Raw genomic sequence first — 72,089 nt, 5'->3', positions numbered from 1 at the left:
GAGAAACAATGTTTTTCCTCTCTGAAGAGCTATGACTATGGCAGGGAATTGGGCAGACTAATTAAAGCCTTACCGGTCTTGTTCTTTACAGCTCAGTCCCAGGGTTGGTCACCATGGAGTGAAGGACAGAGTGCTGGACTTGGAGTCAAAAAGACTTGAATCTGACACTCCGGCTGTGTGGCCATGGGTGAAGCATTTAACATCTCTTGACCTCAGTATACTCATCTGTAAAACGGGAATAATTATACCCATAGTATCTATCTCATGGGATTATTGTGACTTTCAAATTAGATTATGTACGTAAAGTAATCAATCAATTAATAATCATTTATTAAACATCTACTATGCACTGAGCACTTTGCTAAGCACCTGGCAATCCTTCAACTACTATGTGCGTGTTAGTTACTATATTCACCCTTTTACATAAATCTATAAGGATGACTCCCAAATTTCATTCTAGAATCTCTCTTTTGAGCTCCAGATCCATGTTTCCAACTGTCTCCAGGACATCTCTACCTGAATGTCCCACTGCCATCTCAAATGCAACGGATCCCAAACCAAATTTGTCATCTTCTTTTCCAAATCTGCCTCACAGCCTCAACTTCCATATTTATGCTCATGATACTATTATGGTCCCAGGCACCCAGGCTCAAAAGTGGGGGGTCATTTTTCACTTTTCTTGCTCCTTCTCCCCACCACACACCCCCATCCACATAATTGTCAGGTGTTGTTCATTTTACCTCCAGAATAGCTGTTCCTTCTGTACCGTCCTTTGTAATCATATTGCCATCACTGCAGTTGAATTAACTACGAGGTCATTTGGGAGGGAGAAAGCTAGCAGCTGGGGAGATCAAGAAAGGTTTTATAGTGAGTAGAACAATTTTCAAAAGTTAAGGCCCTCTATTAACTTTACATTTTCAATTTTGTAAATTGGCTGTAATATTCTGAATAATCCATACGAATTCTACCTCCAGTGGTACAAATCATAATCCCTCCATGCCTTTTCATCCTGTGAGGTTCTCTTACATGTCCTTCCATAACTCCATCAAAGAATATATGCCCACCATGATGAAAGCTTTACTCTTAACTGTCCTGAGGATATCAGTACAATACTCAGGCTGTCTGTTCACCTTAATTCTCAGCCACATATTTTTTGCTGGACACATGTTATCATGGGTGAGTGATGCCTTTTATGACACTTTTTACATTTAAGTCACCCTTGGTAATATATCACAGCCTACATGAATCTGTCTGCTGACCTTTTGGTTAACTGAAATTTTTTGACTCTTCTGAGACTGTGATGTTTCCCTCTCGCCATCATGCATCAGTGAAAAAAAATCTAAAAGGCAGGCTTTGGCAGGAAGGAAGAGTTTGAGATCACTGATGAAGAAGATTGCAACAAGTACAGACTAGGTGACGTGGCTGAATGGAGATATTACTGAGTTGCTCCATGTTAGCACATGTATCGCAGACAAATTCTACAAGTGGACAGTGAGTTGAGCTCAGAATTTAATGGGAGCAGAATAGAAGACTGAATTATATTAGCAAAATTAATTAGCTTGCTAAGAAAATAAAAACACATCATGTATTTGGAGGAAATTCATATGAAAGAAACCCACATTATCTGGTAGCCTCCTGCTGTTTAGAATAGAGACATATCTAGAAGATTTGGAATCTGAAATTCCAAATTTTCACAGAACTCGATGTGCTTGGCACCAGTTACAAAATTATGAAGTGTTCCTATTCCTGAAATGTTAGATATTTAAATTCTTGTGTTTCCCCAGAGAATTAAAAAGTCAGAAACCTGAGGTAATAACTTTATTGTTTTATCTTCTGATTAATGTGGTTTTAACAGATGCTTTGGTTTTAAATTCTCACAAATTCATATATCCCTAAGCCTCACACATATCAAGAGTTAGGGCAGAGCAAATTTTAAGAAAATAAGCAAACAGGCAGAATTCCAGCCTCCAGTTTTCAACACCTTCCCCCGGAACACTTAGTTTCAGCCTGGCCTGGTCACCAGACCTATTCCTTTATTCTGTCAATAGCCAGAGAGGCAGCATGGATTGGTCGCTAGACTTGGAGTGAGGAAGACCTGGGTTCAAGTCCCTTCCCCAGCGCTTCCTAGTGATGTGATACTGGGTAGGTTATTTAACTGCTCTGTGCTTTGGTTTCATCGTTTGTAAAATGAGGAGATTGGATCAGTTCTAAATCCATGACTCGGAAACAGAAAGGACACATACTTAACTCAAGAAGAAATGTGGTATGAGAGAACGAGTGCTAAATATAGAGACAAGAAACCTGAATCCTAGTCCTAGCCCCACTACAATCCAGTTGTGGACCTTAGGCAAGTCTGCTGTTGTTCATTCATTTCAGTAGAGTGTCATACTCTTTGGGACCCCATTTGGGGTTTTCTCGGCAAAGATACTGGAGTGGTTTGTCATTTCCTTCTCCAGCTCATTTAACAGATAAAGAAACTGAGGCAAACAGGGGTAAGTAACTTGCCCAGGGTCACGTAACTACTAAAGAACCAGCTTTGAACTCATGAAGATGAGTCTTCCTGACTCCAGCCCTGGCACTCCAACCTAGCTGCCGTAGGCAAGTCATGACTGCTCTAGGTATCAGTTAGATCATCGGTGAAATGATACACTTGGGGCTAAGTACAGTTATCCCTTCCACATCACTACTTTCCCCATTGTGGTTTCCATATATCATGGGTTGACATAAGAAATTAGATGGGGGGGGTGGAGCCAAGATGGTGGTGTGAAAACAGGGACTCACTTGAGCTCTCCCTCAAATCCCTCCAAACACCTGTAAAAAAATGACTAAACAAATTCTAGAGCTACAGAAGCCACAACATAACAGAGTGAAACAAATCTCCAGCCCAGGACGGCCTGGATGGTCACTGAGAAGGGTCTATTGCATCATGCTGGGAGCAGAGCACAGCCCAGCAGGGGGGCGTGACAACAGAACAGGCCAGAGTAGACTGGGCAGAGCAGGCCTCAGGGCCTTGAGTCACTGAGCTGTGGCAGTTTCCAGATTTCTCAACCCACAAACGCCAAAGACAACTGAGCAGGTCAGTGGGAAAACTGTTGGACCTGGGTAAGAGAAGTGCATGGCCCGGGTCCAGCCCCGGAGGCAGAGGGGGTGGCTGCAGCAGCAGCAGGATGCTCCAACAGTTGCTTCTGGAGCTCCAGGCCCACAGACAGTGGGAGGAATCAAGCAGCTGATCAGAGCAGGAGTGCAGGGATCTCTTTGCTGGTGCAGAGGTGGTGCCCTGTTTGGATCTGAGTTGCAGTCCTGGTTGGCAGTCCTTGGGGGGAGGGGGAGCACTGGTGTGCCAGAGCTTGTGGTGGTTGTGGAGAGGGAGTCCTCCTGGTAGTTACATGGCAGAAAGGAGTGCTTGAGATCACTCATAGACCAGAGTACAGGCCAGGAGAGGAGTATCATACCACCTCAGAATAAAAGTAGCTCTGAAAACAGCAGCACAAAACCCCTGAAACTTGGGACAAAGCACTCTACACTCTGAAAGCAGTCATACCCTGACAAAGAGCTCAAAAGTCAAGTAATTGGCTGGGAAAATGAGCAGACAGCATAAAAGGACTAAGAATATAGAATCTTACTTTGGTGACAAAGAAGATCAAAACATACAGCCAGAAGAAGTCAACAAATTCAAAGAGCCTACATTAAAAGCCTCCAAGAAAAATATTAATTGGCCTCAGGGCATGGAAAAGCTCAAAAAGGATTTGGAAAAGCAAGTAAGAGAAGTAGAGGAAAAATTGGGAAGAGAAATGAGAGCAATATAAGAAAATCATGAAAAACAAGTCAACAACTTGCTAAAGGAGACCCAAAAAAATACTGAAGAAAATAACACCTTAAAAATAGACTAACCCAAATGTCAAAAGAGTTCCAAAAAGCCAATGAGGAGAAGAATGCCTTAAAAGGCAGAATTAGACAAATGGAAAAGGAGATGCAAAAAACCACTGAAGAAAATATTGCCTTAAAAATTAGAATGGAGCAAGTGGAAGCTAGTGACTTTATGAGAAATCAAGAAATTATAAAACAGAACCAAAAGAATGAAAAAATGGAAGACAATGTGAAATATCTCATTGGATAAACCACTGACCTGAATAATAGATCCAGGAGAGATAATTTAAAATTATTGGACTACCTGAAAGCCATGATCAAAAAAAGAGCATAGACATCATCTTTCAGGAAATTATCAAGGAAAACTGCCTTGATATTCTAGAAGCAGAGGGTAAAATAGAAATTGAAAGAATTCACTGATCACCTCTTGAAAAAGATCCCAAAAAGAAAACTCCTAGGAATATTGTAGCCAAATTCCAGGATTCCCTGGTCAAGAGGAAATATTGTAAGCAGCCAGAAAGAAACAATTTGAATATTGTGGAAAAGGAATCAAGATAACACAAGATCTAGCAGCTTCTAAATGAAGGGATCAAAGGGCTTGGAATATGATATTCCGGAGGTCAAAGGAGCTAGGATTAAAACCAAGAATCACCTACCCAGCAAAACTGAGTATAATACTTCAGGGCAAAATATGGACTTTCCAAAAAATAGAGGACTTTCAAGCTTTCTCAATGAAAAGACCAGAACTAAATAGAAAATTTGACTTTCAAATACAAGAATCAAGAGAAGCATGAAAAGAAAAACAGGAAAGAGAAATCACAGGACACTTACTAAAGTTGAATTGTTTTGTTTACATTCCTACATGGAAAGATGATATTTGTAACTCATGAGGCCTTTCTCAGTATTAAGGTAGTTGAAGGGAATATACATATATATATAGACAGGGCACAAGGTGAGTTGAATAGGAAGGGATGATATCTAAAAAATAAAATTAAGGGATGAGAGAGGAATATATTGAGAGGAGAAAGGGAGAGATAGAATGAGGTAAATTATCTCGCATAAAAGTGCCAAGAAAAAGCAGTTCTGTAGGAAGGGAAGAGGGGGCAGGTGAGGGGGAATGAGTGAATCTTGTTCTCATCGGATTTGACTTAAGGAGAGAATAACATACACACTCAATGGGGTATCTTACGCTACAGGAAAGGGTGGAAGGGGACAAGGGGTGGGGATGATAAAAGGGAGAGCAGATTGGGGGAGGAGGTAGTCAAAAGCAAGCACTTTTGAAAAGGGACAGGGTCAAAGGAGAAAATTTAATAAAGGGGGACAGGATAGGATGGAGAGAAATAGTCTTTCACGACATGACTATTATGGAAGTGTTTTGCATAATGATACATGTATAACCTATATTGAATTGCTTGGCTTCTCAAGGAGGGTGGGTGGGGAGGGAAGAAGGGAGAGAATTTGGAACTCAAAGTTCTAAAAGCAAATGTTAAAAAAAAATTGTTTTTACATGCAACTGGGAGATAAGATATACAGGCAATGGGGTATAGAAATCCATCTTGCCCTATAAGAAAATAAGGGGAAAAGTGGTGGGAGGGGAGTGGTGTGATAGGAAAGAGGGCAGGCTGGGGAAAGGGGCAATCAGAATACATGACATGTTGAAGTGGGGTGGGGGAGGGTAGAGATGGGGAGAAAATTTGTAACTCAAAATCTTGTGGAAATGAATGTTGAAAACTAAAAATAAATTTTTAAAAAAGAAGAAAAAAAAATAAATTAAATGGGAATTTGAGGGAGGAGTTTTGCTGAAGCCACAGATGACATACAAAGGTCAACAGGAAAAACAGAAAAAGTTTAGAAACTCAGAAATGCATAAAAAATATGTATAGTATTATATAATATCATTATAGTTTACCTTTTAATACCATAATGATTCAGACTTCTTCTCGGGTGTGAAGGGAGGGCCAAAAACTCTTATGCAGATTTCCTAGAGTGTGAGGGTGCAGGACCCGTAAAGCCCATGATGTGGGAGGGATAACTATATATGTTTCCCACTAGTTTAGTGAAAAGGGCCAAGAATAAGCCTGTTCATCATCAGTCCTATGGGACCAAGGTTGTCAATAGCTTTTAATCTTAATTCTGATGTCTTCTAATACTCTTTCTCTTTCTATTATAGTAGTCATTATGTCTAGTATTATGTCCTTTTCACTCTGTATCAGTTTATACATCTTTCTGTATTTCTCTGAATTCCTCATGGTAATTATTTCTTGTGGCAAAGTTTATAGGTTTTAAGAAGTCCCAAGAGCCTTCTGTATTCAAAGCTCTGTAGGCTAATAAACGTTTATCGCCCATGGACCAGCACTTGGAAAATGCTAGACTAGAGGATCAATCAACAAATACTTATTTATCACTATAACCCAGGCACTGCTCCAGGTGCTAGGTATAGAAAAACAAAGAATGGAACAATGCTTTCTCTTAAGGAGCTTATCATTAAGGTCCCTTTCAATTCTACCTATCACACTAAATTCATTGACACTATCCTAACCCAAGGTCTATAATTGTAACTTAGCTTCCCAAACCCCTAGAAAAGCAGTCATTAAAGGCCAGAAAAATAAACAATCCGAACTGAGAAGCTAAGCAAAGATCAGAAACTCGAGGAGAACCAACAGCTTTCTCCTAAGCTGTGCTTCGCAAGATGTAGCCAATAGTGCTAAAAATGTACACCCAGTCAGTCTGGGGAGGGTATACTCATTCATTACGTATGTATCTGTTTGCTCTTTCCTAACCAAAGAATGTTCTTAAGAACAGTCCTAGCTTGCAAGTCTTTAGTCCGTCTACCAACCTGCAGAGGTAAGGACTGGACAGTGCATTTGCTGTGATTTCATGGCTCTCTGGAGAACCTGCCAAAGTAAGCATGTTTTGGATAGAAATCTGAAAGTTGGGGGGACCTAGCAAAGTTTGGCATGGGGGTGAAATTTCACATCCAGCTCCTCCCTGGACTCCTATCGTTTAATCACAGTCCAGGGAACAGAGGCTATAATCTTCCACCATTAAAAGTGATTAGAGATCCATTGGCAGTGAAGACCTAAGTTCCTACCCCTTGATAGGATGACAGAAGCTAATGGAATTTGGGTTGTAGTTGAAAGAGAATGGTGGAAAATGTTACAAATGGCCCTCTTCTCCTGACTTTTTTTTAATATTGCTTTGGGGAGAGGAAAAAAACAGATGCTTCTTATTGGAATGCTTTGGTTAATCATAACTCCTACTCTCAAGTCATCTACTGTAGCTTCTTAGCCCCAGCATCTTGAACTGCTTCTCACTTTTCATGCCACAAGATTTCTAAATGTCTTGTAAATGGTGTTGCAATTTTCCATCCCAAGGCATATGAGAAAAGCAGTTGGAGCTTTTAAAAGGTGTTTTGTTGCTGTTGCTGCTGCTGCCCTCCCACCAAAAGTCTTGAAATAGGAAACACAGACAGCTTCAACAATCCATTGAACTCTAACTACAAGACAAAATACGTATTTTAGTCTAGCTCTGTATTTTCATATACACTTAGTCATCCTACATGTGTATTTTCTTCCCTCAAAGCAGCAACATGTGGTACAGTGGAAAAAATTCTGGGTCTAGAGTCAGAACACCTGGGTTCAAATCCCGACTTTGCCTTGCACTGAGCACATCCTTTAATCTCTCTATTCTTGTTTCCAGATCTATAAAATTAAGCAATTGAACTAAATGACCTTATTGAATTGGATTTTTTTTCAATTAACAGGTATTTATTTTCTTTCCTCCCCATCCCATTCTCCCTCCCCATTGCAATAAAAAAACAGCTCACAGAGCATATAAAAGCAAATCCCCACAAGCAAAACAAACTCTCACATTAGTCACATTCAAAAATATGTCTCATTCCGCATCTCGAGTCTATCCCCTCTGTCAGGGAGTAGATAGCATCCTTTATCATTGGCCCCCTGGAACTGTGATTGGTCATTGTAGTGACTGGAATTCTTAAATCTTTCAAAGTTGTTTGTATTTATAATGTGATTGTTACTGTATGAACTATACTCCTGGTTCAGCTTACTTTACTCTGCATCAGTTCATACAAATCTTCCCATGTTTCTGAAACTATTCTTTTCATTATTTCTTATAGCACGATATTATTCCATTACATTTCTATGCCATAATTTTTCCTTTGCTACTTCAAAAAGAGATGGTAGAAATATTTTAGTATACATGGGGCTTTTTCCCTTTTTCTTTCATCTCTTTGGGGTATGGGTTCTGAACTACATAGTCTTTAAGGTAAACATTCCAAGCTCTGTTATGTCCCAAGCAGCACCAATGAATCAGTACATGGCCTTCCACTTCAGATTCAGTGGCCTGCCATGATATCAGGTACAGATACTGAGCTAGTAGGAGATGGACCTTCAGGACAATGGATTAAAACTAAAGTCCTAACCATGAGCTATGCAGTGGCTCTTTTCTCCAAGACCAATGTAACCTTAGTGGAAAAAAAGGAACAGAATAAGGCATTTTTACTACATTAAGAGGTGAAGACTAATTCTACAACTTGATTTTCCTGAGAAAGCCAAATCACAATAGCTAACCAATCCAATGCAAGATGAAGGCAGTTCATCTTCTCTTTTCTTCAAGAGCCTTGCTCCATATCTCCCATGTTTCATGAGAGAAAATAAGTTGTTCTTTTTAAAAATTGTGTCTGGTTGAAATTTATTTCTACTAGGGTATTGAAAATTTTCTTCCTTTTTCCTACTTACAAATTCTTTTTTATTAGTTCTATTGCTTTGTTCTCCTTGGTTAAAATTTGGTCCAAGATAGTGTGACCAATATGATAAGAGAACTTGAAGCCATGCCCTACAAGGACAATTTGAAGGAACAGGAGATGTTTAACCCTAATAAAAAAAAGTTAGGAAATCATGGAAGCTTTCTTCATATATTACAAATATTTTACCATCATGTCAAAGGGGATTAGTCATGGTCTGTTTGACCCTAGAGAGCAGAGCTAGAAGCAATGAGGAGTTGTTGGAAAGCAGATTTTAGTGCAATATAGGAGAAGAAAAATCCCTAAATATAAGTGTTGTCCAAAGGTGAAATTAATTATCTCAGAAGGTGGGGCTCTATAATCAAAGGTCTTGAAGTGGAAACTAAATGATCACTTGGCAGGGATGTTGTAGAGCAGAACTTAAACTTTTTGGTCTCAGGACCCCATTATACTCTTAAACTTGTTGAGGATCCTCCCCCCCTAAAGAACTTTTGTTTGTATGAGTTATGTCTAGGGATATTTACCTTGTTAGACATTAAAATATCTTAGTTTTATTTCAAAAACAATTTTGACCTTGTGGACCCCTTGAAAGAGTCTTGGGGGACTTCCAAGGATCCCCAGACCACATCTTGATAACTAGTATTGTAGAGAGAATTGGGTTTAAGTTGGACCAGATGACCTGTAAGATCCTTTCCAACTCAAAAAATCTATAATTCTATTTCTTATCTATCCTAACTTCCTGACCCTGACACAGTGAAGAAGAGCTTGAAAATGTTCAAGAGGCATTAGTAGATGTGAGGATCTGATTCTGTGTGATTATGGTTTACACAGAACAGAACTTCATTTTCAACTAGGAAGGGAAGGAATGAACTGAAAGGTTCCACTAAATGTCCTTTACTTTCCATTGGTATGCTCACGTATCTTTTGAGGGAAAGGTGAGAAACAATTGGAATGGCTAATAATAAAGTTTTATGTCAATAATAATAACAGCTAGAATTTATATAACCCCTACTAGGTGCTATGCACTTTACAAATACTATCTTATTTGATCCTCACAACAACCCTGAAGGCAAATGCTATCATTATCCCCATTTAATAGTTCAAGAAACTGAGGTAAACAGAGGCTAATTGACTTACTTGCCCAGGGTCACATAGCTAGCAAGTGTCTGAGGCCAGATTTGAATTCAGGTCTTCCTGCCTCTAGGCCCCAATTCTCTATGCCACCTAGTTGCCTGTCAATGTAAATAAATGTTTCTGTTGCACCTCAAATTAACAAGCTCAACATTATCTAATTCAGCCTGAAAACATCCCTTTCCAATGGATAAAAATCAGTGGTTATAGTCCTCATTTTCCAATTGAGAACATAGTGAGGGGAGGCAGGGCAAGGGCAGAGAATGGCATGACTTCATTAACACCATTTAGCAAACCAGAAGGAGAACTAGACCTCATTTAACCACGGATTTATTAAGCATCTACTACATAGCAGACATAGGCAGCTAGGTAGCACAGTTCAAATCCAGCCTCAGACACTCACTATCTGTGTGACCCTGGGCAAATCACTTAACTCTGTTTGCCTCAGTTTCCTCATCTATAAAATGAGCCTGCAAAAGAAATGGCAAACCACTCCAGTATGTTCGCCAAGAAAACCCCAACTGAGATAATGAAGAGCCAGACCTGACTGGAATGACTGAACAACAACAAACATGTGGACACCGTGCTAAACACTGGGGATATAAACAAAAACCCCCCAAAGAGCTCACATCCTACTGGGGAGGAACAGAGATGAGTAAATTAAAAATAAATGCAAAGTAGTTTAGGAAGTGAGGGAAGGTTCTGACAACTGGATTGGGGTGGGAAGAGAGGTAAGGGAAGGGTCAAGAAGAGCCTTGTGTCAAAGGTCAAAAGTGACCCTTGAGCTCAACCTTACCTTGAGAGAAGCCAAGTTCACTAACTCCTTGCTGCCTATCACAATGGATTAGGTTGCATTACCTCTCTAAGCTAAACTGTCTTTGGCACCTGATCAGCTATTTGTAACCAATGTTCTTGGCTTCTTCAGCTTTTTATTGGAATCATGAATAATGAGTGAATCACTCATAACATCTGGATGTTCTGTTCATATAAGTTAATAAATTCATCAGAATTTGCTGGGTCTGCAAAACCACCCTTGCAACATTTCACAGTTTCTTGTCACCTCTCCATCTCTGCCCTCTGTCCCTGAAAGACACCAGGAAATAATGTGTGCAAGACCTGCGTGAGAAAGGAAAGAAAAGGCATATAAATGAAGAGACCTGCTTCATGGGCATCAAGGTGAGGGTTATAGGCAGCCTTAGGCACAGGCAACAGTGATGTTCACTTGGTGCTGAGTCTCTTCGATTATAATTCCTAAACAATGAGAAGGTACTATTAATTTCCATACCTGTATTAATCTATCAGCAAGCCTACTCTACTTACCTTTACCTATGTTGCATGATTCGAGGACCATTAAAAGGCTACTTGACCTAAAATATTTCCAGATGATGCCCACTCCTAACCCTTTGGTTATATGACTGGATACAAAATGTGCTATGAACACATGCTACTTGGGAGGGGGTTTACACATTATCAGATGCAGCATGGTATGATTGAAAGAGCATTGGACATACAGTCAGAAGATCTAAGTTCCAGCCTTGGCTCTGATACTTGACTGTGACCTTGGACAACCCCTCCAAGGCCTCAATTTAAAATATATGTATATACACATATGTGTATGTATATATGTATGTGTGTGTATGTGTATGTATGTGTATGTGTATGTATGTGTATGTATATATATACATATATAAATAAAACAGATATTAACAAGTGTAATATTAATTAAGTTGGGACTTTTTTACTGTTTTAGAATGCGAAATTAATTGTCTTTGATTGAACCTTACTAGGTGCAAAGCCCCAGGCCCAAACCCCTAATTTCTAGGTGCTAAGCCTATGTGGGTGTGAAGCCCCCAGGGCTCTAAGGGGAGTTGCTAACACCAGAGCCAATAGTATGTGCCTAAATTCTGGTAGCTCAGATGATGTTTGATGACCTCCAAAGACTATAAAAAGAGAGAACAGAGCTATTTGCTTGAGGCTCTCACTCCTGGAAGAGTGTTGTCATGGGACTCAGGGCAGCCGCTCTAAGAGCCTCCCGGCTTGTCAGTCCAGATGTTGATGGTTTCTTGGTAACTATGAATTGTGATCTGGTTTGTTTATGTTGTGTATGTTTGTAACTTGTTTGTATTTGCTCTGAAGTTCAGGTTGCTGGCTTTTCCTCCTGAACTAAGTGAGTTCATATGTATATGTTGGATTAAAGTAAGATTGTCAACCTCTTAATGTTACTTTCCTTAGTAAAGCAGATCAAAAGAACCTGTGTTGGCAGCATTCTTGTTGTTGGGCTTGTGTTGGTCTTTCACCCCCACAACAGCTGCTAGCCGAATTGTTGCAACAGCAAGGTTGTAAGGCTCAAATTACATATGTATATGTACATGTAAATAGATATATAAACCTTCATGTTACATGTATATAATGTATATAAACCTTAAGGTATAAGAGTAAACTTGTTAGATATTAGACAGTATGGCACCTTGGAAAGAACAATGAATTTGGGTATAAAGGATTCTGGCTCAAAGCCCGCTTCTGTCCCTTTCTACCTATGTGACTATGGGCAAATCACTTATCCTCTCTGGGATTTGGTTTTCTCCTAGGTAGAAAATGATAGGATTGGACTAGATGGCCTCTAAGTACCTTTCCAATCCTAAGTCTATCATCCTATGGTCCTACTTTTTTCACTGGAACTGCTTTGTCAGATGAGAAGAAAGAGCTCTAAAGGAAGGGGAAAGAGGGTCTGATAAGTAGGATGTAAGTTCTTTGGAGATAGGGACTTTTCTATGGTGGTGTTTTTTTTTCTTTGTTATCTCCTGCCTTAGACTGATGCTTGTTGAATCATTGCATGCTTGTTGAAATATTAAAATGTGTGTGTATTTATATATGTATGCATTTATATATATATATACACATACATATATATATACTATATATATATGTGTATATATATAAAATATTGAATACCATCTGGCCTCAATGAAAGTGCTATCTAATATCTGTCTATATATCTATGCCTTCTTCCTCATGGTGGTGTGGAAAACGCATGGGACTAGGAAAAACATACGAGAACATGAAAATGCATCATATATACACACATTATATACTCTACATTCTCATTGAAGGCAGATACTATTCATGTAAACAATACATATTCTAAATGTATACATATTCTCACAGTCAATGAGAATGCATTGTATATATTACACATAAAATGCATTGTTTATTTACGTATATGATGTAATGTATTCTTATTGAGGAAAGAGGCTATTTCTTTTTTATCTTTGTATTTCCATACCCTAGAAGAATGCCTATACTTAATGATATAAATTCTTGCCGTACATCTTGCTTGTACATCTCACATTTACAATAGAAATTTCTTTTTCAAGATACCCATTATCTTGTGTGAGCCTCTCACAACAACCCTGTAAGGCTGAGAAGGAAGAGCCATTTCTCTCTTTCACAAATAGAGGAGGCCCAAAGAGATTAAGTGATTTGCCCATTATCTCAAATACAGTTAGGTAGAAAGCAAGAATTAATAATAATAATAATAATATTTGTATAGTGCTTTAAGACTTGCAAAACACTTTTCACCTATCTTGTTTGATTCTCACGACCCTATGAGGCAGGTGCTATTACTATTCTCATTTTACAGATGAGGAAACAGCCTGAGAGAGAGTAAGTAACTTGTCCTGGGTCAGTAACCCATCTAATAAGTGTCTGAGGTAGGATTCAAACTCGGGTCTTCTTGATTCCAAGTCCAGGACTCCAGCTGCTACACCACCTAACCTAGTCCCATGTGTTCTCCATACCACCATGAGGAGGAAGGGGTAGGTCTGAGACCATGAGACATTTCCCCAGGGAGGGGGATGGTGATTAAGACAGGCAGAGGCAACATGAGAAGCGTGGAGCACTCCCAGGCTTAAAAACGAAGGAGGATATACTCAGAGGTACAATAAAGAGGATGATAAAGACAAACTCTCTTTATCTCACTATGTGGCCTAGGCCTGGTAAGCCCTATTCATAGGACACCAGGACACCTCCTATACTGGATTGGCTCTCTTAGTGAGAGTGTAGACTTAGCATGCATGATTGATATTATTGGAAGGGACAGTTGGTCATCTACCTGATATCCTTGGAATAGTCTCAGTGTTTATGTGTGGAAAATAAAGGGGTGTTGTGGATAGATTATTGGAGTCAGGAAAGCCCACCCCAGATACTTAAAAGCTGTGTGGCCCTGGGCAGGTCACTTAATTTCTCTGTGCCTCAGTTTCTTCATCTATAAAATGAGAGGCCAGTGATGGACTCTGAGAACCTTCCAGTTTTTAATCCATGATCCTGTGATAAAGAGCTGCCTTCAGTTTCTACCCTGGCAAGCATTAATTTCATTCAAACCCAGAGGCAGCAAAGTTGTAGACTGTGACACTTACAGACCACCTCAGCCACACATCCCTGAAAATGCAAGTGTGATAAGCCACATGTGAACAGAACTAAAACTCTCAAGTCTATGCTAATGTCCAATCTTTTTTAATTGAATTTTATTTTTAATTCACACAGCTCTATTTTATCTCTCACCTATCTCCCACTCTATTGGGAAAATAATAATAATAATAATAGTAAGTAAGACAAATTCACTGCAACAAATGTGCATGGTCAAGCAAAATCAATTCCCTCATTGGCTATGTTCAAAAATGTATCATCCTGAATCCTAAAACCATCACTTCTTTGTCAGGAGGTGAGCAGCATGTCCCATCACTGGTCCTCTGGAATCATGGATGGTCATTGCATTGATCATAGTTCCTCCAGCTTTAAAACGTGCTTATCTTTACAGCATTATTATTGTATAAATTGTTCTCCAGGTTCTGCTCATTTCACTCTTTGTCAGTTTATAAAAGTTCCCAAAATTGTTTTTATCTTAACTGATTTTAGTTTTTTCATGCCTCGTGGAAATCATCTACTTCTACCTACATCTACCTACAACACAGTAGTATTCCATCAGAGTCATATGCAATAATTTGTTCAGCCAGTCCTCAAATGATGGACATTTCTTTAGTTTCTAGCTTTTTTGCCTTCATAAAAAGAGTTTTAAATATTTTTGTTTGATTTTATTTTTTAAACTTATCACAATATAGCAAATATTTATTTTTTATTTATATTTTATTATTATGTAGTATGTTATTATAAATTGATTATTATATAGTAAATATTTATATTTATTATTTGTTTCAGTAGTTTGTTATTGATTAAATATGTATTATAAAATTTACTTTTTTATTTATCATATAACAAATATTTATATTTATTATTTATATTTCATTGATTATATAACATTAGATATTATTATAAATTGACTATTTATTAATATATAGCAAACATTGATACTTGTTATGAATATTTTTGTACCTGTGTAGATTGGCAATGACAGAAGCCAAAAGTAACAAATGTTGGAGGAACTGTGGGAAAACAGGCATGTCAATTCACTGTTGGTAGACTTGCAAATGGGAAAACCATTCTGGAAAGCAAGAAAATTGTATGCAGAAAGTTACTAAATTGTACATGTTCTTTGACCCAGATACACCACGGCTAGGCCTGTATCCAAAAGATTGAAGCCCAGTATTCATGAGCTTATGCTCAGCTTGACTTAAGTAGTGTAGGACTAAAGCTGAATGCACATCCTACAACCGCTGATATTTGCTTTCCATTTGGAGAGGATCTATTTTTGGAAGTACGATGCCAGAGCTGCTAGAGAACAAAACATAACATTTTTCATTTTTTTTTAATGTGAAATGTTTACCTGTTTTATTTTTTCAATCAGAGGCCATGCAATATAGGTCAACTGTCAGATGCATGTTGCTGGCTTCAAATTTACCTTCCTAGAAATGCTCTTTTTCTTTTCCCTAAAAATATAACATTTTTACATCAAGTTTTCTCTGATTCTGCTCTACCTCCCCCCAACTAACATGTTCTCTCTTTCCTTCTCTGAAACCTCAGAACATCAAGCTTGGTGTTTCTTTTATCTTTAATCTCTCCAATGCTCTACCAAGATCTATCTTGTACTACAGTGTCTGTGCACATGGCTTACCTCCCCCTTGCTAGATTGTAAACAATTTAAGGGCAATGAATTTGAATTTTCAAAGGTAGGTATCCTATTTATCTTTTCTAAATCATCTGTGCTTAGTGCAGTGCCTACATAGAAGGTGCCCGGTAAATACTTGTTGAATGGAACATAGAAGAGATAAACTGAAAAGGACCCAATTTATGGCTCCATCATCTATGGCGATAGAGAGGGTTCTGTGGGTACCTGAGGAGATACAGTTAATGGACTGAAAAGAAGCTGCATCATTCTTGTTTCTTTTTTCTTCTCCAGAAGTGACAGTCAAAGTTGCTTTCTTGTTGTTCAGTTGTGTCTGACTCTTCGTGACCTCATTTGGGATTTTCCTGGCAAAGACACTTTGGCTTGCCATTTCCTTCTCCAGCTCATTTTACAGATGAGGAAACAGGCAAACAGGGTTAAGTGACTTGTCCAAGGTCACACAGCTAGTAAGTGTCTGAGGCCAGAGTTGAACTCACAAAGATGAGTCTTCCTGACTTCAGGCCCAGTGCTCTATCCACTGTACCACCTAGTTGCCCCAGTCAGGCCTGTAGGGAAGGCAATAAGGGGTTTTAGGATCAGCAAGGAGGTGCTAAGTGCTAGGAAGCAGTATGGTACATTGCAAAACATTCTGGATTTAGAGTCATAAAGATCTGAGTTCAAATCCTAACACTGCTACTTACTACCCGTGTGACTTTAGCCAAGTTTTATATGATAGGGTTCGACTAGACGGCAGCTAAAGTCCCTGACAGCACTGAAATCTATGATATCTATAATTTCTCCCCCTCCTTTCAAGATGAATTGATCATCATACTGCTCTTAAAAATCAATAACCAAACCTGAAGTTCAGTTCAGTGGCTCCCCCACTTCTTCAACTTATCACCTTCTCAGAGGTTTCTATGATTCCTTCTCCTTTCCTCAAACCCCTCAACAAACTTTCCACCCAAAAAAGCCCCAACCCCAAAGTTCACTTAGTTTACCTTATCACCACCAAGCAGCTTCCTTTCTGTGGCCCCAACTTCCCAGGAGATCTAAAATGAGAAAAGAGAGGGCGTTCAGGGGGAAGGAGTGAGAATGTAGAAAAGACCATTCGTGTAGGATACAAACAGCATACAGATGCCTGGAACTCAGTAACACCCTCATAGCTCCCACAGCATCGAGGGTGACAACCAAGTCTGATCGAAAACACTGGATTACAGCCTTCTACAGATTCTGAGACCTGAGAGCTCATTCTGACCAACTGGGGCATGATCAAATTTCCATGGTTTAGAATACAGGAGAATATACCTTCCTTGAACTAATCATTTTGCAGGAACACTGTAAGAAGAAAAAAAAGAAAAGATTATTCTTAAGATCCAGTCAGAAGGAAAGGCACAAGTCAGTCTTGGAGTAAGAAAAGGGTATTTTCCCCCATTAGAATAATTGTGTCTGTTTCTTTTGTGAATGATCCCCAAAGCTATACAAACAGCCTTGAGTTTTGGGACATACAAGGGAATAGCTTGTAGAAGGCCAAAATAAATGCTGAATTTCTCTTCCCACTTTTTGCCACCCTGCATAATGTAATAGACAGGATTGGGTTGAAGCACCACCTAGTGGCCTTCAATTTTTCTTTCCTTCAAGTCATAATCATTTTCCAAAAAAATGTGGATCCTTAACAACTCTTGACTTTTTTTTTACAAAGAGAAAGAAAATGAACGTTTTCTCACCGCCAAGGGGTAATTTTGGCAACCCTATGCTAACACTTTCAATCTAAACATGTCCCTCAGCCAGAAGGAGGAAGGAGCAGGTGCAAAGGAGAGGAATCACTTCCATGAATATGAACCCATTTTCAGGGAGAGGAAGTAAAGAACAGACTCATATACAAGTTTCAATTCTTCTATTTATCTTCAATGTTCACTTCACCTCCAAATACCAGTAGAAATAGTTTTACCCTTCAATAACTTCGCTAGTGTCAAGATCTCTCCTAGACATTTTCCAAGACTCCCAAGCAATCTCCGCCCCTGAGTCAATATGGGAAATTGAGGTTGAAGGAACTCAATTAATTTACTCAGTTATATAGCTGTGACGTGGTAGACCTAGTTCAAAATTCAAGAGCTCTAGTACGTACTGAAGTGAACTCAGTCTCATCATAAGGTAATGAGTTTTAAAGCTTTTAGACTCTAATTCTCCCATTTCCAAGCAAAGGGATTTGCATGTGGTCACACAGATTTTAAGCAGCAGAATCAAGCCTTGTCCTCTGACACCAAATCCAGTGTTCTGTTCACTGCCTTGCCTTACTGCAACGCAAAGGAAAGTAACAATCCCCAAAGTAATAACTGTATATAACAGACTTTCCCTTTGCGGTGGCATATAGTATCCCTGTGAGATGGATGGAACCTAGTTCCTGGGATCTTTAATGAAGAAAGGATGTTAAGAGGCAGTATGGGATGGTAGAAAGAGCCCTAGGTGTGGAGTCAGGACTGCAGAGTTCTAGACAGTCTCTGATAGTGAAGTGGCTTTAAGCAATCTACTTGTTGAGCCTTCATGTTCTTATACTTAAAAAGAGTTTAATAGTACTACTATCTGGGCTCCCAAGGCTATCATGGGAAAATATGAGAGAGGGAATGAACTTATAATTTCATTGATGTAGGGATCTCTCAGATGAGGAACCTCCCTCACCCAGTGCAGGGAGGCACCTTCTCTGCAACGGATACAGTTGCCTAAAACAGTGGTATCAAATTCAGATAGAAATGCATCCTTGTAGGCAACATATTGAGTTAAAAAAACACAAAATAACATTATTTGTGCTTTATTATGTTTTTATTAAATTTTTTTCCAATTACATTTTAATCTGGTGTGGGTATACTCAGGAGTGTTAAGTGACTTGCCTAAGGTCATACATTTCTTGTGTTTCAGAGACAGGACTTGAACCCAGGTCATCTTGGATTTCAGAGCCTCTATCTACTACACCAGGAAGTCTTTTACAAACCATAAAGCTTCATAAAGAATATTGCTCTTTGTCTTTGTATCCCCAGCTCCCAGCATAGTAACAAAAAGAGAAGGTACTTAATCAAAGGTTGCCCATTGATTGGTAGCTATAAATGTGAGCTAAATAACACGAGGACAGCCATTCCAAAAAGATCGGCAGTATTGGAATTCCTTAGTTTCTTGGGCTTCCCAGTCATGACATAAAACTAGTAACACCTCCCCAGGTGAGCATAAGGAGACAAAGAAGCTACTTTATTTTCTGCATAGCCCTGGAGGTATTCAGACAGTCAATCTACGAGCTTTTATCAAGCATCTACTTTGGATAGAATATTTTAATAATCACAGGTAGCCATGTTTTTGGTGGTGGTAGTGGTAGGTTTAATAGTGGAAAATGGGCACATGATCAAAAACCCATATGTGGGGAGACTCCATGAATATTTTATTGATAGTAATAATAATGAAGTCCCCCATTAGCTATTTAAAATATTGATTTTAAAAACAATATCAAAGCAGTACTTTATTTAATGAACTTTACTCACACATGCACAGTTTTAGGATATGTCCTGAACACTGATCAGTTTCAGTCAAGGGAAGAAGATCTTGCCTTGCCTAGGGTTGGTTAGGCAGTAATAGCAATAGGGTAATAAAAGGACTGGAGTAGGAGTCTGGTGCCTGGAACCCCAGTAGCACCAACCTTGGCTACTCAAAGAACTATTTGCACTGCATCTGGACCAGAGCTAGGACTGATCAGATCAGGATCACAGAGGCTCTGGAGAGCAGGCACCAAGAAGAGCCTGCAGCCAGGGGCAGAGAGGATTATGTAATAAGACAACAATATGGACCTTGCCTTCTTGGGACATCAGTCCCAGGCAACATGGCCACATTTATTCCCTTTCAAAATGAAGTGTTATCAAGAATGTTGTGGGCATCAGTGGTAACAACTTGTTCATTAACCGTCACATTTTGAATACCAATATGTATGCCTACCAATAAATAACCTTCTAAAAGAAAGCCTTTGTGGTTAGTGAGGTAAGCTCTTAAGAAATGCTTGTTGAGTGATGGAAAGAAAAAACAAAGAATTATAAGGTATTATTTAGTTAAGTTTTGTCTCAGTTCTAACTACTTTTTTCCGTAGTTTCAAGAAATGAGATGTACTTTCTGAAAGTCAAGTGGCTTTTTTGAAAATGAGTTTTTATTGATATTCTCTGTTTCTTACATTAACATAGTATCCCATGCACCCCTTCTCTTCCCTCTCCCAGAGAATCATCCTATATAACAATATCGTTTTAGAGAGGGGAGAAAAGTCAGCAAACTGACCTAATACATTGAAAAACTTAGAAAACATGTGCAATGTGTCACCCTTGTGGACCTCCCAACTGCACGAAGAGGTGGGTTGGGGGTGTCTTCTCATATCTTTTCATTCAAGTCCTGTTTGATCTTTATAATTTTGTTACATTTATTTTGATGTTTTGGTGTGTCATTCTTTCAGCTTATACCGTTATAGTCACTGTGTATATTATTTTTTTTGGCTCTGCTCTCTTCAGTTCCAGTTTTCTTTCTAAAAATGTTTCCAACTCTTCTTTATAATTGAACACCCACTTTTTTTCTCTATGGTTAAGCTCAGATTTACAAGATAGGTCACCCTGGGCCGTACCTTGAGTTCCAGTGTTCTTAGGAAAACATTAAACATCCCTCTTCCTTTTTCTAGTGGGAGCTGAATAGTCTTGCATCATTTGAATGTATTTCCTTTGTATTTGAAGGTCTTTCTCCTGATAGCTTGCTGAATTTGTTTCTGAATAGAACTGTTTAATTTAAGGACTATGTGTTTTGGAGTTTACAGCCTTGGTTTTGTTTTTGTTTTCTGGATACAATCTGTGAATTCTTTCAATTGGGATTTCATTTTCTATATTCAGAAGTTCTGGGCAGTTCTGTTCTGTTATTTCCTTCATTATGGTGTTAAGGTTTTTGTTTGTTTGTTTTTATCCTGTCGTGTTCTTCTAGGACACCTAGGATCCTTGGCTTGTGCTTGCACATCCTATCTTCAAGAGCTGTATGTTTTACTTGCATCGTAAGCATATTTTCTTTTAATGCTATTCTTTTTTTTCTTCTAAGTCATCCTTTACTTTTATCTATTTCCCTTCCCAACCTATTGTTCTCTTTTTTCTTCTCTGGTGATGCTTGCTAGTGGAGATTCCAGCTTTTCTTTTCTGCTTATTAATTTTCCTGTGTAGGATATAAATTCTACCCTCATAATTATCATTTCTCTTTTAAACCACTCAGGAAAAGCATTTTGTGGTTCCATGTTCTCCTCAAATTCCACAGGGTCCTCTGTCTCCTCAAGTGTTTTATCACTTTTCCTTTGTTTTATAGTATTTATTCATAGATGCCTGAACTTATTTACTAGATCCGGAGGCCATATTTCCTTCAGTTGTTGCTGTTTCTCTTGTGGGTTTATCTGTTTATGTTCAAAACCTTTGAGTTGTCTTTCTTGAAATCTTTGGTTATTTCAGTCTTTTTTCCCCCACTTTATTTTCCTTATCACTCATTTTCTGACTCCCTCTCCTCTACTTATGGTTTCCTTGTGGGCTGGATCCCAATCTGTCCCAGCCTCCTTGACCACTAGGCAATTCACAGTTGATCAGCCTAGGACCCTGCCCACAACTGACTTCTGGGTGGTCAGAATTGGCCCCAGCTGGATGCTATGTTCTTTTCCTCAGGCTTGGGGGAGTGCTGCACACATACCCCACACTCTCACACACACAGAGTGTTGTCCTGATGACTTATCGACTGTCTCTGCTCCTCAATTCTCTGACCTACCCCCAGCAATTCAGGTTTGTAGTGTGGGCGCTTCCAGACTGCAGCTCCCCAACAAGCTTTTGCTCTTGAAGTTCTATGGCCAAGCTGACTGTCAAGTCCCAAGCAAAAAGCTTGGAGCTGGATCTCCACAGCATTTGAAACTGGGGAGGGTGGTTTGTAATCCTGGTGGGTGTGCTGGTACAGCTTCTCTGCCAATAGTATGGGAGACAAGAAGGCGTGCTAAGTGAGCTCAGAATCAGTAAAGGACAGTTAATTTTTTTAACCTCATTTTGGATTCTAGGTGTCCTAGTCCATGGAGACAGCTAAAGTTGCTTTATCTTTGGCACATAATGTCTGTTTTGGAGAGGTCTGAGAGGCCCTGGCTATCAGAAAAAAAATCTAGTCCTCCATTTTGTGGCTCACATGACCAGTTGAATGATTTTAAACATTGTCTAGTGACCCTGAGAAAGTCATTTTACCTGGCTTGCCTCAATTTTCTCATCTGTAAAATGAGCTAGAGAAGAAAATGGTAAATCACTCCAGTATCTTTGCCAACAAAACCTCAAATGGGGTCATGAAGAGTTAGACACAACTGAAAACAACTGACCAACAAGAAAAAGAATTTGTCCATGTATCCAGAATATCAGAAGGCTAGACCCTACTGGCCCACTAGATATGTTTGCTAGCTAATTAAGCCATGCCTATGAAGAAGTTCAAAGCACTGATGCTTATGTTTGTACTGTATAGTTACAGGTTTTGGACTTGCCCCAGCTGATCTTTGCAAGGAACTACAAAAAGTTTTGGCCCAGGACAGGAATGTAACCTGAGTCTCTAAGCCCATTGGTATGGGACTCTCTCCTCATTGGGTAGAGAGCAATGCCCTGCATCTTTGTGAGGGGCAAGGCGGAGTTGGCTAGTGGAGGAGAAAGGAGCTCCAGGTTCTTCTAGTGTCTTCAGTCTTTTCAAGCCTCTTTAGTCTCTTTCGGCTCTGGAGTCATTTGCAATGCTCCTGGCTTCCAGCCTCTATAAAATGGATGATTCCAAAACCCACTTGAGGCTGCTGAAAGGAAAACCTGGGAAAAGCTGACGTGAGAGGAGCTGGCAATCTCCATCACATCCCTATCCCCAGCTTGCCACCCTAAAGACTCTGGAGAGTTTCCTCTTTGGTGAGATCTGGGACTTTCTCTTGGTTAAGCTGCATTACCTTATTTGCAGTGGGAGAGCTCCTTCCTTCTTTATTGTCTGGCATATATTCTTCTATGTACACTTTCTCTGATTTCTGATTTGCTGTGGACTTAGACAAATGGGTTTCTTTGCTATTTATTCTGTGTATTCATTGGGGAATTACTGTTTCATGGGAAAGGACTCAAGCCTCGGATATAAAGCTTGGGATCCTACTTCCCCCATTAATGAAACACCTATCAGAAGCTTGGCCTGAACCTGAAAATGGCATCCCCTAGACTAATAGTATTTAAGGGAGCTGATCAATATGATACTAGCCTAGTGCCCCATCTCTCTGAGGAGAGCAGAGTAGCCAATAATTTGACCCCAACCTCCTGCTTCCCCTGCTTCCAGGAATTAAAGTGTCCCTTGGAGAAGGGTGAGGAGAAAAGATGCTAGAGATGTCTAGCCTGCCTCCTTTTGAGCCACATGGCACTCTCATGTTATATTTGGGGGGACAAATTTGCTACATGTGGAAAGAGTACTAGACTTGAAGTCAGAGATGCAGGTTCTAAGTTTTCCTGGCTTTCATATTTCTTAGAAGTGACTGAGAGAAGACCCTGACGCTCAGCTTCCTCCATGTTGAAAGGAGGCTAATGATGTCCTTACAATGTAAATTAACAATAATAATTATAATAAAAGGTAACATGTGCATAGTACTTTAATACTTACAAAGTATTTTGCATATTTTAACTCATTTGACCCTCACAACAACCCTATGAGGTAGGTGTTATTATTATCCCCGATGACTTGCCCAGGTTCAAATAGCTAGTACAAGACAGGATTTGAATGCAGGTCTTCTTGACTCCAAGTATAGCACGCTAGTCTCTGTACCACCTACCTTTTTAAAAAATTTTTTAAATTTTCTGTGGGTTATACTCCCGGGTTGGATAAATTACATGATGGCTTCTCAGATACTAGATGCTTTAGGGAATACATCAATAGAGTACACTGACCCTGACCTTGAGAAACTTAGAGTCTAATTGAGATAAGAAAAACCTATACATATAAATATATTTTAGTATAACTACATATTTAATTCTAGAATAACCACACAATAGAAGCAGCTAGGTGACTCAATGTATACAGCACTGGATCTAAAAGACCCAAGTTCAAATCTGGCTTCAGACACTTAGTAATCGTGTGACCCTGAGCAAGTCACTTAACATCTGTTGCCTCAGTTTCCTAAGCTGTAAAATACATCTACCTTATACATTGTTGTGAATCAGATGAGATGCTATTTATAAAAGTGCTGAGCACAGTGCCTGAGACAAAGTAGGTGCTATGTAAATGCTTATTCCTTTCCTCCCTCCGCACATATAATAATCAACTCTGGCCCCAAATAAGAAAGGAGAAAATATGCCCATATGTTTTCTTGGCAGAAGTTAAGATCCTCTCTGTGTGTCTGTGTCTGTGTGTGTGTGTGTCTCTGTCTCTCTCTGTTTCTCTCTCTGTTTCTGTCCCTATCTCTATCTCTGTCTGTCTCTGTCTCTGTCTTTCTGTGTCTGTCTGTCCGTCCATCTCTCTCGCTCTCTCTCTCTCTCTCTCTCTCTCTTTCTCTCTTCCCCGCCCCCTTTTTCTCCTTTCTCTCTTCCTCCCGTTGATACTCTGGTCTCCATACAAAGCAGGAAGGATTTCTTTGAACCTTCTTCTGGAAATGGGACAAAAGGAAGAAGCTGTAGCTAAGGTCATTGATACAACTTCCTCTAAGCCAGGTAAAATCTCCAGCTCCCTTCTTACCAAGCCTCTTTCCTCCAATACCACATTAGCTCACAGTTTGCCCAGGAGAATCCCTAAACAGTTCGGATTCATTTTTAATGTCTACCCTTAGAGAGTTTTATAATGTGCTTTCAATTTAGATCTATTTGATTTGTTCAAGCCCCCAACCAGACATCCTAGCAAACTAGAAAGAGAATTTCTGTGTGTGTGTATGTGTGTCTGTGTGTGTGTCTGTGTCTGTGTGTGTCTGTATGTGTATGTCTCTGTCTCTTTTTTTCTTTATGCATATCTCTCTCTGGCTCTATCTCTCTGTGTGTCTCTGTCTCTCTGTATATGGATCTCACTGTCTTTTTTTCCTCTGTTTCTCTCTCTCCTCCCCCTAGGCAAGTATAAACTTCCCTTTCAGTTGCCTTTGAGCAAATGAAATACATACAAACCAAAATGTTCTTGGGTTAACCACAATTTTATCTTAATACTGACGAGAAAAATAGAAATAAAAATAAGCTTTGGAATGAATTCACACTCTCCCTGAGGGAACAGAGAAGGATGAGTGGGAAGAAAAGGAGTACTACCACCAGGCTTGTGGTCAGCAAACACTGATAGCTGCAGTCTCTGTCTGCCCAGGGTAGCTTCGGAACATTTTAGCTTGCCCCCACAACATGGCTGTGACAATTTTGCCCACAGCAGTGGCAGTAGCTGTAGATGGTCCCCAGGACCTCTGTCCATCATCTTCATCCTGTAGTTGAAGAGGCTGGGCACAGAGTTTGTGACGGAGGCAGCTGTTGCAATACCTGTTGGGCAATAATGGACTTCAGAAGCTCCTTCCTCTTTCCCTCTGTCAATAGGCCCTTCCAGAGATTGAGAATTCTACTCTTCCCCCTTCCCTTAGGAGGCAAAGGGGCTGAGTATCAAGTTTCCATCCTAGGGTTCTCCAAACAGACAAAAAGTGGTGAGCCCCTGGCTGTACAAATAGACTTACAAAGACAAATTCCAGAGTCATGAGCTAAAGATACCATATATGCTAAAGGTCTGTGCCTGTGACTTTGTGATGGAAATTATGTAGGTCAAAATCATGAAACTCTGTTTGGAGGGATGAAAAGGATTTAATCTGCAGCTCCTGCCTTTGAACCATCAACATCTCCACTTCCGTGCTAGAATGTGATTAACAGCAGACCACATGCTGTAGAACACAAGGCTTAGGGCCTGAGTGTGGGTAAATGTCAGTGTGGGACTCAGCCAGGCTCAGACTATTCTGCCTAAAGTCTATTTCCCCCCAAAACCAGATACAAACAGAAAAAGCCATTTCTAGGTCTTTTTGTAAAAGCCACATTTGTCCAAGAGCTACATGCTATAGGACTTTTGCTATCTTGAAACCAACGTCTGAATTTCAACCAATTTCTATCAACACCTCATTTGGCTTCTAGTTTTGTGGTATCACGAAGTCTGTGAAAAAAAAAATGCAAATCAAAAGGAGTGAAAGCATAAACCCTCCTGAAAAGAATAAGAATCCTAATTCCATTTTACTTTCTCTGTGTTTGTAAACCAGCTACTCTAGACATCATCTAGGCTGATATTTCTCAATATGTGCCACAAGGAACTCTGACACACTTTAAATTCTATCTTTTGTTTTTGTTGCCGTTTTTTAGATGAATCTTATGTCATTTGTTAATAGGCATTACAAATAATGATTTTAGAGTATTTTACTACAAGGATTCTGCCAAAGTTTTGTTTAAACTGAAGAGTTCTGTCACTGTTAAAATGTTTAAGAACCACCAATCCAGGCAAAACCGAAGTTATTTGGACTGAGGAGTTCCCATTCCTCAGGAGAAAGTGGAGCCAGAGGGGGAAAAAAAGAAGAGAAAAGAAAGGAAAAGTGCTCCTGGATTCATGACTTTGACTCAGATGTCAGTAGGCTTTGAGCACCTGCAGAGAAAGAAAAACATTCACTCAGGTAAGGTGAGACTAATATTTAGCCCTGATGAAATCAATTCTTCCATACAGATGAAGAGGAGAAATTCAACCTTATCTCTAGAGTAGAGGAATTTTATACTGCCTTGTCCCCTCCTTGCCCCAATTAGGGAGCACATAAAAATTGCTGGCATTTCTGTGGTCCTTTAAGGTTTGCAAAGCACTTTATAATCATTATTTCTTGATGCTCTTAAAAGTAATATGAGGCAAGTACCACAGGTATTATTCTTGACATTTTGCAGATGGGAAAAAGAAGGCTTATGTTAAGGCTTTGCCTCTGGTCTAATACGTGTACAAGACAGGATTGGAATCCTGATTCCAACACACCCTGCTATAGGCTGAAGATGCAGCCTGCTCCTTCTTTCTCTCTTCACCAGTGACCTGAGAAGGCTGAACTATGTTTCAGCATCAAGCCAACTGATGATAACTTAAAATGGTTGTTATACCTCACTGGCTAGGAAGGCTGGAGAACACTAGATGCACTGCTCTTCTTCTGATTTCCCCTGTTCATTTAATACTCAGAGGTATCTTGGGGAAGTCTGAAAGTGGGAAGTATGTGCTGCTATTCCAGAAGGGTTACAGCAATGGTAGATAGTATACAATCTGTAGGATGTAGCTTGGCGTCTTCCTCCCCACTTCATAAGTAATTGAAAGAAGGTTTGGGCCTTGCCATTCTCAAATGGGTCAGCGCCTCCAAATGCGCCACTGTGGTTCTGACTCTGGGTTAAGTTCAGCATATCAAGAGCCTTCTCTTAAGATACACTTGGGTTTGACTGGAATTAGTATATATTCTGATACGATGCTTCTTCAAAAACTTGTATTGAGGTAAGGTAAGTAGGCTTTATGGAATAAAAGAGGAGGGTGTCTACCATAGTTCTCTGTTCTCACTCTGATTTTCTTATCTTTTTTTTGGAGGGAGGAAGGCAGGGCAATTGGGGTTAAGTGGCTTGCCCAAGGTCACATAGCTAGTAAGATGTGTCAAGCATCTGAGACCAAATTTGAACTCAGATCCTCCTGACTCCAGGGCCAGTGCTCTACTCACTGCGCCACCTGGCTGTCCCTGATTTTCTTCTCTTTAACTTCATATAAGAGCACTTCTCAAATCCCTTTATTCTATTTTCTTGGTCCTAATTTTATATTTCATCAGACCATCCCTTGTTCTTTATTATTATATAGGCAATTAGATGGTACAGTGAATAGAGCTCTGGGCCTGGAGTCAGGAAGTCATAGTTTCAGCCATATCTAACTCTTTATGACCCCATTTGGGGTTTTCTTGGGAAAGATGCTAGAATAGTCTGCCATTTCCTTCTCCAGCTCATTTTATAGATGAGAAACTGAGACAGATTTAGGACTTGCCCAAGATAACACAGCTAGGAAGTGTCTGAAGCCAACTTTGAACTCAGGAAGGTGAGTCTTCCTGACTAAAGGCCTGGAACTCTATCCACTGTGCCACTTAGCTTCCCAGAGGTCAGGAAGATCTACATTCAAATACAGCCTCCGACACTTACTAGCTGTGTGACCCTGGGCAAGTCACTTAACCTCTTTTTGCCTCAGTTTCCTCATCTGTAAAATGGAGACAATTATAACACCTACCTCCCAGAGTTGTGAAGATAAAATGTGCTTAGCAAAGTGCCTGGAACAGAGTAAGCACTACATAAATGTTAGTTATTATTATGAATAAATTAATTTATTATTTAATAAATTAATTAGTTATAATTAATTAATAATAATGATGGTGATGATAATATAACTTCATACCTGCTCCTCCACCCCTATTCCTTTATTTGGAGTTCTATTTATAACTCATCTGCTTCAGGAACCAGACTCTGAGTGAAAGATACCACCTTCATTCTGCCCACCTCAGTGTCTCTCCTTTACTTTTCAATAAAGCTTTCAACAGATGAAGAATAATATTTTGACAACCTCTTCTAGTATGTAATAAGCTTAAATACTTTAAAAGGATTTTGTGTGTGTGTTGTAAAAGTGCCTTGAGCATTATGAGCACCCCATAAATTTTAATCAATGAATTGTTACCTGCTGCCATTGATCTTCCTAAAGAGAAGACATTCTCCAAGGCTCAGAATGCCACCCAAAATGGAAAATTCCACAATCCCAAGAATCAATGCAATTCGTGACTCCCCAGCCCCTTTGAACACAGAAAAGGGTATGTTTAAGTGTATCATCACCAAGTTAACAAATTTCAGCCTGTAAATTTTTGATAATTTTCCCCTATCTATAAAAGGGCTGTTAAAATCTAAATGACTTTTCTATCCCTCTAGTGTTGCTACCATTTTCCTGCAATAGAGTTGGGAGGCCTCCAATACCTCCCATTCACATACAGAAAACGTAAACAATGTCATCTATTACTTATCCGGTAGTTGAGAGATATTTATTACCCTTAATAAAAAGAGCACCATCTCCTGACGTTTCCTGAAGAGTAAAGAATTTAGTTCTGTCACTCCCTTGGGCACATTATTTGATTTCTGTATGTCTTGGTTTCTATATTGGTGCAAATGAAGTCATAACCCTTCTCCAATATTGTCAAAAATGTGTTTGTGTGTCCTGGGAGGGGGGGAGGGGTTTGAGAGATTCTTGTGGCATAAAGATAAGCTATTAAGGACTAGAGAAGTAGTGTAGTAGAGTGGATAGTGCAGTAGACTTGGAATCATGAAGGCCCGAGTTCAAATCCTGCCTTAGATTTAATAGTTCTGTGACCCTAGGCTAATCACTTTAACTTTTCTGTGCCTCAGTTTCTTTTCTGTAAAATGGGAGGTTGGACTCATCCGCCTTTAAGGTCTCTTCTAGCTACACATCTATTATCCTTAACTCCATTATCCTGTGACTTTCCTAATTTCAATTTAACAAAATAAACATTTATTAAGCACCTGACAAATGAAATGCATTGAGCAAAAAGGGGAAAACAACAAGTTTCTTGATCTTGAGGAGCTTACAGTCTAATAGGTAAAACTAGATAGTCACAGAAAAAAAAAATTAAGACGCATAACACAAATTAGGATATAATTAAATGCATTTGTTGTTGTTCCATCTTTTGAGTCATGCCCGACTCTTTGTGAGCCCATATGGGGTTTTCTTGGCAAAGATACTAAAGTGCTTTGCCATTTCCTTTTCCAGATGAGGAAACTGAGGCAAACAGGGTTAAGTGACTTGCCCAGGGTCACACAGCTAGTAAGTATCTGAGGCCAGATTTGAACTCAAAGATGAGTCTCCCTGATTCCAAGCCCAGCTCTCTACCCACTGTGCCAACCTACCTGCCCATATTAAATGCATAGGAGAGAACAAATCAAAAAGTATCAGTAAGGAAAGAAGGGATTATTTCTAGTCAGGTGGGATGGGAAGGTTTATGAAAAACCTGGCATCTGAGCTGAGCTTATGCAAAGATAAACCTTTGCATGTATCTTTGCATAAGCTACAGTGCCAAGCGCTGGAGATACAAAAAAAGGTTAAAAGACGGTTCTTGCCCTCAAAGAGCTTATAATCTAATGGGAGAGACAGCATGCAAACAACTACATACAAACAATTCATGGACAGAATAAATTGGAGATATTCCTGGAGGGAAGGCACTAGAATTAAAAGAGATTGGAAAAAGCTCCTTGTGGACGGTGAGGCTATATCCGGAAATTGAAGGAAACCAGGGAAGCCAGAAAGAATAGTTGAGGAGGGAGAGAATTCCAGGCATGGGGACAAAGTAAAAATGCCCAGAGTCCAGAGAGGGAATACCTTGTACAAAGAACAAGGACAGTGGGACCAGATTGCAGAGTACATGATGGGGGAGGGGCGGCAACGTAGGTATAAAGAGACTAAAAAGGTATCGGCAGGGGGAGGTTATGAAGGGATTTGAATTCCAAATGGTTTTATATTTGTTACTACTACTAGAACTATACACCAAAAAGAGCAAAGAAAGAGGAAAAGGACCCATGTTTACAAAAATTTACATTATTTTTGTAGTAGCAAAGAAATGGAAACTAAGGGGCTGCCCACATCTTGGGGAATGGCTGAACAAATTCTTGCATGTTACTATAACGGAATATTATTGCTGCATAAGAAATGAGAAAATGGATTATTTCTGAGAAATCTGGGAAGACCTGTTTGAACTGATACACAGTAATGAATAGAACCAGTAGGATACAATAACAATATTTAAAAAAAAAACATTTCTGAAAGACCTGAGAACTCTGATTAATTCAATAATCAACTATGACTCTAGAGGACTGACAATTAAGCATGCCACATACCTCTTTATGAAAGATTATAGACTAAAGATGCAGAATAAAATTTACATTTTCAGACAGTGTAAGAATGTATTTTGTTTGACTATGTATATGTGTTGCAAGGGTGGGAGAGCAAAAGAATAAAAGGATAAAGTAGGGGGGAAACAAAAAAAAATAAAAGATCAGAGACATCACTTTTTTGTTTGTTTTAATGGAGAGAAGGGAACAAAAGGAAGGAAGGAAGTAATCATAGGCAGGAAAACTTTGAAAGCTACAGGCTGAAATTATCATATGCTTTAAATGAAAAGCAAACTGTACAAAATAGAGATCTGCAGTTTCATGTGTAATCTTTTTCTGTTCCATACATAAGGAAATTTCCATTTTATATGGAATTTGTCAAGTTCAAAATAAAATTTTAAAAAGAGAGATTGTCAGTCTGCTACAGATTAGGCTGTAAGGTACTATCCAGCTTCTAAAAATGTGATTTTTTTTTAAAAATTATTATTTATTTTAACATTCATTTTTAAAAAATTATTGAGTTCCAAATTCTCTCTATCCTTCCAGTCCCTCCCCAGCTGCTCAAGAAGGCAAGCAATATGATATTAATTGTACATGTGAAATCATGCAAAACATATTTCCATATTAGCCATGTTGCCAAAAAAGGGCAAAAAAATTAAGGAAAGTGAAAAAATTATACTTCGATTTGTGCTCAGCTCAGCATCAGTTCTTTCTCTGGAGGTGGATAGCATTTTCCATCATGATTCCTCCAAAACTGTCTAAGTTCTTCAGAGTTGATCATCATTACAATATTGCTGTTACACCATACAACCCTCCATAAAGTCTATTGTGCTTCTGACCACTCCCCCTTTTAATTCATCCTCCGTCTTATCACCTGCCTTCTTACTCTTATCTCCTTCCCTTCCTACTTCCCTGTTGGGAAAGACCGGGTTTTTTATACCTAATTCTGTGTGTGTGTGTGTGTGTGTGTGTGTGTGTGTATCCTTTGCTCTTCGAACCAGTTCAAATGAGAGCGAGCTTCAAGCATTGCCTACCACCACTCCCAGTTTCCCTGTTCCTTGTGCACCTCTTTTATGTAAGGTAATTTTCTTTATTCTTCTTCTCCCTCCCCCTTTCTTTTAGTGCATCCCTCTTTCTCGTTTCTCTATTTTTTGAGATCATCTCAACATAACTGACTCACACCTTTGCCCTCTATCTATGTAGACTCCCTCTAGCTGCCCTAATAATGATAAAATTTTTAGGTGTTGCATGTTTCATCTTCCCATATAGGAATGTAAACAGTTTATTAAGTCTCTTATGATTTCTTTTTCATGAATATATTTTTATGCTTCTCTTGAGTTTTGTGTTTGAATGTCAGACTTTCTATTCTTCTCTTGTCTTTTCATTAGGAATGCTAAAAAGTCCTCTATTTCATTGCTTCAGTCATTTTTTAGTCATGTCTAACTCAGCATGACCCCATTTGGGGCTTTCTTGACAAAGATACTGGGGCAGTTTGCATTTCCTTCTCCAGTTCATTTTACATTTGAAGAAACTGAGGCAAACAGGGCTAAGTGACTTGCCCAGGGTCACACAGCTAATAAGGTTCTGAGAGCAGATTTGAACTCAGGTCTTGTACAGGGCCTGGTACTCTACCGCACCTAGGTAGCTGCTTCTTCTATTTCATTAAATGTGCTTTCTTTTACCATCTGAAGGATTATACTCAATTTTGCTGCGCAGATTATTCTTGGTTGTAGTCATAGTTCTCTGCCTTCCAGAATATCTTACCTAAGGCCTCTGTTTCTTTAATTGGAAGTTGCTAAATCTTGTATAATCCTGACTGTGGCTCTATGATATTTAAATTTCTTTCCAGTTCCAACCCTGACAAACTGTGCTTTTCTCAGCAACCTAAGGGGCAAGGACAACTCCAGGGGACTCACGATGGAGAATGCCATCTTCATCGAGACAAAGAACTGCGAAGTTTGAATACAGACTGAGGCACACTACATGCTCGCCTTTTCTGCTTCTCTTTTGTTTTTGTTTTTGGGTTGTTTTTTTTTTTTGTTCTGTTTCTTCTTTCTCATGATTCATTTCATTGGTCAAAATTCTTCTCCACGACTTGACTAGTGCATAAATTAATTCAATGCGAAGTTATACATGACAGTTATATGAGACTTCATGCCATCTTGGGGAGGGAGGGGGGAGGGAGGGGAGAAAAACTGGAACTCAAAACTATGTAGAACCGTGTGTGGTAAACTAAAAATAAAAATAAAAAAAATATTTAAAAAAAAATTTCTTTCCAGTTGTTTGAAGTATTTTCTCTTTGATCCACAAGCTCTGAAATTTGGCTATAATATTCCTAGCAGTTTCCATTTGGGGATGTCTTTCAGGAGGTGATTAGTGGATTCTTTCAATGTGTATTTTGTCCTCTGGTTCTAAGATATTGGGATAGTTTTACTTGATTTTTTAAAATATGATGTCTAAACCAGTATCTTACACCATTTATCAAGATAAGGTCAAAATGGATGCACGACCTATTACAAGAAAGTTTGAAGAACATGGAACATATTATTAGACTTATAGACAAACAATTTATGAATAAACACTAGAGAACAAAGTTAGGTGTAAAATGGATAATTTCAATTACATTAAATTAAAAGGGTTTTGTACAAATAAAACAAATATAGCCAAGATCAGAAGGAAAGAAGAAAATTGGGGGAGGGGGATTTTATAGACAGTTTCTCAGATAAAAGTTTCGTATCTCAAATATATAAAGAACTTTGTAAAATCTCTTAAGAATATGAGCCATTCTCCAATTAATTAATGGTCAAAGGATGTGAACAGACAGGTTTCCAATGCAGAAATTTAAAAAAATAATCATATGAAAAAATGTTCTAAATCATTATTGATTAGAGAAATGTAAATTAAAACAACCTTGAGATATCATTTTATACCTATCGAATTGGCTAACATGATCAAAGAGAAAAACAACAAATGTTGGAGAGGATGTTGGAAAAATTGGAACACTAATTCATTGTTGGTGAAATTGTGAACTCATCCAACCATTTTGGAGAGCAATCTGGTGCCCAAAGAGTTATTAAACTGCCTATACCAGGGGTGGAGAACCTGTGGCCTCGAGGCCACATGTGGCCTTCTAGGCCCTTGGTTGCAGCCTTTTCAATGAGTCCAAGTTTTACTGACCAAATCCTTTTACTAATGGTATTTGTTTTGTGAAGTTTAGATTCAGTCAAAGGGCCTCACTTGAGGACCTAGAGGGCCACATGTGGCCTTGAGGGCACAAGTCCTGCACCCTTGGCCTATACCCTTTGACCCAGCAAATAGACTAGTAGGTCTATTTCTAAAGATGATTAGGGAAAAAGGAAAAGAACCTATATGTTCTAAAATATTTATAGCAGCTCTCTTTGTGGTGGCAAAGAACTGGAAATTGTGGGGATGCCCGTCAATTGGGGAATGGCTGAACAAGTTGTGGTATATGATTATGTGGGAATAGTACTGTACTGTAAGAAATGATGAGCTCACTGATCTTAGAAAAATATGGATAGATTTGCATGAAATAATGATGAGTGAAATAAGCAGAACCAAGAGAATGTTGTATACAGTAACAGCAATATTGTTTTAAGAACAACTTCGAGCAAATAAGTAATTTTGACTATTATAAATACCCAAATTAACTACAAAGGACATAGGAAGGACACACACTCATTTGTTTCTAATGGTAGCCATCTCAGAGGGGGGAGAAAAAAAAAGGGAAAAAAAGAAATTTACATGATAATTTAGGAATAGCAAGTTGTCCATAATAGATTTGCAGTTCCATGTGCAATCATCTTTTTTTTATTTTACTTTGTTATAGAAATGTTATTTTGTTCCATAAATTTAAAATTAAGTAAACATTTTTTTAAAAGAAACATGATATCTAGGCTCTTTTTTTATTGTGGCTTTCAGGTAGTCCAATAATTCTTAAAATTATCTCTTTTCAATCTCTTTTCCAGATCACTTGCTTTTCTGATGGGATATTTCACATTTCCTTGTATTTTTTTCATCCTTTAGTCTGTTTTATTGTTTCTTGTTATCTCGTGAAGACATTTGCTTCCACTTGCCCAATTCTAATTTTTTTTTAGGAATTGGTTTCTTCAGTGTGTTTTTGTACCTCTTTTTCCATTTGACCAATTCTACTTTTTAAGCAGTTCTTTTATTCAGTTAATTTTTGTGTCTTTTACCACTAGGCCAATTCTGGCTTTTAAGGTGTTATTTTTTTCAGCACTTTTTGTGCCTCTTTAGTGTTAATTCTCTTTTCATAATTTTCTTGCATCACTCTCATTTCTTTTCCCAGTTTTTCCTCTACTATACTTCTCTATTTCTTTAGCTCTTCTAGAAATTCTTGTTGGGCTTGTGTCCAGCCTGCATTTTTCTTTGAGGCTTTGCTTTTAGTTATTTTCACATTGTTGTCTTCTTCTGAGTTTGTGTCTTGATTTTCCTTGTTACCATAGTAATTTTTATGGTCAGGTTCTTTTTTTGTTGCTTGCTCATATTTTGAGTCTACTTCTTGACTTTGAATTTCATGTTAAAGCTGGGCTTTGCTCACCTAGGCATGAGGAGGCACTTGCCCAAACTTCAGGCTTTCTCTCTTTGTTGTTTTCAGAGTTAGTTCTAGGGATCTGTAAGTAATCAGTGCTTCCAAGGTGGTGTCATTCAGGGTGAGATGTGATCACTGCTTTCCTGATCTGTGCTCTAGTCTTTACCCAGGAAGGGCCCCAGATCTTCTGCAGCCACAACCACTCATCTCTGCCCTGGAAATGCAACCCAAAGCTGTCTATGCTCAATAGAGTTGCCAAGACCCAGTGCCTGGTCCTGCTCTCAGTAGCAGCTTAGGGTCCTCTGTAATCTCTTTCTGAACAGTTGTTCAATCCCCTTACTATCTGTAGGTTGAGAGCTCCTGACTTTGCTGTCACAGCCACCTTCAAGGACTACCACTGGTGTTGCTACTATGCATGTTCCAGGCCAGCCCCTACCCTAGCATCATAGACTTCTCCTTCAGACCTCCTAAGTTGTCTTGGCCTGAAAAAAATGTCTTACCCTGATATTGTGTTGACTTACACTGCTCTAGAATTGCATTTGATACATTATATTAAAGTTGTTTGGAGGGGAATATTGGGGAGTTCAACTGGGTTGCTGCCTCTGCTCTACCACCTTGGCTTTACTTTCTCCTTCAATGTTATTTTAAAAAAAAGGCAATATCATACGATGAAATAACATAATTATCTAAGTATTGTGGATGAATTTGGAGGACATCTATAAAATATTACCATTTCTGTTCCCACTTTTCATCCTCAATTAAATTGTTTTAGAGTATCTTCAAATTAGGATTTCTACATTGTTTATTTTACTTTTTGGCTTTCATCAATACTTCCTTCCTGAGAAAAGATGTTGAGAGTTTTGTTTCTGAGGAATATGTTTCATGTTGCCATTACAAGATTCTTTATTGTGTAAGATAGGAGAGGATAGTCTTGGTATCCACCTGTACAGACACTGAGTCAGTAATTAGACATAAAAACAAAAGAGAAACATAACTCCCAGCTTTGTGAACTTACACATTCATTAAAAAAAATCCCAAAGTGTGTCAGTGAAAGAGGGAGGAGTTGGTATCCTTCCAAATGACTTTTTTCCCCAGCAACTGATAAACCAGGTAATGAGGTGTTAAGGCATTAAAGGAAGTGCAAAGACGTGTCCGTGCATTATTAACCTTCCTATAAAGGAGTTCTCCTGACAGAATTAGAAGGGCAGGTGGTCATTTGTTAGATGAAAATTAGCCATGTCAGGAGAGGGAAAGAGGAGGAAGGGGTGGAAGAAGGAGGAAGGAGAAATTCCTCCTCTCATTCCTACATTCCAAGCTATAGAGTTTTGCTACAGAGCTAATTACCATTAGGTGACGATACACCCAGCAGACACAAACTTGGAAAGGGGACAGACAGGAAGCAATTTCAAGGAAAAGTGACCTAAGTAATTGAGTATTTAGCTGTGGAGAACAGCAGACTGGGAAACAAACTGAATGACCTTTAGTTTCTGGCATTTCTACTATATCAAACACTTCTTCCACATTGGTCTGAATTATATAATTGTTCCCTTTGTCATTCTCTCTGCCTTTTGAAAGATGAAATTATTAGCAGAATATTTTAAGCATTTACTAGATGCTTTGGTTTTAGCAGGAAAGGAACTCCATAAGATGTCTACATATATTGAAGACTCTGGCTCTGTAATGTCTCTCTGACAGTGACCTATAAAAGGAACTGATCGGTCATTTCCGATATCTGACTAGATGGTCTATAGTATACTCCTTCCAAGATACTAATTTTGTTTATTCCTCCCTGTTGATCTTCACCCGAATACTGTTTTCCATAGAGATGTATTTCTTCTTAATTGTGCTTTCCATCTAATCTGTCATCTTCAAATGGTCACTCTCATTCATTCCACATAGCCGGTCTACTGTCAAATCTTGTTCCTATCTATGCAGCCTCTCTTGTATGCTTCTCTTTACCCTGTATCTGAAATGTTCTCGCTCTTCACCTCTGCCATTTGGAATCCATGGCTACATTCAGGACTCTGCTCAAATTTGATCTTCAGCAAGAGGCCTTTCCCAGTCTTCCTTTCCCCTCCCCTAGTTGCTAATGTCTTTCCCTCTAATGTTATCTGATATTTGCTTTATATAGGCTTTGTATATACACATATACATATATAAACGTGTGTGTGTGTGTATATATATATATATATATGCATGTTGTCTCCCATTAGAATGTAAACTCTGTGAAGGCAGGGACAATTTCACTTTTGTCTTTACAGCTCAAGTTCCTAGCATCTGACATACAGTAGACACTTAATACATGATTATTTAATGATTTCTTTTAATATATATTTGTGTGTGTGCACACCTGTATGCATCCTTCCATTGACCTAATTCATTCATGAGTCATGACCCATAACATCATAGTGATACCATGAGTTTATATTTACCTGCTTCAATTGAGGTCTCTATTGATTACACTACCCAAGACATTGGCATGAGGGCATGAATATGGTTTTTGCCCATTTCCCTGGTTATTGTCTCCTGTGCATTATTCAGCATCCCCTCAGCTATTCTCCTTTTATCACACCTGCTGTTCTCTATCTGGTAGTATAGTAGTTTTAAGTGGACAGTTCTGCATGTCTCCTCCAATTTTCAGGTCAATACTCCCATAGTCAAATCAAGCAAATATATTTTTCCCTCGCCCTGGTTAAATGAGTTCCTTCTAAATTAACTGTCAAAGGAGGATGGATAGGGCATAAAACCAACCATCATTGGCAGAGGAATGAAAAAAGAAGAAAAGATTCATTCCAAAATATGTACAAGAATATCTGTGTTCTGTGTTCAGTCATTTCTCATTTGATTTTGAAACAGCTTTAAATGTAAAATTCTTATGCCTCTTAGAACACCACTTTTCTCTCATAATATGACTTCTCTGGAAGAGGCAATAGTGAATCAAACACAGTATGAGAGAAATGCTACTTACTATGGGATTGAAGTTCTATGGACAGACTCTCGTTTCCAGTCAAATGGGAAATGAAGCAGGTGAGATCAGACTCATTGAAGTCATCCAAGGTACAAATGCTTTTCACAGTCACTGTTCTGTCATTGTGAGTTTCATTCATAGTGAAGCAGTCTCCCTCTGGGACCCAAGAGATCTGGGCAGCCGGCTTCCCAGCAACAGCCTTGCACACAACAGTTCCATTCCCTTCCTCAGACAGGGTTACTACAGGAGGCACTGCAGAAAATGGAGAGAGAGATTTAGAGAAAGTTGGTGGTTCTGAGCAAGTCACTTGTTATTCAGTCCTGGATCTGGTTACAGAAGCTGTTCCTTACCTAACACACTGAGGTGATAGACAGTTTGGAAATTGCCACCAGGTGTTACAAAAATACATTTATAATATCCATCATTCTCAGTGGTCACTGAAGGTTGCGACTCCACTCAGGGCTGGATTCCCAGTTCACTCCTTCATCAGAACAGTTTGTTTCCTTGGTTTCCTTCTTGTCTTCTCTGTGAGCTGTGATACAGGCAGTTTTGTTTCTGAGATGTATTTCCCACGTTATCATTATAAGATCCTTTTCTGGGCAAGGAAAGCAGGAGAGGACAGCCTTGGTATTCACCTGCACAGACACTGAGTAGGTAACTGGACATAAAAACAAGAGAATCATAAAGACTTTTCTGTAGCAGCTCCTCCCACCACATCCCATTTAAGGTGGTACTTGCTCCTGAGCCAACTCCTAGCTCTGTTAATTGACACATTCATGGAATGAACACTTAAGAAAATTCCAAAGTGAGTTGCGCAAGAGGGAGGAGTTGGGACCCTACTAAGTGATTTCCCACCCTCACCCCCAGCATAGTTGATAAATCAGGTAATGAGATGTGAAAGCACTAAAGGAAGTGCAAAGACATGTCCAGGTACTATTAACCTCCCTTAGGAGTTCTCCCTGATAGAGAGAGAAGGGCAGCTGGCCATTAACTAGATGATTAGCCATGCCAGAGAAGAGGGGGGGGGGAAGGGATGGAAGAAGGAGGAAGGAATTGGAGGAGAGAGAAATTCCCCCTCCCAACCCAACACCCCAAGCCATGGAGTCTTGCTTCAGCTAATTGCCCAATAGGAGACACCATGTCCAGCAGACTCAGCCATGGAAAAGAGAGGGGCAGGAAGCACCTTCAAGGAAAAGTAACCTGAGGAGCTGAGAGTTGAGCTGTGAAGAGGAATATACTCAGGAAGACAAAGCGAGTGCCACACCCTACAGCAGAAACACTGGGGTGGCAGGTGTGTGGGGGGGGGGGCAGAGCAGAAGCGTGTGGACTTCTTGAGAAGAGAAAGGACATGGGGCCCTGCATTGCTGGAGGCCTGCATTGCCTATGTGTGCACCTCACAACCATAACTACTGAGGAAAGAACATTACCATTGAATTGGCATTGGTGTGACACCTGTCCAGTTAGCATGTTGCTTGGTGGAACTTGAGTCACTGCTTGTGTACTTTTATATTCTGAAAGGGGGGAAATACATATTGGTACATATTCTTCAGTTAAAAAGAAACATTTTTATTTTCATAATCTTCAGACTATTTTTGGAATGTAGTTGCCAATGATGTAATGGAAACAAAAGATAACAACTCTATGAAACATCTCAAAGCCCACAAAATGTGCCCTGAATTGCCCCTTTTGCTTTTAAATTCAATTAATTTCAACAAATATATTTAAAAACTAGAGTGACCAAAAAAGGGTGGAAAATAAACATTGATATACAACATCTATGAGTAAAAATAAAAACCCAGTTTCATAATTTTTAGACTATTTTTAAATATAGCTGCCAATACTCTCATGAAAACGTGAGGAATGACCTTAGGAAACATCTCAAAGTCTAGTAAATGTGCTCTCAGTCTCTGTCTTTACTTTAAAATTCATTTATATAAATGCAGGTAGAAAAACTCCAGTGAGAGAAAAACAAGGCAATCCAAAGCTATTTCTCCCAGTTCAAGGCTGCACCAAGACAACGATGCCTTGCTTCTATCTAAGAAGCCCTGCTTCTATCTACCTCCCAGCTCTGTGAACTTAAATATTCATGAAATTGATCACTCATATAAATCTCAAAATGAGTTGTGGGGGAGGGGAAGTTGATACACTATCAAATGATTTTCCCATAACAGAAAGGCTAGGTAATTATTTGTTGAGTCACTGTCAAAGTACAAAGACATGTCTATGCCTTAATCCTCCTGTGAAAGAGTAATCCCTGATAGAATTGAGCAAATGGTAAATGAGGTATAAAACTTCACTGAAGAAGATAAATTCTTAAAAACTAAAATTGTCTGAGTAAAAGCTCATGGCTATTAGACATCAAGAAACAATAAAACAAAGTCAAAAGACTGAAAACATAAAGAAAATGTGAAATATCTCATAGGAAAAATAACACATGGAAAATCAATCAAGGAGATAATTTAAAAGTCTTTGGACTTCCTGAGTCAGGAACAGCAACAACAACAACAACAACAAAAGAGCCTTGACACTATATTTCAAGAAATTCTAGTGGAAAACTGCCCTGATATCTTAGAACCAGAAGACAAAGGGTAAATTGGAAGAATCCATCAGTCATTTCCTGAAAGAAATCCCAAAATGAAAACTCCTAGGAGTATTCCATTCAAAATCAAGAACTCTCGGGTCAAGGAGAAAATAACTGAAAGCAACTATAAATAAAAGTTTCAAATACCATGGAACCAAGTCAGGATGACTCAAGATTTAGCAGCTGCCAAAGAAGTGGAGACCTTGAAATATGATATTTAAGAAGACAAAGGAACTACAATTACAACAAAGAATAACCTATTCAGCAAAAAGTGGATAATCCTATAGGAGAGGGAGGATTGATATTTGATTAAATAGAGGACTTTCAAGCATTACTGATGGAAAGAACATAGGTGAAAAGAAAATTCAGCATTCAAACACAACACTCAAGAGAGGCATAAAAAGATAAATATGAGTGACAAATCAAAAGAGATTTAATGAAGTTAAACTGTTTACATTCCTATATGGGAAGATGATATATGTAACCCCCCAGAATTATATTATCACTAAGTCTGTTAGAGAGTGTCTTTTTAGAGGGCATGAATTTGATTCTATTATATTGGGTTAATTTCAAAAGAAGAATGGAAGAGTGGGAAAGACATGAATAAGAAGAAGGAGGAAATGAGAGGAAGAATGGGGAAAATTATCTCATATAAATGGAGCACAGAAGGAGGATTTTATACTATTACTAAGAGATAGAGAGCAAAGTAAAATGGATAATTTCTATTACATTAAATTTAAAAGGTTTTAAACAAAATAAATGTAGCCAAGATCAGAAGGAAAGTGGAAAATTGGGAAATTTCTATAGACAATTTCTCATATGAAGGTCTTATATCTCATATATATGTAAAGAACTTGGTAAAATCTGTAAGAATATGAGTCATTCCTCAATTGATTAGTGGTCAAAGGATATGAACAGGTAGTTTTCCAATGAAGAAATAAAAAAATAGTAGTCATATGAAAAACGCTCTAAATCATTATTGATTAGAGAAATGCAAGTTAAAACAACCATTAGACATCATTCTACACCTATCAGATGACTGGAGGAGAAAGCAACAAATGTTGGAGGGGATGTGGAAAAACTGGAACACTAATTCATTGTTGGTGGAGCTGTGAATTCATCCAACCATTTGGAAAGCAATCTGGAATTATGCCCAAAGAGTTGTTAAACTGCCTATACTCTTTGACCCAGCAATACCACTATTGCAGGTCTATTTGCAGAACCTATATGTTCTAAAATATTTATAGCAGCTTTCTTTGTGGTAACAAAGAACAAGAAATTGTGGGGATGCACATCAATTGGGGAATGGCTGAATATGTTGTGGTATATGATTTGATGGAATACTACTGTGCTATAAGAAATGATGAGCGCAATGATCTTAGAAAAACATAGGCAGACTTGCATGAAATTATGAAGAGCACAATGAGCATAGCCAAGAGAATATTGTATACAGTAACAGCAATATTGTTTTAAGAGCAACTTTGAGCAAATAAGTCATTTTTACTACTATAAATATCCAAATTAGTTATAAAGGACATATGAAGGAAGATGCTTTCTGTATCCAGAGAAAGAAATGATAGATAGGAGTATATATAGAATGATTTTATACCTACATGTACATGTGTGAATTTGTACATACATACATTCATACATACATACATATATATTTGTGTCTAATCGTAAGCCTCCCCGCTCCCTCAAGGAGGAGGGAAGAAAAAAAATTTACAGGATAACTTTATTATATAGCTAAAAGGGTTAGCAAGTTGTACATAATAGACTTGCAGTTTCAGGTGCAATAATTTTTTTATTATACTGTTTTATTATATACTTATATATTATAAACTTGTTTTATTCCATGAATTAAAAATAAAATAAATAATTTTAAAAGATTATTAAACAAACAAAAAACAACATAAGACCATTCTGTACCCACGAGATTATAGAATTCTTACAGGGTAAGAGATGGCATCTTAACGAAACAAAAAAAAAACAATTACAAAAGATGAAATAGATAACTTTGATTATATGAAACTGAAAGCTTCTGCACAGACAAAATTAATGAACTTAGAAGAAAGAAGGGAAGAGGTCAAATGGAAAAACACTTTGCATCAAATTTCTGTGATGAAGCTTTTATACCCAGGCTATATGAACAATTTCTATACATGTGTGTATACATATATGTATGCATACCAATAGCCATTAGTCATTCTCCAATATATAAGTTGTCAAAGGAAATGAACTGCAAAATATTCACAGCCACATGAAAGAATGCTCCAAATTACAAATAATAAAAGGAATGCAAGTCAAAACAACCCTGAGGTTTTGCCTGACATCCTGAAAAATGGTAAAAAAAAAAAAAAAACACAAATAGTAAATGTTGGAAGGATTGTGGAATGATAGGCATGCTAGTACTTTGTTAGTGGAGCTGTTAAATGGCACAACCATTTTGGAGAGCAATTTGGAATTAGGTAAATAAAGTAACTAAAATGTCCATGCCTTTCAACCAGACACTCATTTACTGGGCTTATAACCCAAATAAACTATTCACAAGAAAAGTCCCTATATACTCCAAAATATTTATTGTAGCACTTTTTGTGATAGCTAAGAATTAGAAACATAATAGACATCCATCAATTGGGAAATGGATAAACAAATTGAGATATATGAACATAATGGAATGTTCCTGTGCTGTAAAAAATTATTTATGTAATGAATTCAGAGAAGTGTGGGAAGATTTATAAGAACTGCTGTAGGATGAAGTAAGCAGAGTCAAGAAGCAATATACACAATAATTACTAATATTAATGAAAAGAACCCCTTTACATCAAAAAAATCAAAAGTAAATGCAACAATATAATAAAGATCAAGCAAGACTTGAATGAAGAGATATGAAAGGACAACTCCAATCCACTCCTTCATGAAGACAGAAGGCTCAAAAGTCTTATACATTGTGCGTTTTGGGACTTTTTCAATGTACCCATCATTTATGCTGATTTTTTCTCTCTTAAAAATATTTGTTACATGGAATGACTCTCTGAGTGGGGAGGGGTAAGGATACTAGGGATAACTATTATAATATAAAATACAGAAGACATCAATAAAACTTATTTTAAAAACCTTATTTTTTAAAAAAACTGACTTAACAGACTAGATATAGAGGGCCAGAGAGATTACTAAAAATTTTGAGCCTGCAAAAACAGAGAAGTGAGGAAAGGAAATGAATTTGGGATGGGAAATGAAGAGTCCTTTTCTAGACATGTTGAGTTTGAAGTTAATGGTGGCACAATGAAGTGAAAATATGTAGGAAATAATTGAAAATGTGGAACTAGAACTAAGCAGACAGATTAGGGATAGATGTGCAAGTTCTTCTTGAGTGACAAACACCTTATTTATGGATATCCCTTACATTCAAACGGTTAAAGTAAAACAAGGGAGAAGATAATGAAAGCAAAGAGAGAAAAAGAGGAGAGGGGAGGGGAGGGAAGGGGAAAGGGGAGGGGAGGGGAAGGAAGGAGAGAGGAGGGGAGGGGAGGGGAGATGAAAGAGGAGGGGAGGAGAGAGAAGGGGACAGGAGGGGAGAAGAGGAGAAAGGAATAAGGAAGGGGAAAGAAATAAGGAAAAAGGAAAGGGCCATGTAAGATCTTCCTTGCAGGGTAGCCAAAGGCCCAATGTGGTAAATAGCAGTCTCTGAGTGATCTCTGTTCTACAGGGAGTCACTGAGTCTTGATGTTTCACCTATGCCATGAAAGTGACCAGGAGAGTCTATCCATTATATATTGCCTAGGGCTATCCCCTATTCAACTATGTTATCAAGCAACTCCCAACATCTATTACACCTTGTATTATACCACTGTTGCATGCTATACCACTGAGAAATCAGTCTATGATGGTTTTGTGCTTCAGGATAAGCAAAAAGATAGACCCATAATATGACCTTCCAAGATGTTCCTAGCAGATCTTAAGACTCTGTCAAATCAGTCCATGTGAACAAAGTGATTCAATACCTACTGACTGGTGCTGGTGCTACAAAGACAGAATTACACAGCTGGTCATGGCATGTCACTGCTCAAATGCCTTTTAAGAATCTCTATTGCTTTTACAATAAACTCCATACTCCTGAGCCTCCACAACCTAGTATCTCTTTTCCTTTCCATCCTTTTATCCTTTTATCATAAATCTACTCTACGCATGCACTATGCTTAAGACAAGCTAGTCCTTCCCTTCATTCATGTATTTTTCCATTTCTTTCTTTTGTTCACCACATTCCTAATGACTGAAATATTCTCCATACCCCCTACCTCTGATCTGAAAATCATGTTCATCTTCAAAAACCAGCTTAAATGTACCCAAGCATAAAGGGGGGGGGGCATTTTTCTCTCTTTTGCCACCTCAACATTAGCGCATCTCAGTTTATGCATCTTAACAATAGGAATAATAGAGGGCTACATAGTGTTGCTCTGTTCTACAGACTGCACCCTCAATCTTGGCAAGTTTTGTTATAAAGGGCTGGCATTTGTCAAAAGGTAGACCAAGAGAGATGTGAAAACGTTGGTTCAGGTCCATCACTACCATTAGAATTACAATTCCAAGTATATTTTGAGAGGGTTAGGTAGTATCAATTTCATATACATGGAATAATTGATATAATGAATATCAGAGCTTACATTGGACTTACCAGCTATTAGGATCACAATGATGGTCAGTAGCCTAAAAGTAGAAGCCTTTCCAAAAGAGGTCATTTGGATTGTCGTTCCCATCCAAGCTATCCACACCTATATTTCACTCTAAGGTCAGTTGGTTACACGTCAGGGGTGAGTTTCTCAATCATCTCATCTTCCCAGATTAATGTTTATCCTTTGGTCTTGAAGAGGACCAATTTTCTCAGAGTTTCGTACTTGAGTTCTATATTTCATTCACTTTTCTTTGTTTTCTGGCTGATTTGCAACTTGGGATAGAGATCATTTAGTGACTCATTAAGACTGTAATTGTAAGTGTAGTAGATTAAGTCATGTGCTGAAGATAAGAAGGAGATTGGTTTAGGCTTCCTGTTGATTTCCTGTTTCATCTGTTCTGCTGTGATCAGTCAAATTGTGCAATAAATATCTGGATTGAATTTTTTTTAATAATGTAGGTTTACACATACAACTTTGTTTTTTCCCCCTTAATAGTATTTTTTTCCAATTACATGTAAAGATATTTTTCAACATTCACTTTTATAAGATTTTGAGTCCCAAATTTTTTTCCTCCCTCCCTCCCCACTCCTCTCCCCACCCACCCTCTTCCCCAAGATGGTAAGTAATCTGATATAGGCTATACATGTATGATCATATTAAATGTATTTCCACATTAGTCGTGTTGTGAAAGAAGAATCAGAACAAAAGGAAAAAACCATGAGAAAGGAAAAAGAAAAAAAATTGAAAATAGTATGCTTTGATCTCCATTCAGACTCCATAGTTCTTTCTGTGGATGTGGATAGCAAGAAATGCAACTTTGAAACAGCATCTTTCCCATTCTCTCACTCTCTTAAAATTACTTTGTATTTATTTCTCTGTCTATATGTTGTATAATGTAATATAAACTTCTTGTAAACAGAATACAAACTTCTTGTCAGCAAGAAATGTTTCATTTTTGTCTTTATATCCTGGTATGAATGTTGCCTTGCCCTTAGCAGATGTTAATAAGTATTTAATGAATTGATTTGACTATACTATATCATTCATTTAGAAAATTTAATTCATCACAACTTGAACACATTTATATCACATGCTGTTCTTTGACATAATCAAATACAGATAAGGATGTTATTTCTGCTAATTGTACCAAGCTGACTAATATCTTTATCTCACAATGTACAGAAAGGATGCATTCATTCAGATGGGGAGGGAACCTAGGTAGAACATACTGTCTTTCTTATGTTGCCTCACAAACCAAATAAATTAGATCCTCGAAAATAAATGCTCTGTACTGAGAGGCAGCATTGTGTAGAGCAGAGGTGTCTTTTTTCTCATGATTTTCTTGAATCATTCTGATTTCTTTTTCCCAATTTTTTGTCTACCTCTCTTGTTTGACTTTTTAAATCTTTTTTGAGGTCTTCCAGGAATTATTTTTGCAACCTAAGACCAATCATATTTTTCTTTGAGCCTTTACATGTAGCTGCTTTGACTTCATTGTCTTCTTCTGAGTTTGTGTTTTGATCTTCCCTGTCACCATAGTAACTTTCTATAGTCAGGTTCTCTTTTGTTGTTGTTGTCTGCTCATTTTCCTAGCCGATTTCTTGACTTTTAACTTTATGTTAAAGATGGATTCTATTCCCCTGGTAGAGGGAGCACTGTACCAAACTTCAGGTTTTTCATGCTACTGTTTTCAGAGCTAGTTCTGGGAATCTGTAAGTTTTCAGTTCTTCCAGAGTAGTGTGATCTCATGACAGGTGTCATCACTGTTCTTCTAGCCTGTTCACTGGTCTGTGAGCAATTACAAGTACTCTTTTCTACACTGAAACTGTAACCAGGGTCCCTGCTCCTGGTAGTACTCCTCCTCACCCTGGGACTGCAACGCAGAACCATTTATGGGCAATGCAACAGAGTTCTGAACCCAGTGCCAGCAAAGGGTCCCTGTAATCTCCTTCAATCCAGTTGTCTGACCCCTTTGCCATCTGTGGACTGAAAACTCCAGATGCCACAGCAGCTAATTCAGTTTCCCCCAAAGACTGCTGCTAGTTTGATGGGGCATGGCCTACAGTGAAGCAGCCTATGCTGGACTGTGCTCTACTCTTAACTCAGTGAAACAGATCTTTCTTTCTAACCTTCTAAGTTGTCTTGGGCTGGAAAATTGTATCACCCCATCCTTTTGTCAATCCTGAAACTCCAGAATTTGTTTAGAGGTATTGTTTTAAAGTTATTTGAAGGGGAATTTGGGAGAACTCAGGCAAGTTCCTGTCTTTACTCTACCATTTTGGATCCCAATCAATCAAGCAGAGGTATCAAACACACTGCCTGCAACACATCCAACTGTAACCAGATTAAAATGCAATTGGAAAGTGTTTTTGAAAAATAAAAATGTAACATAGGTAATGTTAATTTGTGGTTTTCTAATTAACATGCAGCCTACAGGGATCCATTTTTATTTGAGTTTGACACCAAAAGTTCCCATCCTTGAGTCAGGAGATACCTGAGTTTGAATCTTGCTTCTGACATTAACTGTCTAAACCTGGGCAAATCATTCAGTTTAATGTAATGAGAAGAGTGTTGGATAAGACTAGTCAGAAGCATCTTGCTTTCATCTGGGAAGGAGTCCATTATACCTTTACTGTCCTTCCCCCAGGGCTACATTGACTCTCCCTCATACTGTCATACCATAGCGGTCAAAAACCTGAAAGAGGCCTTCCTTCGTGAGCATGTACACACACATTGGCATACACCACTACATTGACTATACACTACTTTGATGAAATAATGTTGACTGGGCCAGATGAGGTCAAAGCAGTAGAAGCTGTAACATTTTAAAAGTTCAAGAGATACAATTTCTGAGTAATTAATAATTGTATTAACAATGCTAGTATATTATTAATAAAAGGGGTCAGTGACAGTCTCAAATGCCAAAGACCCCTCATGAAATCCACTCAACACTTATATGCCCTTGCAAGGGTGGGTGTTCCTGAGGATGGCAATCAGCTCTGATTGGTTGACAAGTAATGAGAGACAATGAATATTATAATGAGAGGTGGGTCTATACTAATGAGGGGCTAAGTAGGAGCTAGTCATTTACTTCCTAATCACCCTAGCCTTTTAATCAAAGGCAATTCAATCAAAGAATTTACCTTTACCCAGATTTGAGTAGAGCTTCCCCACCTGAGTGAGGTGACCAAGATTGTTAAAGAAGTTAATTCAATCTCATTATAAGCAATATCATTCAGAGACTAAAGAACCTACAGTTTTCTGAAAAAAATCCTGGTCCTGATCCAATAATTGATTATTAATTAGAGAGAGGAATAATCATTTCTCTCAAAGCCTACAAGAAGTCCTACGTGAAAGATAAAGGATTGGAAATTAGCCCTAAGACAATCCAGTGTCCAGCTCATTCAGTCAAACTTTCAGCTAGAGAATTCCAGGCATAGTCCAGAATAAAATATTGATATTTATTTCCTCACAATCTGAGAAGGAACCCAAGAGAATACAATACAACACAACACAATTAACATTTATTACATGCCTACTATGTGCCAGGCACTGTGCAAAATGCTGAGGGTGCAAATAAAAAAAAGAAAGACAATCTCTACTCTCAAGGAGCTTACGTTCTATTGGGAAAAGATAACACATAAAAGGAAACTGGAAAGGGAGAGAAGGGGGGAAAGACAGAAGGGAGTGCTCAACATGAGGACTTCTCATTCCATGGATTTGAGACTGGTTGAGTTGGGAAATGGAGTAGGCTACAAAGTCCAGGTTCTGCCCTCTATTAAGGAAAGCTTTGGGTGGAATTGAGTGCCCTTCCCTCCAGTCCTCCAATCAGAATGGAGATGAGGCTGAGGGATGTGGAAAGATGCTGAGTTTTGGAGATAAGCTTATCCTGAGAGGGGCATCTTGCTCTGTGGAGTTGAGATCAAGTAAAGCTGCAGGTTTTAGAGAGTCCACATTCCCCCCTTGGATATCCTGATAGATCCCATTTACTGAGTCACATTTTTGTCTGCCCCTTTTAAAATGAAACCCAGAACAGACTACAACCCTGGAAGGTATAAAGCAGACTGTCCAACAGTCTCTCCCCTTGAGCCCTTATGTGGACCTTCAAGGCTCACATTTCTGAAAGTCTCTGTCCATAAAGACAAAGTTGAGTGGAGCCTTTAGTTGGTACCATGAAGTAGCCAGAACAAACAACCACCAAGTTTCTGTAGCTCCAAGTTCCCCAAAGCAGCTACTTATGGCACTTTTGAAAATCGGTTGCTTGCCTGTAACTGAACCATAGTGGCTACTGAACAGATGATGCAGGGTGGACAAAAATTGCCTTTTCTCCAGAACTGTCTATTATGAGTTGGGTGGTGCAAGCCAGTTCTTCTAACAAGATGGGTAGAACATAGGAGACCTTTTTTTGTTAAATGGATATGGTACATAAAAATCACACTTTCTCAGATCTCTCCTGTGTTAATGCCTCTTACAAATAGGTGGTAAAATAGGAATTTATTTTGCTTGACTATACATGTTTATAACAGGGGTTTTGTTTTTCTTGCTCTCTCAATGTGGGGAAGAGGGGGGAAGAGGTGGGAGGTAGAGAATGTGGCCCTTAAAATAAAATAAAATTGAACTAAACAAACTGATGGTAATTATTCCAGAAACTGAGGCTTCTGGTCCAGACCCTGGAACTTTGCCTCTTTTGATGGCCCAAGAGGCCCACACCTGTACAGACCTGCCTCCTAATGAACACGAATTTGCCTGATTTAACAATGACTCTATTCCCTGTTAAAGAGGAATACACAACTGGATTTTAGTAGTCACTAATCTGGTAATAGGGAAGATGCTACAGAATGGGAGTCCTGGCAAGCCCTTCCAGTGAGCTGAACTCTATAATTAGCATGTGAAAGATTGTTGAAGTATAAGGCAGAGAAGATGTTACTGAGTCACATTTTTGTCTGCCCCTTTTAAAATGAAACCCAGAACAGACTACAACCCTGGAAGGTATAAAGCAGACTGTCCAACAGTCTCTCCCCTTGAGCCCTTATGTGGACCTTCAAGGCTCACATTTCTGAAAGTCTCTGTCCATAAAGACAAAGTTGAGTGGAGCCTTTAGTTGGTACCATGAAGTAGCCAGAACAAACAACCACCAAGTTTCTGTAGCTCCAAGTTCCCCAAAGCAGCTACTTATGGCTAAACTAATTCTTGGGCAGTGCCTATGGGTCCAGCCAACTGATGATCCCTGAAGATCACAGGACTGTATGATGAAAGATTCTCTCCCCTTCGGGGTCAAGACCAAAGGAGAAATTTTGCCAATGCCTCCTACTGCATATATTTGTTTGTAGGAAATGTCAGCCCCTATTACACACACCATACACTAAACAACAAGGTTTGTGTCACTATAAGAGAGTAGAAGTTGGAGAGTGTGTCCAGTTCTAATATTGAAGCAGTGATGGCATGTTGTGATGGGCATCACACCATGTAATTCCTCCAAATAAGGCTAAGGCAGCTGTTCCTGCCCCAGTGAACTACTCGTGTCTTACAAAGTATCCTCCTAAACCAAGTGGTCTCCAACTTGTACCCAGTTGGTAAAATGGTATTCTCCCCTGTCAGGGCAAGAGGTTTGCCTCCTACTAGTCAACGGAAGCATCATTATGCACCTGGATACCCAGGTCAGGTTTTCAACCTCCTAGAAGCCAAGTCTGTGACATTCTAGGTGTGGGACAGAACACAAAGCACAGGTTCACTCTCGATCTGGTCAGATGGAAGGACAGGAAGATAGCTTTAGTCTAGTCTTCTCACAAGGGGCTGCCGATAATAGGAACACCAACTCCTACAGCATTCCCTAATCACCCTTCTTATAAGGGCCAGCATGAAGCAGGGGTACCTACCTCTGTGTCTCGATGGGGTCAATCAAGACAGGCACAGCTTGTACACTCTCCTAAGTCCCCTCAAGCCTTAATGGGGGCTGGTTGAGGCAAACACAGATTCCCCCCAAGCCTTGATGGGGACCAAATGCACGCACAGCATTCCAGCTTGTGCATTCAACCCTAAGGGTTCCCCACTTACTGACCAGGGGCCACTTGCTTAATAAGGCAACAGAAAAAGAAGGCATCTTGGAACAATAGCCTCAGAAGTTTACATTATCTCACCATTTTATTTCACTGTGCAGTCGCAGTAGATATCTACAATATTAAGCATAAATGTCTATATTATTTATCATTATATAACACTGCACAGGCATAGTGGAGATGTTTACAAGTCATGAGCCTGGAAAATAGAGATTGTTATGGCTATGGATCCTGGGAAACTAAACTCTAAGAAAGAATAACAAAAATCCACCTTACGCCCACTAAGAAATACCATTCTAGAAAAATTAAGGGACTTCAGTCCAGTGGCTTCTGGGATTCAAACTCTAGCAAGTCATTTTTTTAAAAAATATTATTTATTTATTTAATATTTTTAGTTTTCAACACTGATTTTCCCAAGATTTTGAATTACAAATTTTGTCCCCATTTCTACCCCCCCACTTCAAGATGGCATATACTCACATTGCCCCATTCCCCAGTCAGTCCTCCCTTCTATCACTCCACTCCCCCCCCATCCCCTTTTCCCTTACTTTCTTGTAGGGCAAGATAGATTTCTATGCCCCATTGCCTGTATATATTATTTCCTAGTTGCATGCAAAAACTTTTTTTTAACATCTGCTTTTAAAACTTTGAGTTCCAAATTCTCTGCCCTCTTCCCTCCCCACCCCACCCCCAAGAAGGCAAGCAATTCAACATAGGACACATGTGTATCATTATGCAAAACCCTTCCACAATACTCATGTTGTGAATGACTAACTATATTTTGCTCCTTCCTATCCTATCCCCCTTTATTGAATTTTCTCCCTTGACACTATCCCTTTTCAAAAGTGTTTGCTTTTGATTATCTCCTCCCCCTATCTGCCCTCCCTTCTATCATCCCCCCTTTTTATCTCCTTCCTCCTTCTTTCCTGTGGGGTAAGATACACAATTGAGTGTGCATGGTATTCCCCCCTCAGGTCAAATCCGATGAGAGCAAGATTCACTCATTCCCCCTCACCTGCCCCCTCTTCCCTTCCTACAGAACTGCTTTTTCTTGGCACTTTTATGTGAGATAATTTACTCCATTCTATCTCTCCCTTTCTCCCTCTCTCAATATATTCCTCTCTCATCTCTTAATTTGATTTTATTTTTTAGATATCATCCCTTCATATTCAACTCACCCTGTGCCCTCTGTCTATATATATGTGTGTGTGTGTGTGTGTGTGTGTGTGTGTGTGTGTGTATGTATGTATGTACGTATGTATATTCCCTTCAGCTACCCTAATACTGAGGTTTCATGAATTATATATATCATCTTTCCATGTAGCAATGTAAAGAAAACAGTTCAACTTTAATAAGTCCCTTATGATTTCTCTTTTTTGTTTACCTTTTCATGCTTCTCTTGATTCTTGGGTTTGAAAGTCAAATTTTCTATTCAGTTCTGGTCTTTTCACTGAGAAAGCTTAAAAGTCCTCTATTTTATCGAAAATCTATATTTTGCCTTGGAGCATGATACTCAGTTTTGCTGGGTAGGTTATTCTTTTAATCCTAGCTCCATTGACCTCTGGAATATCATATTCCAAGCCCTTTTATCCCTTAATGTAGAAGCTGCTAGATCTTGTATTATCCTGCGTTTCCACAGTACTCAAATTGTTTCTTTCTGGCTGCTTGCAGTATTTTCTCCTTGATTAGGGAGATCTGGAATTTGGTGACAATATTCCTAGGAGTTTTCTTTTTGTGATCTTTTTCAGGAGGCGATTAGTGGATTCTATCAATTTCTATTTTACCCTCTGGCTATAGAATATCAGGGCAATTCTCCTTTATAATTTCTTGAAAGATGATATCTAGGCTCTTTTTTTGATCATGACTTTCAGGTAGTCCAATAATTTTTAAATTATCCCTCCTGGATCTATTTTCCAGGTCAGTGGTTTTTCCAATGAGATATTTCACATTGTCTTCCATTTTTTCATTCCTTTCGTTCTGTTTTATGGTATTTTGATTTTTCATAAAGTCACTAGCTTCAGTGGTCTTTTGGACCTCCTTTTCCATTTGGCTAATTCTGCCTTTCAAGGCATTCTTCTCCTCATTGGCTTTTTGGAGCTCTTTTGCCATTTGAGTTAGTCTATTTTTAAGGTGTTTTTTTCTTCAGTATTTTTTTGGGTCTCCTTTAGCAAGTCATTGACTTGTTTTTCATGGTTTTCTCACATCACTCTCATTTCTCTTCCCAATTTTTCCTCTACTTCTCTAACTTGCTTTTCCAAATCCTTTTTGAGCTCTTCCATGGCCTGAGACAAGTTCATGTTTTTCTTGGAGGCTTTTGATGTAGGCTCTTTGACTTCGTTGACTTCTTCTGTCTGTATGTTTTGGTCTTCTTTGTCACCAAAGAAAGATTCCAAAGTCTGAGTCTGAATCTGAAAGCGTTTTTGCTACCCACCCATGTTCACCACCAACTACTTGACCCCTGAGTTTTTCGTCGGGGTATGACTGCTTGTAGAGTAGACAGTACTTTGTCCCAAGCTTGAGGGGCTGCGCTGTAGTTTTCAGAGCTATTTATACACAGCCAGCTCTGCCACACCAGCGTTCCTCCTCCCCCAAAAACCACCAACCAGGACCGGACTCACATCTAAGCAGGCTGTGCACTCCTGCTCTGATCCACCACTTAATTCTTCCCACCAGGTGGGCCTGGGGCCAGAAGCAACTGCAATTGTATTTCTGTAGCTGCACCTCCTCCGCTGCCCCCAGGGTGGTGGCTGAACTGTGAACTCCTTTGACTCTGCCCCCTGAAGTTTTTCCCACTAACCTTCTCTGTTGTCTTTGATGTTTGTGAGTTGAGAAGTGTGGTAACTGCCACAGCTCACTGATTCAGGGCACTAGGGCCTGTTCCACCTGGCTCCTGGTCTGGTTGGTCTGGGCACAGCCTACCCTGGGCTCCACTCCACTCCACTCCCAGCTCCAGGCAATAGACCCTACCAGCGACCATCCAGGCTGTCCTGGGCTGGAGCCCTCCTTCCCTCAGCTATTCTGTGGGTTCTGCAGTTCTAGAATTTGTTCAGAGCCATTTTTTATCCGTGTTTGGAGGGTCCTGCGGGAGAGCCCTAGGCAAGTCCCTGCTTTCCAGATGCTGTCTTGGCTCCACCCGCATCAATGGCTCTAGCAAGTCTTACTGATAAAAATGGACTGCTTTTAAATATAGTCCCAGCTGACTCTCTCCAGCCATTCCTTATTTTTCCCCAATGCAGTGTTGCCTTGACCTCAAGGTCCTTCCCCTTTAGAGGTGTACATTCTGCTGGAAGAGGAACTTAATCGGACTCTCCCTTAATTATCAGTCCTCATTTCTTCTAGGATAGTTTGGGCAACTTCTTTGCAGAAAGGATTTGGGGGACCTAGAGGTGATATTTTGGGGAAGCAACTTGTTTTCAAATAACATGACAGGGGGGCAACTTTTACTATGTAACTATAGTGAATGTGTCTTTACTTGGAAGAAAGGATATCCCCTACCTGTGCCCCAATGGTTTTTCTTGCAGATATAATATTATAATTATATATTAAAATATTATAATCCTGATACCTTCTCTCAGAAAGCTTACATTCTATCAGAGGAGATATCTTGGACACAGATCCCATTGGAGAAAAGACTCTGGTACCTCAGAGATACTATGATCTTAGGAGGCTGCTGCTGAAGAGGCTGTTGCTGATGGAGGGTACAGTATGGAGCCAGGCTGACTCATTTTGTAGTTGCTGGGAACCCTGAAATGTCCACACACTCAGGCCTTCTCTCAATCAAGTGGCAAAGTTTATTGTAATGCCAATAGAAGTGGGCAGGGTTCCTTGTGAACCTGCAGCTTAATGGGGGTGAGACTGATGATTATATACAAAAAGGATGGTGAAAAGGATCTGGATAGGATTAAGGAGTAGTAAGGAGTCTGGGGTAGGTGAGGTGCTGCAGTGAAAGGAATATCCTTTAAGATGATTTGGCGATTGAGGTGGGCTAGGGTGGTCCAGCTACCTTGGACAGAGGTGCCAGTGATCTAGGCTGCTGAAATGTATGGGAAAATTCAGGGACTGGGTTGCTTTTAAAGACATGGTCTTTTCCTTTTAGGGCTCCAGGTCCCATCACCCCATCAAAGCCAAGAAGGAGGTAACAGTATTTCATTGTGATGAATAAAATCCCCCAAGAGAGAGTTTTGGGGTTATTAATAATCAATTCATTATTAGGCTAACTAATAATTAATAAATTGGTGGTCAGTGGTTTGTCTCAGTAACCAGAGGTGCAAAGGGAGGCTCTGGATCACCTTAAATCATGTCTGTACCTTCTGACAGGGAACTCCTCTGACAACTGTAATTCAGCCCTGATTGGTGAACATTTAATAAGGAGGTGCGTTAAAAATTTTCGGCACCTTCTGCTGAGAATATGGCTTGATCATGAGACTCAGCAACTTCAGGGCATCTGAACAGGGAAGCCATTTCCATCCAATGGCTAGTTTTCTCCTTCGTAAACTCTGTTGCCCTAAACTCTAATAGAAGAAATCATCAAGGGCAGGGTGTTTCTCCCCTAGGCAAAAACTCACCCAAATTGGATTCCGTTTATAGAAATTAGATTTCCCAGTGGGGTGGGATCCTGCCCAACCTAGTTAACCACACCTTCGTTGGGGAAGGGGGGGGGGAGGTGGAAATAGAAGTAATCTCATCACTCAGCCATACCCTTTAGAGATTGACTGACCATTTCAGATGATGAGTCTTAACAGAAATAGGAGGAAAAGGGTGGATCACAAATTAATAATTAACATAATAGCATAACATTAACTTCTCTTACCATCTAGTCCCTTTCCTTTTTAAATGATTGTTCTTATTTACTAGATATTAAGCTAAGTCATTTCTATATACCAATAGAGACAAGTGCTCTCAGAATCTTCTAAAATTTGGCACCCTGGGGAAAAACTACAGCTGCCCCATCATAGTTAAACCTCACAGTTCAAAAACCAAATGTAAGTAAAAAGGTATCCCCACAGGAGAAACTGATAATATTATAACAAAACCTGACAGAATTCTTTAGGAAGGTCATTTTGAAGAGGGAAAAAAACCCTCCTCAGAATAGTAAGAGATGAAAACCCTAAAAAGAATGAATATGCATATATACATACAACTAGACATAGAAAGAAAATCCTTGAGTAGAAGAGTTGGAACACGAATTTAGTCTAAAAGGAGGAAATATTTATAGTAAACATGACCCGTGAGTATAGTTTTATACTCCTCTTGATGTAACTCCACAAAGACGCTCAAAAAATTCTCATGGTTGTTTGTACCCTAGGCAAACTTGCGAATGGTCACAGATAACTTCCGTATTCTGATGTATCTCAAAGTACAAAATGTTTTGGCCACCTTCAAAAGCTGATAAAATTGCTTTCTGAGGTGTTCCTCTCTAGAGTTGTCTTGACAAGGAAAGGTAACTATGAGCTCTCCTAGCTGTTGTGGTGGTGGTTGTTGTTTGTCCTTCATTCTTGAAGAGGGCTATGACTGGGAAGGTGATGACATGACTTACAAGTGAATTACAAGTGAATTGAATTTCAATGAGGCAGAGCTGTACAAAGTCACCAGCTTCACTCTCTCCTCCAGGGTCCAGTGGCAAGACATAGTCAGGATGACTGGAGATAGAGTGGGACACTGTGACATTTTTAAGCTGAAATCTTTCCCAGGTCCCAGTTGTCTAAGATAACACCCATTCATTAAGGCTAGGTAGTTTGCCTACTCAAAAAAATTAAACTAGGAAAGTAAGACCCACAGGGTTTCTGGCGGGAACAGAAACAACTGCTATTTACTCTTACTCTGAGCCATCAAAACCCAAACTATGACCAAGTGAAACTTGAACTGGGATCTATTATTGGTCAATCAGTGAGAGCCAAAGTGATTTGGGTTTAAGGCTTGGTCAAGTAGTTCCACGTGAATCCCAATGTGTTTTATCAAAGCCTGGTTCTCTAGAGCTCTATTTCAAGAAATCATAAATGAAACTACATGGGACAAAAAAATTTAATTGTCTTAGAAAGAAAAAGATAGAATAGGGAAGAGAAAAAAAAATCTAGTCCCCAAACCCCAATATATAAGCTATCAAAATTGAATCCTTGTACAGATTGGTTAGCCAGAGTAGCAGAATATTAAATGCATAAATGCACAACAAACAGTGATTAATAATACTGCAAGCTTTAGGGTTGCACTTTAGATAATCAAGGAATATGCCAGCTAATTATCACAAATTCTCTGCCACTCAGAGTCCATGAAGGAGATAATGCACAGTGGAATGAATCCAAAATCACATCTCTCTTCCTTCTCTGCTTAAGTGCAAAGAAGATAGGAAGATGAATTCTGGACAGATTAGAAATAATACTGTCAGTTCCACTATCCCCCCCCCCCCAAATCTTTGTTCACTTAGCTGACAAGATTAAAGAAAAAGTGGTCAGGATGTGGGGCTTCATGTGGTATCTTCAAAGTCAATTTTTCCTTTCATTTCCATAATATATGTTCTTCATGTAATTTACATAAAGTTCCTCTTCCTTCTATCCAGATAAATTAAAGCAAAAAACACAATCATAAGAAACAAGAAACATATCTATTATTGAAATCCCCTCTTTCCAATGAGTGATCAGTGACCTCTGTCTCTCAAGTCTCCCTTTCTTCAAATAATTGCTACATAGAGAAATATAAGGCTGGTCAACCAAAAGTTACATGAATATGATTTTGTATAAAAAGAACCTTGCATTTTAGGCAAATATGGTTCTATCTGAGAGGAGAAGCATTCTGCCAATGTTGCTGCCCCCTATAGACATTGTGCCAAAGCCTGAGCCTTGAAAAGGGGACTTGGGCTCATTATTGTCCACCAAAATATTGGCCTCATGCAACTGAACCCCATAAGAAATGAGCATAACAGGACATTGCTTTGCTGATGCCCAGATTGCATAGCCCTCTGCCTGACATGGAGGTACCCACTTGGGAAACACCATGGATGTGCTTCTAGAAGGTGACATTATTTGTTCTCCTACCCTGGGGATGGCAATAGCCTCTTCCTATTGACTATATAGTTGAAATAAGCTATGTCTTTAAAACTACCAGAATGTGACAAACTCTCTCTTTCTGGCAATGTCCAAGGTGAGGTGAAAATCCTGTTCTCTCACAGCACAGGTACCATTGTAAAAATTAATCTGACTTAGATTAAGTGGTTAAATAATATCTTGCTTTTACATAGCACCTACTTATTACCTTCATTTAACAGTTGAGAAAATTGAGGCAAATAGTTTTAATGACTTGCCCAATGTCATACAGCTATTAAGTGGCTAAGGCTGGATTTAAACTCAGATCTTTCTGACCCCAGGCCCAGTGTTCTATCCATTTTTTACACCTAGCTACCAAGATAAATGGAACTGAGAAGCAGGGAACCCCCTAAAATTGAGGGAATACAATCTACTGGAACCAATAACAGAGACTGGGTGCCCCTGAATCCCCTTAAGGGGGTATTGGAGAACCCTGCAGGAGGGACTGGCCTTCAGGCAGTGCCTGGCAGGGTAATAATGTCATACAAACACTAAATCACAGCCCACCTTGACAAAACCTAGCAGGCACACTCTCTGATTTTGGCTACAATCATCCCTCTCTGTATCTTACCATATTAATATTTGGAGTAGACCTTGTCCCTTGGGACTTATAGATCCTGCCAAAAAAGAAAAGACAACAAAAAGTGAATTAAAGAGGGGAGAATACAAAACCCCTTTCTCCATTAGTGTTGCAGGTGATAATTATGATAATGATAGAGAGCAACACTCTACTTTCGGGAAAGCAGTCAAACAAAATCAAGAACTTTCTACCATCAAAAATGGAATGAGTAGCCTGAGGTTTTTTATCGTTTTGACTAAAAATAATAGCATTAATGCAATAGGGCTTTGCCAGTGGGAGACACGTCTGATGCATACAGGAAATATGGGTAGAGACCAGTGACCTAGACTCCTTAGCTTACCTTTTGTTCTGATTAAAATTCCTTTGGATGCTAAACTAGAAATCACCTTGGGAATATCTGAGTATCTTAGTCTAAACTAGATAGTTATTTGTTAACAGATGGCTTGGAGATCTCATAGATTAAGAAAGGAAAAGGAAAGATGTAATTTTAGCCTAGCAACATGTGTCAGATTTTTGAAAGCTGGGCATAGTAATCATCACTGAAGAGCTAGCAGTCCACCTGCTGTAGGTTAGGCCTGAAGCTGGTCAATCAAATACTTTCAGGTGCAGATTGGAACAAAATGAGACACTTAAGAGACCATCTAAGAGTTAGTTAAAGGAGATTTCCTTAGCTAAAGAAGGGAAAGGCTATTCTGCATGGCTACAGCATTGATTCATTAGAGCACAGCTTCCCTTACTCTGCCATGCTGGTCTACTAATCAGAAGCCTGGGTGAGCAACTCCTGACTCCTTGTGTATTGGCTTTTGTCCTTAAACCACCAGGAAACTATATGCGTGGTTTGAGTGTTAATCCCCTGGCCTAAGGATGGTTTCAATATATTTTAAGAAAAAACTAACCTGGCTTGCACAGGGTACAGCCTTTGGGCCTTTATGTCAGACTTCTAGACACTATGACCTAGAAGACTGAAACTAAAATGGCTTGGCTAGCTCTGAAAAAAATGAGCCCGGAAGGTAGTGGTGAACACCAAGAGAGAGATGAGATCAAAACTTTCAAAAGAACAAGCCAGCCAGGTAAGATGATGTGCACAATATTGCCACAGGACCAGCAAGGTCCAGCACAGGCCAGTGGGTTGAGCAGAAATGCCACGCCCAGTGAGGAGCAAGCCAGTGAGCCTAGAACAACACACTCATCAGAGATAATGCACCCATCAGGGAGCAGGCACAGTAAAAGTAGAAAGGTGATATCACTCAAAGACATTAGGAGTCCTATAGCATTGGGAGTATGAGTTGTTTCTCTATATATATTCTTCCTGTGTGGACCCTTCATACATGTGTGACATTTAAAAAGGTTTGAGAGACATAGTTTCTGGGTAATTCAATCATTTTATCAATCAGGCTAGCAGATTATTAATAAAAGGATGGTCATTTGGCCATCTCTCTCAGACCAAAGACCCTTAATGGTGGCAGGGTAACAGTTTATATGCCTTTGAAGACAAGGTATTCCTAAGGGGTGCCTACTCAACTCTGATTAACACAGTGGAAGGTGGGCTATCTTGGAGTATGTAACTTAAGTCACTCAAATCTTGGTCAAAGAGACATCAATTTCTACATTGCCTGTCTTGATAATAGGAAGACTCAACATTTTCCCAGACCTGTCTGAGCAAACACAATGAGCAGGAATGCACCCATTGGCCTAAAATTAGAATTCTCTTACCGACTGTTTAGATCTTGGCCTGGGAAAATTTCTAAGAGAGATTTCCCACACTGATTGGTTTCTGGATAGGGAAGTAGAAAAGAGGAAAAACCTTGGTCCTAATACAATAATTAGTTATTAAATATAAGACAGAAATATCCATTTCTCACACATGATCTTTATGCACAATCATTATCCCTACTAATGATGTGTATATTTTGGGAAGAGGGTGCCCTAGACCTATGGAGAAAAGGTTCTACTATCAGTCTTCTTATGCTGCTTTATTAAATGCCTCTGATTTGAAGTATTGTGTCCTGTGACTGATCAGAGAGAAAAAGTAAACAAATCAGTAGAAGCTCACAAACTGTCATTTTGAGCAAATGCGTATGCACAGAACTTGGGGCAGGTGTTCAGCCCAACATGCTGAACTTCAAAAATAATGAGCTCCACGTCACTGGAAGTGTTCAAGAAAAGGCTAGACAACTATCTGCCAGGGATGCTATGGGGAAGATTGTGCCTTTGGGTAGGGGGCTGCTCTAAGTGACCTCTAAAAAATGTCCCTCCCAAGATTTTATGATTACTCATTCCTTTCATTGGTCTCCGAACATTGTCCTTGGAGAATGTTCACTAAACAGAATGTTCACTAAACAGAAAGTAAAAACAATCACGCCACTGAAACAAGGCACTCATTTCTCTTCAAATTTTCATCATCAGTGAATAATGATGGTGTACGTATAGCCTGTGTTTCCATAAATAATAACAGCAAGCGTGTATGTAGGGAGATAGGTATTCCAGTGGATAGAGTACTGGACCTGGAGTCAGGAAGACGAGTTCAAATCTCTGTTCAGACACTTACTAGCTGTGGAACCCTGGAAAAGTCATTTAATCTCTGTCTGCCTCAATTTTCTCATATACAAAATGGATATAATAACGGCACCTACCTCTCGGGGATGTTATAAGGATCAAATGACATAACATATGTAAAGTGTTTTACAAACACTGTTACCACTATTATGTAGTACTTTACATTGGTAGTACATATTAGATAGTACTCTAAGGTACTACATAATAATGATAATGGTATTTATATCATACTTCAAGGTTTGCAAAACACATGTTACCTCATTTGATCTTCATAAAATGCCTAGGAGGTGGGTGCTATTTTACAGATGGGAAACTGAGGCAGACAGAGGTTAAGTGACTTGCCCAGAGTCCCACAGCTAGTAAGTACCTGAATCAGGATTTGGACTCAGATCTTTCTGACTCCCAATTGAACGCTACCTACTGAACCATCTTCTACTCTAAATAACAGGAATTTAATACATTCAGAGAAAGTAGAGCATACACCTTGAAAAGAAAAAATTAGCACTCAGGAAGCCAGCTTTTCTTCAAAGTTCAATTTTGTTGCCTGTTTCCATCCTTGAAGGTATGTTCTACTCAATGAAAATGATATTTGATGACTTCTTTGAAAATATTTATTCTATTTTCTCCATTCTCTTTTTGTGATATTTCCCATAAATACACTAGAGCCAGGCTAGAAAAAAAAATCTTCATGTCATGGTCCAATGACTATGGAACTATGTTGTTAATGAGATCATGTTAAGAGAAGGTCCTTTGGATCACTATTGTCCTGAGATTCTTTTTGGCAAGGTCCAGGACCAGTTCATATGACGTTGAATTCTATATTTTGTTAGGACATATCATTGTGAAGGGCAGCTAGGTGGAGAAAGCACAGGGTTTTGGGTCAGGAAGATCTGAGTTCAAATCTGGCCTCAGACACTTACTAGCTATGTGACGCTGGGTGAGTCACTTAAGCTCTATTTGCCTCAGTTTCTCATCTGTAAAATGGGGACACACGGGAGAACAAAAGGGTAAACCAATCCAGTAACTTTGCTGAGAAAACCCAAGTCCATGGGGGTCACATAGTCAGATGAAACTGAACAACAACATTACCGTGAAGCCCCAAGGTTCCTTTTCCTTTTCCTAACTAAAGGAAATGAGAGTTAATGGAATCTCAAAATGAGGGGATAATTGAGAAACTCAGTTGTTTGTATTCCAATCGATTCGTGGTTCACTATTAACAGGAACAATATGGTCAATCTGGAAAAGCACACGGGTGGGTCTATGCCACCAGGCCTTGGGAAACCCTAATGTCCTCTAGATGACAGATGTGGCAACTATTAATTTTTCAGAGTACTAGATCATCTGGGGGCCCACAATCCATGTTAAACAACCAACCTGTGGCAAACAGCCTTCCAAACCAGGATGAATCCCACAAGGGTCATTAAGCTCAAGAGAACACAGAGGCTGGTGAAGAGTGACAATGGTGTGGAATGGTTGAGACCTTGAAACATGAACACAAGAATGTTTTTAAGGATGCCTCCTGATACACTTATAATTCTAATATAAAGGATATTATCTAATTTTCAGATAAAACCATTCATATAAGAACTCTAAGAAGCATATGAGGAGATCAGAGGACCAAAGGCATAATAATAGTGACAATGGCAGCACCTCCCTTCCAGGGGTGTAGTAAGGATCAAGAGAGATTAATATTTGTAAAGTGCTTCACACAGCTTCTGGCCCATAGTGAGTACTACTATTATTATTATTATCATTCATAATTTTTCATTTCTTATGGTAAAATTTTTCCTAAAGCATAATTACAAATATTTCCATGAAGAAAAAAAATGTGAAAATAAGACAGAAACTGTGTAACATTTAGCCAGTACCCCGCTAGGGTTGGCAGTGGGGTAGAGGAGTCAGTACATTCTCTTAAAATAGACTGGAGTGGAGGGAGGGAGGAGAGTCATTTCAGAACTATCCAACATGTCTTAGAGTTTCCTATATATGCTTTAGGATAATCACAGAATGACAAGTTATTGAATTCTATGATCTGCCCAAGGCTTTTCCTCATTATCCTCCCTCTGGAATAAAATGTTGAGGATCAAAGCAATAACTACAAAAGAGAAGAACGACTTACGACCGGGTTGAAGTTCTATGGACAGACTCTTGTTCCCAGTCAAATGGGAAATGGAGCAGGTCACCTTAGTTCCATTGAGCCCATTCCAGTGACACGTACTTTTCACAGTCACTGTCCTATTGCCAAGAGTTTCATTCACACTGAAGCAATCTCCCTCTGGGACCCAGGAGATCTGGGCATCTGGCTTCCCAGCAGATGCTTCACATATGGCAGTCCCATTCCCATCCACAGACAAGGCTATCTCAGGAGGCACTGGAGAAGATGAGATGGAATATATATTTTTTTTCTTAGCGTGAGATAGAGGTGGTAGAGTTGAAATAGCTACTTGTCTCTTTGTCCTGGATCTATTTATCAATAACAGACTGAGAGAAGCTACTCCTTACCTAATACAGTGAGCTGATGGCCGTATTGGAAGTTCCCATCAGGTGTTACAATAACACATCTGTAATATCCATCATCTTCAATGGTCACTCGGTCTATCTGAAGGGTGAAATTCCTATCAGGTCTAGATTCCCAGGTTATCCTCTCATTAGAGCAGTATGTTTTCTTGGTTTCGTTTGTATCTGATCTGTAGGCCATGATACAGGGAATTTTGTCTCTGGGAAGTATTTCCCACGTTGCCATTATAAGATTCTTCACTGAGTAAGTATAGCAGGAGAAAACGGTCTCAGTATCTACCTGTACAGACACTGAAGAGTCAAGTGGGAACAAAAATTATAAAATTGTTTTTAAAATAGTCACATGCAAATTTTATCCACAGTTTTCTTATTTTAAGGAGATTCCTGATAATTAACACTCATAATTTCTAATATTTCCCATTTGTAACAATGGGAAATGAAACATTAACTCTCTGAGGTAGAGAAATATGAGACTAAATCCCAGAATTAGCTATTCCACCTCAGTGCACTTTGGTATAGGAAGAAACAGCCTCAAAGCCGGAAGACCTGGGTTCAAGTTCTTCCCAGGGCACAGACTGTTTGTGTAATCCTGGCCACTTTACTTCTCAGTGCTCTCGGCAGCTCTCTTAGAAGCTGAAAAGAAGATGGTACCCTGCTTTGGTAAAGGAAGGTCCCTCACTTGAAATTTCCCTGTACTGATGAAATTACATGCCTAGTCTCTGTTCCCAACCCTAACCTGGTCATAAAAGAAAATCATGTATAAAGTATGTATCATACTAAAACCGTTAGAGCCAGCTTCAGAAATCAGCCTAGGTATCTAGTCTAGTACCTCCAGAGTGAGGAGATAGCACTGGTTTCTCTCCAAGAAGCAGGGCATATATTATCTAAACCAGGGCCCTTGTTAGCAGAGATTAGAGGGTAAGTTTAGCCTTCCTTATGTAATGTTAATGGGATATGAAGCTCTTCCCTGCCCATTAATAGGCCTCATGTGGAGCCCATTAAGGAAAGCTTGCTTAGGGGAGGTTTGCTTGTGGGAGAGGCCTTCACACATTTTGTGCTAAGTTGATTAGGCACTGAGTCAGGAGGGTTGTGATGCCTTCTGGCTCTGAGAACTGTATATATTATACTTTGAGTTGGTATTTTGCTTTGGGGGTTCCCTTATGAGAAGGACCTTGTGATTCCCTGGTCAAGACTCTGAGTAGCCATATGTTCAGACCCCCTGACTACTTAGATGTAAAGTTTCTCTCGATCCGGTGGTGTGTGTAAAGTGTGTAACAATATTGCTTTGATTCAGGCAGTCAGAACCTTGTCTGTTGGTCTAATTTCTCTGTTTATATTTTCTCTGACGTTCAGGGGGCTGAGTTTTCCTCTGAACTAGTGAATATAATTAAAGAACATTGTTGACCCCTTTAAAGTTGCTTTCCTTTAAAAGCAGATTAAAGAACCTGTGGTAGCAGGCCATCCTGGGTATGCTAGGGTGCTTGCTGCTATCCTCCTATCTCCTCAGTTAAAAAGAAAGTGAAGTATCTTTAACTTCTGGAAGAGAACTTCCATTGAAAAGTGTGTTTAACTGATAGCATCCTTCTTTTTAGATTCTCATGGGGTGTTTAACCTGGGAGGTCTGTGAATTTTTTTTCATTTTGATGACTGATCAGAATAAATAGTTTCCTTTGTAATTAATTCTATGCGTTTTATTTGATACATTTAAAAATATTTTTGAAGGGATCCATAGGTCTCCCTGGACTGCCAAAAGGGTTAATGACCCCCCCAAAAAAAGGTTAAAAACCCCCACTTTAGAGTAAGAAGGATGTGAGGAAAAGCTGATCCTGCATGACCTAATCATCTTAATGGGCTAATAACCCTCATCCACCCCTCAACATCTAAATGCATCTGTCTCACAAAGAACCACTGCTTCTCATGAAGCAATAAGTGTGTGCTGCAGTAATGGATACATTCTAAGACAAAATGTCATACAAAGCAATGTTTTGATATTTGTATCCGTTACAACACATGACACTCAATGCTATGAGTCCTTACACAACCCGTCTCATTTATTGAGTTTGGCCAATTTTTTTGTTCCAATGACCTTATGCTTCCATCCTTCGGCATTAGATGCTACATCACAAAATACATTACCATCTGTGGTGATGTTAAAGTTAATGGAGTGCAGCTCCTGGGCCAGGGCTGAACTGCTAGGTCCATGGGCTGAAGATTCAGCAGTGTATTCTAGAGGTAAAGTGGCAATAGAGGGAAAAAATGATATACCAATGCACATGGAGACACCTGCTTCCACCAAAGGACATAAAAAAATGTGTTTCTATTAAGAAAGTCACTAACTCTAAACATCACTTCCACCTGCAGGAAATACAAATACAAGCTAAAAACATCAAAACCTAGAAAGCAAAATTTCACTGAAGGGAGAGAAGTAGACAAGGGAATTAGTGATCAGACTTGGTAATCACAGCTTCTAGTTTCTGCCCTTAGCTTTAAATAAAAATCACTTTTCATCACACAGCTCAGCTTGGAAACTAAAGATTCTCACCAAGTCTCATGAAAACAAGATGGTTTTCAATAAGTGGATTTACTTCATTAAACTCATAGTGTGATGGGAGGAGCACTGGATTTTGAGTCAGAAAATCTTGGTCTGAGACCAAGTTTAGCTATTTGACATTAAGCAATCATTTAACCTGATCGTACCTCAGATCACTCAGCTATAAAATGGATTAGATATTTTCTCAGTCCCTTCCTGCTCCAAATCCTAGACCTCCTATGCCATCTGTTTCTTGAAAGAGCTAAAGATGTTTAGCTTAGAGAAGAGAAAAACTTAGAAGGAGACATAATAGCTGTCTTCAAGTATTCAAAAGGCTTTCATGTAAAAGAAGAATTATATTTCTGGTAGGCCCCAGAGAAAAAAATGAGGAAAAATGGGTGAAAGTTACAAAAATGCAAATACAGGCTGGTGAAACTAGGACCCTTCCCCTAAACTAGGTGTTCTTAACTTGTAATTTCAGTTATTTTCACTAGTCACTAGCTGAAATTTAACATTTCCTTCAATTAGTCATAAATATTCTTTTGAGGAGGGGCCCAGAGGCTCCACCTGTATCAGTAATTAAGGTGGGACATTTTTACCGTTTTCTCTTTTGGAGCACTTATTTAATCAAGTGCCCTTGATGAGTCCAGCCTTTTCTTTGATTAAATCAGGAGTCTTTGATGACCTCCTTACCTCAAGGGAAAGCCTACTTTACATGGGTTTGATGCCCTTTGACCCTGAACAGGGTATATAAAGTGCCATTGTTAATAGCCCCCCACCTCCTCATCCCTACCCTACTTGTAAACCCAGATGTTGATGCTTCCCTGGTAACTATGAATTGTGATTTGAATCAGATAAGATCTCTCTATTGATGTTTGTAATCTCTATTTGTATTTGCTCTGAAGTTCAGGGTACTGACTTTTCCTCCTGAACTAAGTGAGAATATATATATATATATATATATATATATGAATGTATGTATGTATGTTTGATTAAAGTGAGATTGTTAACCCCTAAAGGTTACTTTCCTTAGTAAAGCAGATCAAAGAACCTGTGCTGGCAGTTCTTGTTGCTGGTCTTGTTGGGTCTTACACCCCTGCAGCAACTGGTAGTCAAATTGTTGCTACATCACCAGACTGCCAAAGGAGTGTTTCACACACACACAAAAACACACACAAACACACACACACACACACACACACACACACACACACACACACACATACCTTAAGAATTCCTGTCCTAGATGGAAGAGGAGGAGGACACTAGACAGAATCAGCCAGAATGATCCATGAATACTTGAGTGTAAGCCCTGACAAAAGGAACTTTGCCATCCTGATGTTTAGCCTTACCTATCCTATCCATGGGTAGTGTGCTCAGAAGTACTTGTGGTCTTCTTATCTGATTCAATTCAATTAACATTTATTAAGCATCTTCTGTGTGCTAGGCATTGTGCTAAAAGGCTCTAAAAACTTTTGCCAAAAGGACCTATTTGTAGAAAAATATTTTTATTAGCTCTTTTTGTGGTGGAAAAGAATAGGAAATTGAGGGGATGCAAGAGATGGTTAGTTGGTGTAGTAGATAGAGTACCAACCCTGAAGTACCAGGCTGGAGTTCAAATTCAGCCTCAGATATTTACTTGCTCTGTGACCCCAGGTAAGTCATTTAACCTTGAGTGTGATGAAGAAGGAAGAGGAGAAGAAGAAATTGAGGGGACGTCCATCTGTTGGGGAATGGCTAAACAAGTTGTGGTATATGAATGTGATGGGATACTATTGTGCTATAAGGAATTATGAGCAGGATGATTTTAGAAAAACCTGGAAAGATTTAAATGAACTGATGCAAAATGAAGTAAACAGAACCAGGTACACAGTAACAGTAATATTGGATGATGAACAACTGTGAACGACTTGGCTCTTCTCAGCAAGACAATAATCTAAGATATTCCCAAAGGACTCATGATGAAAAATGCTATCCACCTCCAGAGAAAGAGCTGATAGACTCTGAATGCAGACCAAATCATACTATTTTTCACTTTCATTCTTTTTGTTGTTTTTGTTCGAGTTTTCTTCCACAAAATGATTACTATGGAAATGTTTTACATGATTGTACATGTATAACCTATATCAGATTGCTTACCATCTCAGGGAGGGCTAAGGGGAGGGAGGGAGGAGGGAGAGAATTTGAAACTCAGAATTTTAAGAAATAAATGTTAAAAATTCTTTTTACATGTAATTGGGGGGTGGAATAAAATAGTATTTTTTAAAAAGCTATTATTGACCTCAGCATAAAATTACACAACACTTTAACAGCTTAGGGCCTGACTGTAGGGTTTATAGTATGGATCAACAATTTCCTGTGTCATGCTTGTATGTGAGGCCTCATTTCCTGTAATCAGACCAACACTGAGACCCACAGGTAAGTGAGAGGTCCCTTGTATTCTTTTTGTACAAGTAAGTATCCACTTGTGGCTTGTATGCTATTAATAAGTCTTGTTGTTAGAGTCAGTCAGTTAACCAGCATATATTAAGTGCCTGCTAGGTGCCAGGCCATTGCGCTAAGCACTGGGGATACAAAGAAAGTCCCCCTCCGGCAAATAAAAACAGCCCTTGATCTCGAGGAGCTCACAATATACTGAGAGAGAAAATGAGCAAACCATAGTAAAGTACAAACTATATATATATATATATATACACATACATATACACATATATGTGTGTATACATATATATGTATATGTGTGTACATATATATAAATATATGTGTGTGTGTGCATATATACACACACACACATATACACACACACACACACACACACATATATATATATATATGTATCAGATAAATTGGGGATAACTTCAGAGGGAGGGCACTAAGGGAAGATACAGCTGGTTTCTGTTCCTTGAGACTACAAACTGGATTAATACAGGCCAAAAGGAAAAGCTACTTGTGCAGAATTTTTCTCAACCTAGGTTCTTGGAGAACCTAGGGAAAATTTCACTCACCAGCTGGATCTCCTCACTGGTAATCAAACAACTTGGGGGGCCAAACTGAAAAGAGAAATCTTTATTAGCCTGCTAAGGAAGAAGAGTATTCTGGCTGGTAGCAACCTCAGCTTCCTAGGGTGCAACTTAGACAGCTTTTCCAGGCCTGCTTAGATTACATAGCCAATTAGCAGCATTCCACTTGAATAGACCAATGGCATATAATCTGTCCATATAGGAAAGTTGATCTGGAATGTTTCATGTTGAACATTGGGTGCAACATTTGTGGGTTGAAGATAGCTCAAGAGTGCTGGGGGCAGGGGGGAGGGGGGGAAGTAAAGAGTCATTGCCTATTTAGCCTCAGCAGGATGGAGGTAGCTGAGTTGTGTTTTCTTATTCTATCTATAGCACTATGGGAGATAATTTGGCCAAACCACACAGTCTGATAAAGCTTTTTCTCCATACTAGCTACAGTAACCATTAAAACGAAACACAAAAACAGACATCAGTTAGAGGTGGTAGATTCTCTCACTGAAATCTTCAAGCAGTCTGTATGACGGCTTATTCAGTATGTTTTATTTAGAGCAAGTGTCCAACTCACCCCTTGCTGCAGCAAGGCAGCAACTGCATTAAAATGTAATTGAGAAATATTTTAAAAATAAATGAAAATACAATAGAATATAATGTTAACTGTGATTTTCTAAGTCAGCATAGACCAGCAGGGATTTTTGTGTAATTTTTAGCATCCCCCCTTCTATTTGAATTTGATACCACTGTTCTAGAGAGTAATCTGGTTCAAATGGGTTTACTAGATGCCATCTGAGGACCCTACCAACTGTGATTCTATGACTACTAGCTTCAAGACAGAAATTCTTCACTTTTTTTCAATCAATGACCCTTTTGGCAGTCTAGTGAAGCCTATGGATTCTGTGGAATAATTATTATAAGTGCATAAAATAGATAGGATCTGTGCTGGTAAGCAAAATGGGCTCTTAGCACTCAGTTCAACCAAGTGCCCTTGAAGAGTTTGGCTTTGTTTCCTTTGAGTAATTCAGTGTATTTCATTGAGTCTTACTAGGTGCTAAGCCCCAGGCCCAAACCCCTATTAGGTGCTAAGCCTATGTGGGTATGAAGCTCCCAGGGTACTAAGGGGAGATGCTAACTCAAGAGCCAATCATAGGAGCCTAAATTCTGGTCATTCAGATGACGTTTGATGACGTCTTAAACGGTGTAAGAAGAGAAGACAGAGCCATTTGCTCAGGGCTCTCACTCTTGGTGGTGCGCGCTGATGCAGAGACTCCGGACAGCTGTAGCTAAGGAGCCCTCCAGCTCATAACCCAGATGTTGGGACTTTGTTAACCTCTGGTAACCATGTATTGGGATTTGAATCAGACAAGGTCTGTCTGTTGATGTTTGTACTTTGTATTTTGCTCTGAAGTTCAGGGCGCTGGCTTTTTCCCCTGAACTAGGTGAGTGATATTTGTATGCTGGATTAAAATAAGCTTGTTAACCCCTTAACGTTGCTATCCTTAGAGAAGCAGATCAAAAGAACCTGGGCTTTGGCGGCGTTCTTGTTGTTGGGCTTGTGTTGGTCTTTCACCCCCACAACAGCAGCTAGCCGGATTTTTGAAACAGGATCACAAAGGAAAACAGTTCTATTGGTAACGAGGGGCTCAGAACCTGTGTGCATAAGATTCTCCTCATTAGTGGAGATTGATTTTTCAATGTTCTGAGGCTATGTGAGAGGAAAAATTGACGAGATCTTGAGAGAGGAGAGATCTTGGTCTTCTGGCTTCTCAGTTTGAGAGAAAAGATTCTCTTTAGTGAGAGGTGCCTAAAGGGAGAGAAAAATTCTGGGAAGAAGCTAACATGTAAAGGATCCAACACCTCAATCATGTCCCTCTCCTGAGCTTACTACACCAGAGGCATTGGGGAATTTCTCCTTAAGTGAGATCTGGCAGTCTCTTGCTTGAGCTAAGATACATCACTCCCAGAAAGTTCATTCACTCTGTGTATTGTCTGGTGTATTCTTATCTGTGTATCCTCTCTGTTTTCTATTTACTATCAGCTTGGATAAATGGGTTTATTTTCCATTCACTAAATGTGGTCTTTGTGTAACTGGCATTTAGTAGGGAAAGAAGCCAAGTTTTGGGGCAGTCCTTCCCCAGCAAAAGGTAGTAATCAGGAACATACCTTGAACCTTAAAATTATTTTCCCTACAATAAAACAACATATGGTGGG

At 39.1% G+C, this 72,089-nt stretch overlaps 2 protein-coding genes across 2 annotated transcripts; both read right to left on the bottom strand.

Moving 5' to 3' along the window:
- Nucleotides 1-25,128: 25,128 nt before the first annotated feature.
- LOC118837148 (cell surface glycoprotein CD200 receptor 2-like) lies at nucleotides 25,129-39,069 on the bottom strand. The gene is given in 6 exon segments (XM_036744114.1): nucleotides 25,129-25,333; nucleotides 28,545-28,656; nucleotides 38,296-38,547; nucleotides 38,646-38,735; nucleotides 38,738-39,005; nucleotides 39,007-39,069. Coding segments are annotated over 6 exon segments (990 nt in total).
- Nucleotides 39,070-39,406: 337 nt separating this feature from the next.
- LOC118837145 (cell surface glycoprotein CD200 receptor 2-like) lies at nucleotides 39,407-68,229 on the bottom strand. The gene is given in 8 exon segments (XM_036744113.1): nucleotides 39,407-39,478; nucleotides 39,723-39,806; nucleotides 59,253-59,298; nucleotides 63,192-63,297; nucleotides 63,937-64,188; nucleotides 64,320-64,625; nucleotides 66,471-66,560; nucleotides 68,217-68,229. Coding segments are annotated over 8 exon segments (969 nt in total).
- Between the last annotated feature and the right edge of the window lie 3,860 nt (nucleotides 68,230-72,089).

Source organism: Trichosurus vulpecula, chromosome 2 (genome assembly GCF_011100635.1).
Source record: "Trichosurus vulpecula isolate mTriVul1 chromosome 2, mTriVul1.pri, whole genome shotgun sequence".
Taxonomy (NCBI): Eukaryota; Metazoa; Chordata; class Mammalia; order Diprotodontia; family Phalangeridae; genus Trichosurus; species Trichosurus vulpecula.
The sequence above is the reverse complement of the archived record's forward strand: the minus strand, read 5'-3'. Positions and strand labels throughout refer to the sequence as shown.